The sequence below is a fragment of the Eleutherodactylus coqui genome, chromosome 3 (genome assembly GCF_035609145.1).
Source record: "Eleutherodactylus coqui strain aEleCoq1 chromosome 3, aEleCoq1.hap1, whole genome shotgun sequence".
Lineage (NCBI taxonomy): Eukaryota > Metazoa > Chordata > Amphibia > Anura > Eleutherodactylidae > Eleutherodactylus > Eleutherodactylus coqui.
Genome location: NC_089839.1, coordinates 224866960 through 224924944, shown reverse-complemented (window position 1 = coordinate 224924944; position 57985 = coordinate 224866960). Strand labels below are relative to the sequence as shown.

The following is a 57985-nucleotide window of genomic DNA, read 5'->3' as shown; positions in this document are numbered from 1 at the left end:
GCATGGATGTATAATTAGTTTAGAAATCATGAGAAGGTAAATTATTTTTGGAATGAGACAACTTTTTGTGCTCAAGAAACTTATGTGATCAAAAATTGCATGGCGAGTTCAGGTGAGCCACAAGCTTTGGCCTAAGATGGTCAGAATATCATTGAGTGTTGCATAATGATTGTGGTATATTACAGTGATCACTGGGCTTATTTAGCACTCTATCCATATTGGATACTAAGATTATCTAAGGCTAGCATTTGTGTAATAAATAACTAGTTATTTCCCCAGTCGTCTCCACGACAGCACCAATTGAGATTGCCTCCTCCTGATAGGACAGGAACACACTGAGAGGTTAAAAGCTCCCCCCCTTCCCCACTTTCCTCAGTGTCTTCCTGTCCTGCCAGGAGGCAGGATCTCTGAGAGGGGCTAGTGGAGATGCCAGCCAGGATTACTTACAGGCGGATCGGAGGGCAGTGGGTCAGCCTGTCCTCCCTTCCAAGCCAGACGACTCCCGGGACGCCACATGGGGTGGTAACCCCCGGGCCAGGTTCCTCCCGCGGCGGCCCATGGGGGGTACAAAGCGGGAGCCTCAGTCCCCCTCGTCCTCCCTGCAGAAGTTAGAGCGCGGTGCTCCAGGAAGCCCTTCAACTGTGGGGGGCGGGGCGCCGCATCACGTGTCCAGCGCGATGACGTCATCGCATCTGCATCAGGAGCGGAGGGGCGGGGCTTAACGCAGGAGCGCAAAAAATGTAAAAAAATAGGAACCTGAGAGAAGCCAGAACAAACCAGCACTACAGGTCGCAGGGTGTCTGCAGCACCGGTATAGTAATGAGTGCTCCAGCCCCAGAGACAGCTGAAACCTCAGCCTCAGCGGCCGTAAGTAGCCAGTGCGGCAAAAAATACAATACAAATATCCAGTGTATTGTGTATGGAAAATTGCATATTTACCCGCAAAAATGCTTTATTTGTCAGGGGGATAAAAAAGACATCCCCCCCAGAACAAAACTCGCAAGAAAATGCGTGGAATGCGGGATAAAACTGCCAGCTACGTACCATAGGCCTCTATGCAAGGCATGCGTAGCTAGGCTAGTTAAAGAGGTGTTAGGAAGCTGGTGAAAGAAGAGGTTAGATCAGCCCTAACGTCACAGCTGGCGCCGCCAGCGAAACGCCAGAAAAGGGCGTATGTTCCTGACGAGCCTTCTGACTCCGAGAGTTCTATCAGGTCGGAGCAAGAGGAACAGGTGGCCGAGGAGTCCTCAGATTAGGAAGCTACCCATTCGAGGAGGAAGGTTGCGCAAGCTGGGAGGAGGTACCTAAGGTAGACGTCCCAGTGGCCAAAGTAGCCAGGAAAACGACCCTGCCCTTTGAGGACGCCGCACAGTTAAAAGATCCCATGGATCGCAAAGCTGAGGGCCTTCTAAAGAAATCATGGGAGGCAGCGGCAAAAATACTTAGGCCAGGGATCGCAGCCACTTGTGTGGCGCGAACTCTGGGGGTATGGCTAGAACAGCTACAGCTACACCTAACCAATAAGACGCCGAGGGAACAGATCCTAAATTCCCTTCCGATCCTGCGTATGGCAACAAATTTCCTAGCGGACACCGCGGCCGAAACTGTCAAACTCTCGGCGACAGCTACAGCCCGGTCTAACTCAGCCAGAAGAGTGTTATGGCTGAAATCGTGGTCAGGCAACCTAGCCTCAAAAAATAAGCTATGCGCCCTCCCTTTCTACGGCCAGTTTTTGTTCGGACCGGACCTTGACAAGATTCTAGAGAAGGCGGCTGACAAAAAGAAGGGATTGCCGGAAGAAAAGCCACAGAGAGGGAAGACCTTCCGGGCCCCTAGGCAACAGCCAGAGGCCTACCGAGGCAAGGGCAAGACAGGCCGCTGGAGTTACCCCAAGGGGGAGCCAAAGCAGAGACCCTGACGCCATCCCCGTATGGGCAAAGCTGGGGGGCTTTGTGGATCAAGGGGCCGCGATTTCCGAAGGCCCATGGATCCCAAAGATCTTACAGCAGGGATACCGGATAGAGCTGGTGTCCCTCCCCAGAAGAAAATTCATTATCACGGGAGGCTCCAAACAACAGTTACACCTACTAAGGCAAAGCGTTGGGGACCTGCAACAACTAAATGCAATATCCCCCGTACCGCAAAACGAGGAAACCCAGGGCCATTATTCCAGGCTCTTCCTAGTAAGGAAACCCTGTGGGAAACAGTGGATGATAGTGAACCTGAAACCTCTGAACACCTGCATCAGATACAGAAAATTCAAGATGGAGTCCATCTCCTCAACGATAAAGTTGATTTCCAAAGGAGCCTACATGGCATCCATCGATTTAAAGGATGCTTATTTCCACGTACCGATCCACGAGGGGTCCCGGAAATACCTAAGGTTCGCAGTGGATATGGGCAAAGGAATAGAGCACCATCAATTCAGATGCCTGCCCTTCGGGATCTCCTCAGCACCCAGAATCTTCACCAAAATTATGGCAGAGGTAGCCGCCTACCTGAGGAAGAAATCGGTCCTAATAGTACCCTACCTGGACAATATTTTAATAATAGCAGAGTCCAGAGAACTCCTAACGAAACACCTGAGGATAGTGCTAGAACTTCTCCAATCCTTAGGATGGATCATAAACTGGGAAAAATCCAGCCTAGATCCCGACAAACAGAAAACGTTTCTAGGTATAACGCTCGACTCAGAATCGCAATGCTCCTGCCTACCCGAGGAGAAAATACAAAAAATCCGACGGCTAGTCAAAACCTTTTTACGGAGACGATTATGCACAATTCGGGAAGCCATGTCTCTCCTGGGAAGCTTGACGTCATGCATTCCAGGAGTGGCATGGGCCCAGGCTCACACCAGAGCCCTGCAAGCCTCAGTCCTATCCACGTGGGACAAAAGGCAGTCCTCTCTAGGGACAAGAATGTACATTCCAAGCATGGTGAAAACATGCCTGCGTTGGTGGACATCCCCAGAGAACCTGCGGAGAGGGGTTCATTGGCTACAAACCCAGCCACTCACATCACAACGGATGCAAGCGCCTGGGGATGGGGAGCGCATGTGGGGAACCAGTTCTTTCAGGGCCCATGGCCTCAAAGGACAAAAGAACAGTCCTCAAATTACAGGGAACTACAGTCCGTATGGCAGGTCCTACAGCAGTTAGGGAACTCGCTACGGGACCAGCATATAAAGATACTGTCAGACAATATCACCGCGGTCGCCCATATACGACACCAAGGGGGCACAAGATCTCCCGCTCTGCAAAACATCGCACAGAAAATTTTCCACTGGGCAGAGGGCCGGATCCTCTCGATCACGGCAACCCATTTGAAGGGGACGCTAAACCAAAAAGCGGGCTTTCTCAGCAGGAGGGAAATAGACCCAGGAGAATGGTCTCTCTCCCTGAAAGCATTCAGAATCCTGATCAACCAGTGGGGGACCCCACAATTGGACCTGTTCGCAACCAGGGAAAATGCCAAAGTAAGCAATTTCTTCTCCCTCCGGCCAGGAAATCGTCCGACAGCAGTAGACGCCCTAGGCCAAGACTGGGGAGAGGGGCTGGTGTACACCTTTCCTCCTATACCGTTGATCCCCAGAGTCTTACAACATTTCAGAACCCAGGTATGCACACTAATCCTGGTGACCCCCTTCTGGCCCAAAAGAAGCTGGTTCGGTCTTGTAGCAACATTGAGCGTCCAGGACCCAGTCATCTTCCCTACCTGGACAGATCTTCTATCGCAGGGGCCACTGAGCCATCCGAGCCTGGACAAGCTCCACTTAACAGCATGGCTCTTGAGGAATCCTCACTAGAGATGAGCGAACGTACTCGTTCGAGTATTAGCGTGTTCGAGATGCTCGTTACTCGTAACGAGTACCACGCGATGTTCGGGTTACTTTCACTTTCCTCTCTGAGACGTTAGCGCGCTTTTCTGGCCAATTGAAAGACAGGGAAAGCATTACAACTTCCCCCTACGACGTTCAAGCCCTATACCACCCCCCTGCAGTGAGTGCAGTGAGTGGCTGGGGAGATCAGGTGTCACCCGAGTATAAAAATCGGCCCCTCCCGCGGCTCGCCTCAGATGCGTTGTGAGATAGCTGAGGGACAGTGGTATCGTGTTGGAGCTGCTGTAGGGAGAGTGTTAGGAGTTAGTGTAGGCTTCAAGAACCCCAACGGTCCTTCTTAGGGCCACATCTAACCGTGTGCAGTAGTGTGGAGGCTGCTTTTAGCAGTGTTGCACATTTTTTTCTTTTTGGTATATCGGCCGTGCAGAGCATTGCGCCCTGCAGTAATAGTCCAGGGACAGAAGTGTGGAGGCAGGGAGAGCGTTAGGAGTTATTGTAGGCTTCAAGAACCCCAACGGTCCTTCTTAGGGCCACATCTAACCGTGTGCAGTAGTGTGGAGGCTGCTTTTAGCAGTGTTGCACTTTTTTTTTTTGGTATATCGGCCGTGCAGAGCATTGCGCCCTGCAGTAATACTCCAGGGATAGAATTGTGTAGGCAGGGCCAGAAGACATATATTATAGATTGAATATACGCAGTGGTCCTTTAGAAAAAAATATTTGAAAAAAATCTATTTGGCCTGCCTGTCACTCTGCTCAGTGTTCTGGGTCTGTGTCTGCTGGGGGTAGTAGTTCTCCAAATAAATACGCAGCCAGCTAAGTGTTACAGCAGGCTTGCGCCAAATTATTTCCTGGCTCTGAAATCACCGGTCTGTTGCAGTTAATAACAGTGCAACACTGCAGTTCCGTGACACACACATCAGGGACAGAATTGTGTAGGCAGGGCCAGAAGACATATTATAGATGGAATATACGCAGTGGTCCTTTAGAAAAAAATATTTGGAAAAAATCTATTTGGCCTACCTGTCACTCTGCTCAGTGTTCTGGGTCCGTGTCTGCTGGGGGTAGTAGTTCTCCAAATAAATACCCAGCCAGCTAAGTGTTACAGCAGGCTTGCGCCAAATTATTTCCTGGCTCTGAAATCACCGGTCTGTTGCAGTTAAAGGGGTTGTCCCGCGGCAGCAAGTGGGTCTATACACTTCTGTATGGCCATATTAATGCACTTTGTAATGTACATTGTGCATTAATTATGAGCCATACAGAGGTTATAAGAAGTTTTTCACTTACCTGCTCCGTTGCTAGCGTCCTCGTTTCCATGGAGCCAGTCTAATTTTCGGCATCTAATGGCCAAATTAGACGCGCTTGCGCAGTCCGGGTCTTCTTCTTTTCTCAATGGGGCCGCTCGTGCAGGATGCCGACTCCGTGTAGCTCCGCCCCGTCACGTGCCGATTCCAGCCAATCAGGAGGCTGGAATCGGCAATGGACAGCACAGAAGCCCTGCGGTCCACCGAGGGAGAAGATCCCGGCGGCCATCTTCAGCAGGTAAGTAAGAAGTCACCGGGGCGCGGGGATTCAGGTAAGCGCTGTGCGGTGTTTTTTTTTAACCCCTGCATCGGGGTTGTCTCGCGCCGAACGGGGGGGGGGGTGTTGAAAAAAAACAAAAACCCGTTTCGGCGCGGGGCAACCCCTTTAATAACAGTGCAACACTGCAGTTCCGTGACACACACATCAGGGACAGAATTGTGTAGGCAGGGCCAGAAGACATATTATAGATTGAATATACGCAGTGGTCCTTTAGAAAAAAATATTTGGAAAAAATCTATTTGGCCTGCCTGTCACTCTGCTCAGTGTTCTGGGTCCGTGTCTGCTGGGGGTAGTATTTCTCCAAATAAATACGCAGCCAGCTAAGTGTTACAGCAGGCTTGCGCCAAATTATTTCCTGGCGTTCCGTAAGCGAACTCAGCCTCCAACCACAGGCCAATAAGCGGCACATTTAATTACAGTGTTGTGTTTCTGCATTCCTGGTAATACAGCATGCTGAGGGGTAGGGGTAGGCCTAGAGGACGTGGGCGCGGCCGAGGACGCGGAGGCCCTAGTCCGGGTGTGGGCACAGGCCGAGCTCCTGATCCAGGTGTATCGCAGCCGACTGCTGCGAGATTAGGAGAGAGGCACGTTTCTGGCGTCCCCACATTCATAGCACATTTAATGGGTCCACGCGGTAGACCTTTATTAGAAAATGAGCAGTGCGAGCAGGTCCTGTCGTGGATGGCAGAAAGTGCTTCCAGCAACCTATCGTCCACCCAGAGTTCTGCGCCGTCCACTGCTGCAACTCAGAATCCTCTGGCTGCTGCTCCTCCTTCCTCCCAGCCTCCTCACTCCATGAAAATGAGACATTCTGAGGAGCGGGCAGACTCCCAGGAACTGTTCTCGGGCCCCTGCTCAGATTGGGCAGCAGTGGTTCCTCTCCCACCAGAGGAGTTTATCATGACTGATGCCCAACCATTGGAAAGTTCCCGGGGTCCGGGGGATGAGGCTGGGGACTTCCGGCAACTGTCTCAAGACCTTTCAGTGGGTGAGGAGGCCGATGACGATGAGACACAGTTGTCTATCAGTGAGGTAGTAGTAAGGGCATTAAGTCCGAGGGAGGAGCGCACCGAGGATTCTGAGGAAGAGCAGCAGGACAATGAGGTGACTGACCCCACCTGGTTTGCTACGCCTACTGAGGACAGGTCTTCAGAGGGGGAGGCAAGGGCAGCAGCAGGGCAGGTTGCAAGAGGCAGTGCGGTGTCCAGGGGTAGAGGCAGGGCCAGACCGAATAATCCACCAACTGTTTCCCAAAGCGCCCCCTCGCGCCATGCCACCCTGCAGAGGCCGAGGTGCTCAAAGGTCTGGCAGTTTTTCACTGAGAGTGCAGACGACCGACGAACAGTGGTGTGCAACCTTTGTCGCGCCAAGATCAGCCGGGGAGCCACCACCAGCAGCCTCACCACCACCAGCATGCGCAGACATATGATGGCCAAGCACCCCACAAGGTGGGACGAAGGCCGTTCACCGCCTCCGGTTTGCACCGCTGCCTCTCCCCCTGTGCCCCAACCTGCCACTGAGATCCAACCCCCCTCTGAGGACACAGGCACTACCGTCTCCTGGCCTGCACCCACACTCTCACCTCCGCTGTCCTTGGCCCCATCCAGCAATGTCTGTCAGCGCAGCGTCCAGCCGTCGCTAGCGCAAGTGTTTGAGCGCAAGCGCAAGTACGCCGCCACGCACCCGCACGCTCAAGCGTTAAACGTGCACGTAGCCAAATTTATCAGCCTGGAGATGCTGCCGTATAGGGTTGTGGAAACGGAGTCCTTCAAAAGTATGATGGCAGCAGCGGCCCCGCGCTACTCAGTTCCCAGTCGCCACTACTTTTCCCGATGTGCCGTCCCAGCCCTGCACGACCACGTCTCCCGCAACATTGTACGCGCCCTCACCAACGCGGTTACTGCCAAGGTCCACTTAACAATGGACACGTGGACAAGCACAGGCGGGCAGGGCCACTATATCTCCCTGACGGCACATTGGGTGAATTTAGTGGAGGCTGGGACAGAGTCAGAGCCTGGGACCGCTCACGTCCTACCCACCCCCAGAATTGCGGGCCACAGCTCGGTGGTGGTATCTGCGGCGGTGTATGCTTCCTCCACTAAACCACCCTCCTCCTCCTCCTCCAACGCAACCTCTGTCTCGCAATCAAGATGTGTCAGCAGCAGCAGCACATCGGCAGCAGTCGGTGTCGCGCGTCGTGGCAGCACAGAGGTGGGCAAGCGTCAGCAGGCCGTGCTGAAACTACTCAGCTTAGGAGATAGGAGGCACACGGCCCACGAACTGCTGCAGGGTCTGACAGAGCAGACCGACCGCTGGCTTGCGCCGCTGAGCCTCCAACCGGGCATGGTTGTGTGTGACAACGGCCGTAACCTGGTGGCGGCTCTGCAGCTCGGCAGCCTCACGCACGTGCCATGCCTGGCCCACGTCTTTAATTTGGTGGTTCAGCGCTTTCTGAAAAGCTACCCACACGGACGCTGCCACCCTGCGCACCCTGCAACATCGGTTTAATCTGCCAGTGCACCGACTGCTGTGCGACGTGCCCACACGGTGGAACTCTACGCTCCACATGTTGGCCAGGCTCTATGAGCAGCGTAGAGCTATAGTGGAATACCAACTCCAACATGGGCGGCACAGTGGGAGTCAGCCTCCTCAATTATTTTCAGAAGAGTGGGCCTGGTTGGCAGACATCTGCCAGGTCCTTCGAAACTTTGAGGAGTCTACCCAGGTGGTGAGCGGCGATGCTGCAATCATTAGCGTCACCATTCCTCTTTTATGCCTCTTGAGAAGTTCCCTGCAAAGCATAAAAGCAGACGCTTTGCACTTGGAAACAGAGCCGGGGGAAGACAGTATGTCGCTGGATAGTCAGAGCACCCTCCTGTCTATATCTCAGCGCGGTGAGGAGGAGGAGGAAGATGAGGAGGAGGGGGAAGACACAGCTTGGCCCACTGGTGAGGGTACACATGCTGCTGGCCTGTCATCTTTTCAGCGTGTATGGCCTGAGGAGGAGGAGGAGGATCCTGAAAGTGATCTTCGTAGTGAGGACAGCCATGTGTTGCGTACAGGTACCCTGGCACACATGGCTGACTTCATGTTAGGATGCCTTTCTCGTGACCCTTGCGTTACACGCATTCTGGCCACTACGGATTACTGGGTGTACACACTGCTCGACCCACGGTATAAGGAGAACCTTTCCACTCTCATACCCGAAGAGGAAAGTGGTTCGAGAGTGTTGCTATACCGCAGGACCCTGGCGGACAAACTGATGGTAAAATTCCCATACGACAGCGCTAGTGGCCGAAGGCGAAGTTCCGAGGGCCAGGTAGCAGGGGAGGCGCGGAGATCAGGCAGCATGTACAGCACAGGCAGGCCAACACTCTTTAAGGCCCTTGACAGCTTTATGGCTCCCCAGTAAGACTGTGTCACCGCTCCCCAGTCAAGGCTGAGTCGGCGGGAGCACTGTAAAAGGATGGCGGGGGAGTATGTATCCGATCGCACGACCGTCCTCCGTGACGCCTCTGCCCCCTACAACTACTGGGTGTCGAAGCTGGACACGTGGCCTGAACTCGCGCTGTATGCCCTGGAGGTGCTTGCTTGTCCTGCGGCTAGCGTCTTGTCAGAGAGGTTGTTTAGTGCGGCTGGGGGAATCATCACAGATAAGCGTACTCGCCTGTCAACCGACAGTGCCGACAGGCTAACACTCATCAAGATGAACAAAGTCTGGATTTCCCCAGACTTCTCTTCTCCACCAGCGGACAGCAGCGATACCTAAGCAATAGGTAGGCTGCACCCGCGGATGGAAGCATCGTTCTCTATCACCATCAAAAACGGGGACCTTTTCGCTTCATCAATCTGTGTATAATATTCCTCCTCCTCCTCCTGCTCCTCCTCCTGAAACCTCACATAATCACGCTGAACGGGCAATTTTTCTTAGGCCCACAAGGCTCAGTCATATAATTTTTCTAAACAATTTTTATACGTTTCAATGCTCATTAAAGCGTTGAAACTTTCACCTCCACCAATTTTTATTTTAACTGGGCTGCCTCCTGGCCTAGTTACCAATTAAGCCACATTAACCAAAGCGATTAATGGGTTTCACCTGCCCTCTTGGTTGGCCATGGCCAATTTTTCTGATGTACATTAGTACTGTTGATACAGCAATTTTGGTGGGCCCTCGCCTACAGTGTAATCAAATGAATTTTTAGCCCACCTGCATTACAGCTGACGTTACATCCGCTGTGTTGGGCAATGCAATGGGATATTTTTTTGTACCGCCGGTGGGTTCCAGGGAGCCACCCATGCTGTGGGTCCACAGGGAGTTGTAAATGCATCTGTTTCCACTTCTAAAGAACCCCAGTCTGACTGGGGCATGTAGTGTGGGCCAAAGCCCACCTGCATTAAACATGACATTACTACCTCAGCTGTGTTGGGCAATGCAATGGGATATATTTATGTACCGCCGGTGGGTTCCAGGGAGCCACCCATGCTGTGGGTCCACAGGGAGTTGTAAATGCATCTGTTTCCACTTCTAAAGAACCCCAGTCTGACTGGGGCATGCAGTGTGGACCGAAGCCCACCTGCATTAAACATGACATTACTACCTCAGCTGTGTTGGGCAATGCAATGGGATATATTTATGTACCGCCGGTGGCTTCCTGGCACCCACCCATGCTGTGGGTCCACAGGGAGTTGTAAATGCATCTGTTTCCACTTCTAAAGAACCCCAGTCTGACTGGGGCATGCAGTGTGGGCCGAAGCCCACCTGCATTAAACATGACATTACTACCTCAGCTGTGTTGGGCAATGCAATGGGATATATTTATGTACCGCCGGTGGCTTCCTGGCACCCACCCATGCTGTGGGTCCACAGGGAGTTGTAAATGCATCTATTTCCACTTCTAAAGAACCCCAGTCTGACTGGGGCATGCAGTGTGGGCCGAAGCCCACCTGCATTAAACATGACATTACTACCTCAGCTGTGATGGGCACTGCAATGAGATATTTTTATGTACCGCCGGTGGGTTCCAGGGAGCCACCCATGCTGTGGGTGCACACGGAATTCCCATTGCGGAGTTGTACCTGCCTGTGACTATTTATAAAAAAACGCGGTCTGAGTGGGGCGTGCAGACACCTTGACAGAATGAATAGTGTGTGGAACATAGGTTCCCCATTGCTATGCCCACGTGTGCAGCTCCAGATGGAGGTGGCACAGGATTGGATTTCTCATTGCTTCTGTACAGCATTGTGGGCTATCGCCCCGCCCCTTTTAAAGAGGGTCGCTGCCTAGCCGTGCCAACCCTCTGCAGTGTGTGCCTGCTTTTCCTGTGGCAGACGCACTTATAAATAGACATGAGGGTGGCTTGGCATGAGGGCAGCTGAAGGCTGGGCAGGGACAGTTTGGTGTGCGCTGTGGACACTGGGTCGTGGGGGGGGGGGGAATTGGCAGCATGTAACCCAGGAGAAGTGGCAGCGGAGTGTCATGCAGGCAGTGATTGTGCTTTGTTGGAGGTAGTGTGGTGCTTAGCTAAGGTATGCATTGCTAATGAGGGCTTTTCAGAAGTAAAAATTGTTGGGAGGGGGGGGCCCACTCTTGCCGCTATTGTGGCTTAATAGTGGGACCTGGGAACTTGAGATGCAGCCCAACATGTAGCCCCTCGCCTGCCCTATCCGTTTCTGTGTCGTTCCCATCACTTTCTTGAATTGCCCCGATTTTCACAAATGAAAACCTTAGCGAGCATCGGCGATATACAAAAATGCTCGAGTCGCCCATTGACTTCAATGGGGTTCGTTACTCGAAACGAACCCTCGAGCATCGCGAAAAATTCGTCTCGAGTAACGAGCACCCGAGTATTTTGGTGCTCGCTCATCTCTAATCCTCACTAAAAGAGAAGGGATTCTCAGAGAGAGTAGTAGAAACGTTAATGTCCAGCAGAAAAAAGACTACCCACCTTATCTACCAGAAAGTTTGGAGAAGGTTTTCCTCATGGGGACAGGGAAGGGATCGCGGGGATTCTATCCCGGACATCCCTCTAATCTTAGAGTTCTTGCAGGAGGGCCTAGAGATGGGCCTCTCTCCAAGCACCCTGAAGGTCCAGGTCGCAGCCCTTAGCGCCATATGTGACACAAAGTTTGCAGACAACAGATGGGTCAACAGGTTTCTAGCAGCAGCAACTAGATTAAGGCCTAGGCCCATAAATCTTTTTCCAGACTGGAGCCTTAATTGGGCCCTAAGGGCCATGACAACGGTACCATTCGAGCCGATCGAAGCACTACCCATAAAAATGCTTACTATCAAGACCATTTTCTTAGTAGCCATCACCTCCGCAAGACGGGTTAGCGAGCTGTAGGCCTTGTCCATTCGCCACCCGTTCCTGAAAATCTCGGACACCAAATTAGTATTTAAAACGGACCCGGCGTTTATGCCAAAAGTAGTATCACATTTTCATAGGTCCCAAGACATAATAATCCCCTCATTTTTTAGTAAACCTAAAAACAAGGAAGAAAAAACCCTGAACTGCCTGGACGTTAGGAGAGCAGTCCTAGGCTACATAGAGGCGACAAGCCACTGGAGGCGGGACGACAACTTGTTCGTCCAGTTCAGTGGCCCAAATAAAGGGAACAAAGCAGCGAAAAGCTCCATAGCCAGGTGGATCCGCCTAGCCATCATAGAGTCCTATAAGGCCCTCGGGAAGGAAATCCCTTTAGCTCTTAAAGCCCATTCTACAAGGGCAGTAGCATCCTCATGGGCCGAACATAGCTCAGCTTCGGTCAAGCAGATATGCAAAGCCACAGTCTGGAAGAAACCCCACACGTTTGGTAAACACTATAGGGTAAAAGTGCAGCAGGACGAGGACAGGGCCTTCGGCCGCAAAGTCCTCTCGGCAGCAATCCCACCCTAGGGAAACTTTAGTTGGTACGTCTCAATTGGTGCTGTCGTGGAGACGACTAGGGAAAAAATGGATTATACCTACCTGATAATCAGGTTTCCAGGAGTCTCCACGACAGCACCCGTACCTTCCCCACCTAAATTGATAGAAAAGAAACTATATAATATAATATAAAAAAAATATATATAATAGAATTTTATTTAAAAAAAACAACAAAAACCTCGGTTAAGGGAAAAAATTTAAGTTGAGCTCCTACCCCGACAATTCGTTAGAATCCACTGAGGAAAGTGGGGAAGGGGGGGAGCTTTTAACCTCTCCGTGTGTTCCTGTCCTATCAGGAGGAGGCAATCTCAATTGGTGCTGTCGTGGAGACTCCTGGAAACCTGATTATCAGGTAGGTATAATCCATTTTTTATTACACAAATGCTAGCCTTAGATAATCTTAGTATCCAATATGGATAGAGTGCTAAATAAGCCCAGTGATCACTGTAATATACCACAATCATTATGCAACACTCAATGATATTCTGACCATCTTAGGCCAAAGCTTGTGGCTCACCTGAACTCGCCATGCAATTTTTGATCACATAAGTTTCTTGAGCACAAAAAGTTGTCTCATTTCAAAAATAATTTACCTTCTCATGATTTCTAAACTAATTATACATCCATGCAAAACTTACACTTATTATATTATTTGACCTCCGCGAGTGCATAGGACCTTCACAGGCATTGATATTTTCCCATCTAGAAGGTCTGGGAACAAAATGAAAAACATCGAATCTTGTAGAGCAAAAAATTCTCTTCCAAATAGAACAAAAATGAAAAAAAAAATGGAGTACATTCCGATTTTCGCCTTTGAAAAAGGGAAAAATTAGCAAAAAAATGTTTTTTGCCATTTTTGACTCATTGTATCTTAAGAGCTATGCATCCTTTTGGGTCCATAATGTGAATAATGAGAAACATTTCTATGGAGTACACATTGATAAATTCAGAGCTGAGTTGGATTGCATTACTGCTTAAAATATTTTGCGCGATAGAATTTTTCAGCTACTTTGACATGCAATGGTGGCAGAATGATGATAAGAGTGGCAGTCTGAGGAGCTTAGCTGGATTCAGCACCAAAAGTTCTCCTAGTGTGTGAAGTTTCATTGCTCTAGAGTCATTGGAACTGGCTTGGCAATGGATTGAAATCGCCACTTTTTTCAGGTTGCGTGCTGTAATCACATGACAACCCCCTAGATTAAGACCTGTAGCTCGTGAACCAAAGCACTTTGAAGCCTAATATTCTGGCTATCTTAGTTTAGTGTCAGGGTCTATCTTTGTGCAAAGTTTCATTGAAATCTGAGATGGTAGACCAGGAGCTATTTTTGAACTGACATGGAATGACCCTGCTATCACTTCTGACCGTGGCATTTAAATGCCCCAATCAGTATTCTGGGGTCCCGAATATCTCCCCCCCTACGATGAGATCATGAGGTGCCATTCAGTTGCAGGGCTGCCAAGGCAGATAGCCTATCAAGCATGCCTGCAGCATGGCGGTAAAGACTACCTGTGAAAGCATAGTATAACGCAATACTGTGATATCTTATTCTACTTTACTAAAGATCTAAAGGTTGTAAGTTCAAAACCCCTGTGGTGCCTAAATAAAATGTAAGTTTAAAAAAAAGTTGTACTAATCTGCAAAAATCAAAAGGTATTAAAAGTTAAAATAAAACCCTTTCTCAAATGTATATATGATGTGGGATCGCTGCGTCCGTAAAAGTCCAATCCATCAAAGAAATTTACTATTAATCCCACATGATGAACTTCGTCAGAAAAAAAAAACTGCATATTTTTGGTCAACTTGTCCCCAAGAAAAAACGAAAATAAACTAAATCTCAAAGTCATATATGCTCCAAAATAGAACTAAGGGCTTATTCCGACATGCGTATATCGGCCGTGTTTTCACGCCCGGACGATATACGGTGTCCCTCTCTGCAGGGGGAGGAGGCGGGCCAGGCCAGGAGCAGTGCACTGAGCTCCCGCCCCCTCTCTGCCTCTCACCACTGTTTGCAATGGGAGGGGCGGGAAGCAGGCAGAGCTAAGTGCACTGCTCCTGGCCTGGCCCACCTCCTCCCCCTGCAGAGAGAGACAGCGTATATCGGCCGGGCGTGAAAATCCGGGCCGATATACGCACGTCAGAATAAGCTCTAATAGGAATTACAGGACATCCCTAAATAAAAGAATTTATACACAACGTCGAAGGAAAAATAAAAGTTCTGGCAGTCAGAGGATGGCAGCAGACAATAATTTTATTTTTTCCAAAGATATTTTATTTTTAAAAATAGTACAGCAAAATCATATAAGATCGGTGCTGTCATCATCGTACGGACCCAGAGGATAAAGTTATCATAAAATCAGCCTATTTGCTGACAACATATTATGGACTCTAAATCATTTGCTAAATTCCCTGAGAGCGTCCTGTGACATCTTAGCTCAATCTTCCCAAGTTTCATCCTACAGGCTGAACATGAACAAGTTGCAAATTCTGGGAATACATAAAACTAAAAATGTAAAACAAGACTTACTTGAGAATTCCCATTCCAATGGCAAAACAAAAGTATCCCTTACCTCACAATTAATTTATGCTACCCTACCTCTGAGTTCATTCCCGTATATTTCACCCCCCTACTCAAGGAACTACAGAGGGAATTAGAATCATTGGCATTTTGAAACCTACAAAAAAAAGAGTAATTTGCTTAATTGGGGAAGAGATCCAAGAGAGACAAATCCCATAGAACAGTGGTGTAGGGCTTTCACCTGGGCCAACCAGGCTTCTAGAGGGGCCAACCTGGTGGAGACTCACCTGAAATGGGTGACGAGGTGGTATTTCACTCTGTATCAGCTTGCAATAAGAGGGTTGCCCCTAATACTGGAGGCATTGTGGACACAGCAGCACCTTGTCACATATCTTCTGGTCCTATCCACTAATTGCACCCCACTGGAAGGAAGTATCCAAAAAGTTACAAATATAACCGTACCTATTGACCCAAAACTCGCTCTACTGCTTACTGGTTCCAATACAATTCAACCAGCATACAAAAAAAATGATAGACCATGTCATATTAGGTGCCAAATTGCTTGTTGCCCAAAATTGGAAATCTGAGGCCCAACCATCTGTCAAAAATCTAAGTTGCTTGATTTCAGAACATAGTATGTATGAGAAAATACTGCCCCTTCGAAAGAATGCAATTTCAAACTATCAGGAAATGTGGAACCCATGAATAGTACAATTCTCTCCTTAAGGCCTCCTGCAGAATTCTCACAGCGGGTTGCGAGCCGTGCCCCTGTAGTGACCCACGGCTCACCTGCTCCCGGCGTTTCCCCACTCTGCTATGTGCCAGCATAGTCGGCACATGCGCAGTGCAGGGCCGGCGCGTCAATAGTGACGTTTCTGTGCGGGCCTCTGCAAGGCTCGCACAGAAATAGGGCATGCCGTAATTTCTTTACCGCGCGAGTTTTCACGCAGTAAAATCATGGCTGTCTGCATAGGATTGCATTATCTAATGCATTCCTATAGCAGTAGGTACGGGCGGAAATTCTGTGGGAAATCCTGCCGCGGAATTTCCGCCCGTGTGCATTCAGCCTAAAGTGTCTTCTCTCACTCTATTACTTTGTTATTCTGTTTTTTCCCAGTTTATAAACAGATCGTGGGAGAGATCCTTGTATTGTCCCCTAATGTATTTATACATAGTTATTTGGTCGCCCCTTAGCCGTCTTTTTTGCAGGGTAAATAATCCCAATTTGGATAGCCTCTCTGGGTATTCCAGTCCCCTCATTCCATGTATTAACTTAGTTGCCCTCCTTTGAACCCCCTTAAGCATTGCAATATCTTTCCTGAGCACCGGTGACCAGAACTGTACACAGTATTCCATGTGAGGTCTGACAAGAGCCTTATATTTTGGAAGATATATCATGTGGCTCAGGATGTCATAAAAATGGGTGTCCTAAAAAAGAAAGCTCGCCGAAGTGTGTTGCCCTGTGGATAAGCGTCCTCAAAAAGTGTAGAAAAAAAGCATTAAAATTACGAAAAATGCTGAAAAAAACACATAAAGCAAAAGAAGTAAACATCAAAACAAAGCAGAAACCCTGAGGGTTGATCCCATTGAAGGGCCTCCTCAAAATAAAAGCCTGAAGGCTTGCAAAGCCCTGAGGGTCGGCCTGTAGATGGGTCTTCTCAAAAAGCGCAAAAAGTGCTACAAAATGTGTCTGAAAGCACAGAAAAGAAAAGCAAGCAAAAAAAAAAAAAATCGGGTGTCACTTGACTCGGCTGTCAAGTGTCTCGGGATGTCACGTGGTTCGGCTATCATGTGACTCGGGTTGTCACATGGCTCGGGATGTCATTTGGCTCGGGTGTCATGTGGCCCAGGATGTCACTTGGCTCATCTGTCATGTGGCTCGGTATGTCACATGGCTCGGCTGTCATGTGGCTCGGATGTCATAAAATTTGGTCTCCTTAAACAGAAAGCTTGCCGAAGCTCTGAGGGTCAGCCTACGATGGACCTCCTTAAAAAGTACAGAAACACAGCTGAAAAAAAGTAAGAAATGTGCTGAAAAAAAAACACACAGAGCAAAACAAAATAAAAAAAATTAAACACAAAAACAAGCAGGAACCATGAGGGTCAATCCCGTTAAAGGACCTCCTAAATATCAAAGCCTGAAAGCTTGCAGGAGCCCTGAGGGTTGGCCTTTAGACGGGCCTGCTAAAAAGTGCACGAAAAAGGAAGCGCAAAAAAATGATGCTAGAAAAGTAAGCAAAAATAGCAAAATAAAGAAAAGCACAAAAAAAGCTGAAAAATGAAAACAAAAGGAAAAAGAACAAACAAACTTAAAAAAGAACAAGCAGAAACCCTGAGGGTCGATTCCATTGAAGGACCTCTTCAAGTCAAAGCCTGAAAGCTTGCAGGAGCCCTGAGGGTCGGCCTGTAGATGGGTCTTCTAAAGAAGCGTAAAAAATGGAACAAAATGTGTCTGAAAGCACAGAAGAAAAGCAAGCAAAAAAAAAAAAAAGAGTGTCACTTGACTTGGCTGTCCAGTGGCTCGGGATGTCACGTGGTTCGGCTATCACATGACTCTGGTTGTCACATGGCTCTGGATGTCACGTGGCTCAGATATCACTTGGCTTGGCTGTCATGTGGCTCGGGATGTCACTTGGCTCGTCTGTCATGTGGCTCAGTATGTCACATAGCTTGGCTGTCATGTGGCTCGGGATTTCACTTGGTTTGGCTGTCATGTGGCTCGGGATGTCACTTGGCTCATCTGACTTGTGGCTCGGGTTGTCACTTGGCTCGGGATGTCACAAAATTTGGTCTCCTTAAAAATAAAGCTTGCTGAAGCACTGAAGGTCAGCCTATGATGGGCCTCCTCAAAAAGTACAGAAAAAAAGTACAGAAAAAAAGCCCAAAAAAGTTTAAAAAAAATAAGAAATGTGTTGAAAAAAACAGTAAAACAAAATAAAAAAAATTAAACACAAAAACAAGCAGGAACCCTGAGGGTCGATCACGTTGAAGGGCCTCCTAAATATCAAAGCCTGAAAGCTTGCAGGAGCCCTGAGGGTCGGCCTGTAGATGGGTCTGCTTAAAAACAGCAAAAAGTGCAACAAAATGTGTCTGAAAGCACAGAAAAGAAAAGCAAGCAAAAATAAAACAGGTGTCACTTGACTCGGCTGTCAAATGACTCAGGTTGTCAATTGGCTCGGCTGTCATGTGGCTCGAGATGTCACAAAATTTGATCTCCTTAAAAAGAAAGCTTGCCGGAGCCCTGAGCATCAGCCTGTAGATGGGTCCTCTTAAAAAGCGCAAAAAAGTGCTACAAAATGTGTCTGAAAGCACAGAAAAGAAAAGCAAGAAAAAAAAAAACAGGTGTCACTTGGCTTGGCTGTCAAGTGACTCGGGATGTCACTTGGTTCGGCTGTTATGTGGTTTGGGATGTCACTTGGCTCATCTGTCATGTGGCTCGGTATGTCACATGGCTCGGGTTGTTTCTTGGCTCGGCTGTCATGTGGCATAAAAACAAAGCTTGCAAAACCTCTGAGAGTCAGCCTGTAGATGGGTCTTCTCAAAAAGCGCAAAAAGTGCAACAAAATGTGTCTGAAAGCACAGAAAAGAAAATTAAGCAAAAAAAAAAAAAACAGGTGTCACTTGACTCGGCTGTCATGTGGCTCGGATGTCACAAAATTTGGTCTCCTTAAAAAGAAAGCTTGCCGAAACTCTGAGGGTCAGCTTACGATGGGCCTCCTCAAAAACAAAAGCTCAAAAAAAGTTAGAAATGTGTTGAAAAAAAACCACAGAGCAAACCAAAATCAAAAAAATGAAATACAAAAATAAGAAGGGACCCTGAGGGTCAATCCCATTGAAGGGCCTCCTAAATAACAAAGCCTGAAAGCTTGCAGGAGCCCTGAGGGTTGGCCTGTAGACGGGTCTGCTCAAAAAGTGCAAGAAAAAGGAAGCACGGCAAAAGGATGCTAAAAAAGTATGCAAAAACAGTGTAATAAAGAAAAGCACAAAAAAACCTGAAAAAACAAAACAAAAGGAAAAAGAACAAACATAAAAAAAAAACAAGCAGAAACTCTGAGGGTCGATTCCATTGAAGGTCCTCCTCAAAATCAAAGCCTGAAACCTTGCCAGACCCCTGCGGGTCAGCCTGTAGATGGGTCTTCTCAAAAAGTGCAACATAATGTGTCTAAAAGCACAGAAAATAAAAGCAAAAAAAAAAGTGTGTCACGTGACTCGGGTTGTCATATGGCTCGGGATTTCACTTGGTTTGGCTGTCTAATGGCTCGGGATGTCACTTGGCTCGGCTATCATGTGGCTCGCGATGTCAATTGGTTCGTCTGTCATGTAGCTCGGTATGTCACTTGGCTCGGTTATGTCATGTAGCTCGGTATGTCACGTGCCTCGGGTTGTGAATTGGCTTGGGATGTCACACTGCTGGGCTGTAATGTGACTCAGAATGTCACGTGGCTCTGCATGCTATGAGAAAACGCAATTTCCTGCCCACAAGCGTAAATCGATTGCGATTTTATGCTCACGGTGGGAGAAGTAGCAGCATGCTGCGATTTTGTGCTGCAATTGAAGTCAGTGGAAGCCATCCATCCCGAGGCATTTCTGCAGTGAGTACTGCGGAAGTATCGTGGGATCCGCGCCAGAGCCTACTACGCATGCGCGATGGAGTGCTGGACGGCACATCCGCAGCACCTAAGATGCCGCCGGACAGGTACGCAAGGGTCCCCGGTTGGGCATCCGGTCGAACTCCGCTGCGGGAATCTCCGCCTAGAGCTATCTAACGGTACCCATATACCTAGGTAGCGGGATATCCGTTATTCTATTAGACTGTAAGCTCTTAGGAACAGGTTGTTTTTGTCTTTCTGTACAGCATCTGCTCTCCTGAGCCTGGAATTACTTACATATATACAGCAATATGCAGCTGGACAGATTCCATCCAGGGTGATAGCTGATCGCCACATCTGGGGTCAGGGAAGAAGTTTTTGCCCCTCTGAGGTAGAACTCTCCGAGGGTCTTTTTTTCGCCTTCCTCTGGATCATTGGGTGCGGTGGTTCTCATCTTAGGACATTGGTGGACTGGTCAGAAGGACCACAGCAAGTTCTGTGGTCTCCAGTGGTCCTAACCTGAGAGTCACTGTGATCATTGTGTCATTTATGAAAGAGCCAGTAATATTTAATTACAATGTTGCTTATTGCTCTTCTAATAAAGCAGAATTCTATACATCTACATCGTGGTGTTTGTCTTTTGTCTGATTTCTCCTTACACAGCGACCCTGATGAGAGTGATCGCTGCCGCCCAATAATCCAGTTGTGTCTACACCAGTCTTTAGGATAGGTGATAAAAGCCTGATTAGTAGGCGTATTACCGCTAAAACCCCCAGTAATCCAAGAACAGGGTTCCCATGTCCCCTCTCCTTTTCACTGTGGGTTTACTGCATCCTCCGCAATAAGGAGTTTGAATAGACCAGGGTTTCCCAAAGTGTGCTCCGCGAGGCCCTTGGGGCTCCGCAATTGATTATCAGGGCTCCAACTGAGGATCTAGGCTCACCTAACATGCGGTCCTGCGGTCGGCATAGCAATGCGGATCACATGAGCCGACTCTGGTCATATGATCCTCTCTGCTATGCTGACCGCAAGTCCTGCGTATTAGGTGTCTTGGACATTCATTTCCCCAGTACAGGCTCTCGGGACACCGCTACAGAGGAAATTGCATAGCGTATGGCTGCCTGCAGCAACCAATCAAATTCCAGCACTCATTTTCTCTTTGTATTGGCCAATATGAATGTTTTACCTCACTGAAGGAAAAATAATGGTTTTAAGTTTTTATTTTTCAATGCAAAAACCTTTACACTTAGACTGTAGATATAATGCGGCGGGCGCCTCAGCTCAGGCTGAGGTCATGATTCAGCTGCAGTAAGGTTTGGTAGCCATTTGTGCATTAGGCTGGATCCCTGCAGCTGCGGTCTGACTCCTAGCTGATGTCCATGATCTCTGTGCTGCAGGCCGTCACTGAGTCTTTCTGGATGTTGTCCATCAGGGCCGAGAGCTCAGAGTTGGCTCTGATCTGCGTCAGGAACTCTGCCATGCTACGGCTGTTCTCCACCTCTGAGATAGTGAGCAGCGCAGTGATGGTTCTCATAGCTGAGCGTCTCAGCTCATCCTGCTTCTCAAACTCCTGCTTCACAGAGCCAGCTTTCACCTGCGAACAAAAGGAGGTGAATAATTTTGGGGTGGTGGCTGGTGATGAAGGCCGATGGCCCAATATGTGGGCTCACATACTGAATGGCAGCTTTATTAGAGCCCCCCTCTAGTTGCACCTTTTGGCTCGCAGAACTGCAGCGATTCGCTTTGTAGATTGCACTAGCCGATTAAATAGTTCTGCAGGAATATCGGCCCCTGTAGACAGGAATCTTGTAGTTGTCGCAGATTAGGTGGAGGTGCTGAAGTCTTCTGTCTAGCTGACAGGAAGGGGTCATCGATTCATGCTGCTTGCACCAAATTCCAACCTCCCATTTTCAATGGTTTCATTCTAATTTGGGATTTTTCACTCCTGCGATGCTGCGTGAAAAATAAAAATAGCAGCATTTCTTTTTCTTTTTGCGATATCACACACTGTTTTCAACTGGGATGGCAGCAGCAGCGCCGGCCCCACTGAAAAAAATGATCTCCTACCACGGCTGTGACAGTCACGCCAGGGAATTTCTTCAGCCCTGCAGGGATGTGAGACTGTCACATCCAGGGGTTTCCACATGTTTTCAGTGGGGCCAGTGGTAGCAGCGCCGGCCCCAATGAAAATAGTGGTAGAATATCGTAATTTCCTGCTGTTGATGAAGGGAACCCCTGCAGTAATGTAAGGCTGTTTCCATGTGAAAACGCCTCGCATCCAGGCATTTTCAGAAGGCGAGGGCGAGGGCGATATCTGGCTGTGATTCACTGTCACAGCTGCGGCAGGAGATCATGATGCCCTCCCATTATTTTCAATGGGGCCGGGCCCCATTGAAAACATGTGGTAACCCCTGGATGTGACAGCCTTGCATCCCTGCAGGGCTGAAGGATTATCCCGTCACAGCTGTCACAGCCCCAGCCCCATTGAAAACAATAGGCTATATCGCAAAAAGAAAGGCGATGCGGGGATTTATTTTGTCACACAGCATCGCAGGAGTGAAAACATCGCAAATGAGAATGAAACCATTGAAAATTTCTGAAATCTCATCCACATGGTTTGTAAGAGTATGTTATAATGGTGGAATTTTCCACATGAGTTACGCCTCTAAAAACCGCTGCTAAATTTGCAGCTTTCTATCGCAGTTTATACTGTGGATCAGCACACAGAATTAGCGCTAGCAATCTGTGTGCAGTATATCGCATTTCCGCATCAAGAAGTGATGTCACTTCTTTACGTGTAAACATGACAGAATTCTGCTGATTTTTCCCATTGACGGCTAGATCTGCTGCAGATTTTGACTTGGTTTTCTGAGGTAGAAGTCACGCAAAAACATTCCTTGGCAAATTTAGCTGTGTGAACATACCCTAAACACTAAAAGTTTTGCAAAAATTCTGCTAGTGAAATTCCCACAGCGTTTGCAGCCTGTGTGAAGACAGCCTTATAGCTCATCTAGGTTAGGGAGGAACGATGATGTCAAGTTGTGCTCCTGGGACCAGTGGTACTATGGGTTTTCAGGACCAAACTGCTGCAGGTGTGGTTGATTTGACTGGTTGATGGTGTGGAGTTCAGCCAGCGGTCTGCTACATATAAATACCAGCCCCTCTTACTAGAGGACGCTTGTCATTTATTCATCCTATCTCATTCGCACTCAGAGCTTTGTATTAGGCATGTTAGTCTAAAGTGTTTCACCAGCTTCCCTGAGGATGGTCTGGACATCTGTATTGTTTGTCTGCATCTCATGCGGACCCTTTCTCCCTTCCCCTTTGACAGATGCAGTCTCCAGACGTCTGATGTCTTGTCTGTTGTCAAGTAGGTGATGCCTGATATGGTTCCCCTTACATCAGATCGGTGTATGACTCACTTTCCCCTTGGTGTGAGGACTCTTGCACTAGATATTTTTTAATATGCATGAGTTTTCTAAGTGCGGTTTCTGTTTGCTAGTGTGAACAGCAACATGTTCAGGGTGAATGTCACTTGTCTGTTAGTGCGTGTGAACAGTGTCCTGTTTCTTACCACCTAGGTTCCAGCTTGGGGTCATCCCTATCGGGACAATTGTAGTGGCCCAGAACATCATCCTGGCCCCTTCCATAAATGTCATACATGTATTGTCTCATGTGGATGCACTGTGCAAAGTTGTCTTGTCATTTTCTGTATGTGTGTTGCACGGTGTCTGAAGGTTTAATGTTAATAAAATCATTGCCTGTCAGCTCTGTCTGCTGAATGTATCCATTTTATTGTGTCATGTGGTGCAAGGAAGGTATAAATGTTAGTGTCTGAGAGCGGGAAAGGAGTCCCTCTTCAGGAGGAGAGAGTGCTAACACAGAGCCACTAACACAGCATCTCTAGCTTCCATGTAGGTGAAGATGGAGGAAGAAGAGTGACATCCCATAGTGTTTAGAGTGTGGATATGAGGAGTGAGTCCCAGCAACAGAGAGAGAGAGAGCAACTCACAACTTCTTAAACACAGGTACTCGTTCACAATACAGGCATTTTTACTGTGCGGCCGTCCGACATTGGGATCACTATACAGAAGTACTTGATTGTGACACCCATGCATATGCTGTGCGGGCTGTATCTTGGCTAAGCCTTTTTCTGGAATAATTGTCTCCCAGAGTGTTTGTGGAGTGACCCCTGCCCCCGTTGGAGTGCTCCCAATCCAGGGCCGGTGACATATAGCTAATGTGGACTATAGGGACGTATTGATCCTGTGCATCCTCCCTACCTCTGAGCTACAGCCTGTCAGTACATAAAGTGAATTGTACCTGTAATACCTGTTGTTCAAGTTTAATTCAAGGAAAAGTTATACTGCGCCTTAACCGTTCCTGAGGACCCGAGGTACTAAACAGAAGTCTCCGTATTTATTACTCAGCCGCATAGAATGATGGTGTGTGGGAACGGTGGCGTCACGAGTGATATCTACTACAACCCCCCTCATTCCCCTTTATTGGCACTCCCAGCCAAAGGAGTGTCGAAGCCTGGTTTGCAATCTACGCTGGCCTTGGCTGCGTGCCTTCCCTCAGGGACCAGACCCTGGTAAGTGCCACTGTGACGAGACAGCACTTAACCCTCCTAGCACTTCACATTAGCCAGGCGCCCAGGGTCACCCCTCTGGGGTGTTGCACAGTCACCCTGCTTGTAGGCAGGACTCCTGGGGTTTAGTTGTCTCGTTAGAGTAGGGACGCGTGATTCAATGAGGACCGTTGTCGTGGGCTCGTGAGCTTAAGTATCTTGGCCAAAACATAAACCAATACCTCATACGTACTTTAGTTTTTCCATCTGTTTATGCGTTTGGGTATTCTAGGTAAGTGTTTTGGCATTTGTCAGTCGTTGTTGGATGTCTGCTCTCAAGACCCATCTGCAGTTCAGTTTGTTAAGGTGTTCAGCACGTATGCATGTTCCACTGTAGCAGTCCGCTCCAGCCAGCTTTTATTTGGGTTGTGTTTGGGTAGGTTGTTTCCCCCATGGCCTGCCCAAACGTGATAGGTGAGTTGTGCATTCAGCCACAATTGGAGCAACAACGTTGTATTCGGCTGACACTGCATCACTTGTTGGTCAGAATGATTCCTAACACCTGCCTCTGACCCCTTTATAGTAATGAGTTGTTTCTGTCCACAGGACTCCCTTTTGCTGGATATTTTTCACACCATTTTCTATATACTCTCTGCATCTTTAGATGAGAAACCCCCCAGCACTTGGCAGTGAGGCCTCGGCTAGTCTATCACCGATGACCAGGCCTTATTGGAAGTCGCTCAGATCGCTGGAATTTCCCATCTAATGTGGATTCACACTGAAACTGAGCCATGGAAAACTTGTCACGTGATTTTTATGCTGCACTCTGGGGTAACGGGAATAATTTCCATACAGGGAAGCGCCAATTGTGAGAGGGCTGGGGGCTCTAATAAAGTGGCCGTTCAGTGTACAGTATGTGCAGAATTACTTCAAGCTGTTAATACTCATACCTTAGTGGTGCAGGTGACTCGAAGGGGCTCGATGAGCTGGTCGAGGCGCTGTAGAACAGCACTGGGGCACAGAGAAGCCAGCCGGGTGAGGATAATGAAGGTCAGCATCTGCAAAACATGAGATGTCTGAAAGGTCAAATCTTCCATAACTATTCTGTATAGGGTAGATGTTGAAAAATGTGGCCCTCAAGGGCCCTTTAAGAGTAGGGATCATTATCATTGGGCATGATGGAAATTGCATATAGAAGGCCTATAGTTACCCTGATGTCATAGTGATCCTTTAGCCCATCCTCCACATGGTTCAGATACTCATAGATGTCCAGCTGGTCCAGACAACTCTCCAGTAATGTGTACATACACTCAAACGCCGCCTTCCGCACATCCAGGCCGTCATCCACTGTGTGTTTGAACGGGCCCATCTCCACCTTACATTAAAACAAGCAAAGATCATCATTTGGTAATAAAAAGGTACGAATGGCTTCTTAAAGGTGTCGTCCCACTTCTAGCTGTCTTTCTGCAGGCAGCAGACAGTGCTGTATATTGCATAGTGGCCAGAGTTGGTACTGCAGGTGCATCCCATTCACTTCAGTGAGACTCAGCCTGCAGTACTAACCTGGACCTCTACACAATGTACAGAGCTGTCTGCTTCCTGCAGCAAAACATAGAAGTGGGACAAACTCTTTATGGCATAGAGAGTGTGCACTGATGTCTACAGGAAATCCATATGGTCACGGTCTCCTCACCTCTCGGATCAGTTCTTTTCGCACTTTTGTCTCTTCATATAGAGGTGGAAGGACTCGGCTCAGAAGCTTCCGCACCAGAGATGGTTTGTTGTGAGCTGCTGAATTAAACATGACCAGAGTGACCCGACGGACGTTGGGGTCTGCATCCTGTAGGGGCTTTAAGAAGTCACCTGCAAAGGAAAATCGCCATATAGTTTAAAAAATATATTTTTATCTCGGGCCTTCTATTTTAAATTTGTAATGCAGGGTAATGACCATTAGGGGTCAGTCTCATCAGCCCTAGCACTTACCAATGCAATTCTTCAGGAGTGAGTCAATAGGAGACGGCTGGTCAGATATGGTGAATTTGATAGCGGTGACTACTGTACTGCGAGTATGTGGAGAACCTGCATAAAGGAGATAATAAGTGAAGGGAAGTTCAACATAGCGCCCCCTGTATGGACATCCTGTCATGTGGCCATTCTTACAAATAGAGATCATGTGCTAAAAAATCCCACCATTTAGGGGAGCTAAAAATCTCATGGTTGAAGGATTAACTATTGAGTTTAGTGAAAGTCATATAAACCCGTATATAGAGAGCGCCCTCTAGTGGTGGCTGTAGACGAGGAGGAAAAAGAAGGGTGGAGCAAAACCCGTACAGTTGTGTTTGTTGTGAACAATGATACTACATACGTGGTGAAGAGAGTGAAGTGGTAACTTCAATAGTGGAGGTGCTGCCTGGCCAGATAACGCACCACCTGGGGGGGGGCATGATAGAGTAAGAGAATAGAACTAAAAACTGGCAGTGGAGAAGGCGCAACACTCCAGGTTAAAGCAAGTAGGAAGTGACCAAAGTTTTGGAAAACTTCTCCTTTTATTTAATAAAGTACGTGATCAGCTTATGAAAACGTGTTTCGGGGATAACCCCTTCGTCAGTTCAGCTGGTCTTTAAAACAATTGGTGGGTCCCAAAAGGGTTAATGATTAGATCCTGCTTGCCTGTGGAGTGCGGGTCAGCCAGGGCAGGCGGTGTGTTGGCCTGGAGGGTTGGGGTTAGTTTTCCAGTTTGGCTTACATTATTAGCTCTAACAACTAATAATGTAAGCCTAACAGGAAAACTAATCCTAACCCTCCAGGCCAGGCAAAAATCCATAGACACGCTGCTAGGACCTTGACAGCCAATCAGGAGCTAGGGGCATGACAGGGGCGTTCCCCCATGCAAAACCCTGTCAAACCCCTAGCTTCCGGTAGTGACAAGGTATAACAGTATCGGCTGTAGCTCCAGCTCTATGAGGACTACCAATATAATAAGATACTTGGCTTTCAAATAACACCAAAGGCACGTGAGTAGCCCCTACAGAACTGGAGCTGCAGCTGTTTGAAGTGAGGTCGGCAATACAGAATTTACAGCTGTCACCTTTTAGTCTATGTTGGCAGGGATGGTGAGGGGAGACCAGCAGAAGAATTGTAATTTTCCTGTCTCTTCCTGTCCCAGAGGAGGGGTGACATACATTTTTGTTCATGCTTTTCCCCCACCCCCCATCAGAAAGCTTATTTCTTTCTCACTGTTACATATTGGGGTCTTTTTCCCAGAAAAGAAGTAAAAGCAGTAAGACTTGCTCATCTAATCACTCCTCTACACCATTTAACCCCACAGATGCTGCCGTTATTGCCGACCATGGCATCTAAATGTTTTTACAGAAAAAAAAAAGTAAACTTTTTCCCCCTTACATAAGGCTTTAAATATTCAAAAAATAAAAAGAACGAAAAACCCTACGCATAATTGGTATCCCCACATCCATAACCTCATGTACTTAAAAATGGTACTTTATTTATCCAGCACAGAAAATTCTGTAAATTCCGTTAAAAAAAAACAACTAAAAAAGACAATGCTAAAATAGCAGTTTTCTGATCATCTCGCCTCCCCAAAAGAGGAATAAAAAGTGATTAAGAAGTGGTATATGCCTTAAAATGGTACCAATAAAAACTACAGGTTGAAACACAGGAATCAATGTAACGACTCAAAAATAAAAGTACTCTGGTTCTGAAATGTGCCGCCATGCATTTGTATAAAAAAAAGTGTTTATATTGTGCAAAACTAATAAATCAGAATAAAACCTCTATAAATTTGGTGTCATAATCGTAATAATTCAAAGAATAAGCATATTAATACCACATGGTGAACGCTATAAAAATTGAAAAAAACAATGGTGAAATAGCCTCCAGCAAAAAGAAATATATAATAAAATGTATTCGTTAGATTATAAACCCGAAATTGGTTCCTATTAAAACTGGAACTCATCCTGCAGTATACAAGATGTCGTACGGCTACGCTGACAAATAAAAAGTTATGACCAGTGGGACACAAAAGGGGAAATGATTTACTGGAACTGAAGGCTAAAATTAATTATGTTACTAAGGTATTTTCAATGCACTTAAGGCAAATGAGTTCTGCGCCAAAAATATTTGCATGAGACATAAATTCAAAATAAAAACAGTGAAATTTTCAGGAGGGTTTTTCCAATTTTACAGTGACTGTTAGGGCTCCTTCACACTAGTGAGGGCGATATCGGGCCATAGTTCACGGCCCGATATCGCCCTCGCCATCATTCTAAAAATCCCCTGGATGCTAGGCATTTTTACATGAAAACAGTCACGCATCCCTCTAGGGTTCCCTTCATCCCTGCCATGGCTGTAACAGCTGCAGCCGGGGATCGCAATGTTCTCCCATTGTTTTCAAGTGAGCCGGCACTGCTGCTGCTGGCCCCATTAAAAACAATGGGCGATATCGCAGAAAGATAGGACATACTGCAATTTTGTTTTCATGCAGCATCCCAGGAGTGAAAACATCGCAAATAAGAATGAAACCAAATTTTTCAAATATCTCTCCAGTGTGAAGGCGCCTTTATGTCTTACAATCCGTGCATTACCTGAGCTCAGCTGTTTGCACAATCGTGGCAGGAGTTGCTCCGGGTTGACAAGGGTGAGCTTCCCCACACATTCCGCTACCACATTCCTGGTGCCTTCCTCCGCAGCCTCGCAGTGCTCCAGCAACATTTTCCACACGTCCTCCTGGTACGGCCTCAGCTCCTCACTGGGCAGGCACGTGAGAGCCTCTTTAAGAGAGTGTAAGAGCAGATACTGCCTTCTGAGCTGACCCCCAATTTCATGCAGCAAAAAGGGCAAAAAATCTGCAGGACTGCCCACACAGGCGTTTCCAAGGGCATAAGATGCTGCAGACTTAACCTCTTCACTAGGAGATGCGAAAGCTTCAAGAATAACGTTCTTCAGTTCCTTCTGCTGGTTGCCGAGGTTCCTCTCACGTCCAATTTCTGCCAATGTCAAGAATGCCAACACCTTCACCGGATCTCCGACACGGGCACTTTTGGCATCTTGTATGAACTGTGTAATGGAAGCATTGGATTCTTTGGGGCAGGCACAGGCTAATGTGGCCACACACTTAGCTACGGAATGGAAAGCCTGTTTGTGAAGCGTTGGTCCAGTAGAGTGCACAGGACCTATAAGTTGCTTGAGAAGATCAGCATATCCAAGATGAGGTGTGTGGCTCATGACCAGCGCTTGCAAAAAGGAAAGAATTGAGGCCAAAGCACCTCCTTGGAGTAGAGGAGAGTGCACTAGCTGAAACAGTTGGGGAAGGATGCGGGCACTAAGTTTAGGAAGAGAGGCCGGATGTGCGGATACTAAAGTGGTAAGAAAATCGATAGACACTTGCGCCAAGTGCATGTCGGATTCAGCCAGAAGAGATGGAAGCTCCCCCAGCACAGGCTCCAACATGGCGGGCTTTAAACAGTCATTGTAGTTCCTCACCAACACCTCAAGGGCAGATACCGTTCCTAGCCTGAGGGCTCGCTGGTTCTTCCGAAGAAAAGAAGCCAGGATGGGCAGTGCATCCTTCAGTAATGGCCGCAGGTCAATCTTGAGGGGAGATCCTGCAATGAGCGTGAGGACCTTCACCGCTGTGAGTCTTGTAATCTCATTACGGAGACGTTCAAGGATGAGTTGGAGAGTGGGTGGGAGATCATTCCCTAGTTGATCTCCAAGATGATTTATGAGATGACCCATACAAGACAAAGCCCTTTCCTTCACCTCCTGATCAATATCTGTTGCCTGCAGTCTTTTCAACGTGGCACTGAATAACTCTTTTGTATAGGGTGAAGGCTGAGATGCCTTTGTCTGGTCTAGTGGTCGGATCACTCTTACCAACTGCTGAGTTACAAGCAGGGCCTCCGAGGTGATCTTGTAAAAAGGATCAGAGATACAGGTGACCACCGGAGGCAAGAGGGCCGGAAGGTGAGGCTGGAAGCATTCGGGGGGGTGGCAGCTGAGGATAACATGGAGGAATGTTAGCGTATCCAGGCGCATATTGGAGCTGCTGCCTTTGTCCGTCAAGGAGAAGACAAGACCTATTAGTGGGAGACAAAAATATAGTCAGTTGGTGACACAAAATGATAGTGCCACTCATCAATTGCTAAGTACAGGGTTATTATAAATTATCTTCCTGATGTGAAACCTTCATAACTCCCATTTAATGACAGACATTTGATATCAATGGAAACAGAAACTCAAAAAGTTTTGTTGCACAACATCCAAAATGTTTTCCCCATCAGAGGGGGTCAGTGTGAGCCCCCTTTGTCACTGCACACACATAGAACAAGTTTCTGTCATACATGTTGTAGCATATCATGACTGACTGATGCAATGGCTTCTGTGATGTCGCAGATTATGGTGGGCGATCAGGGGGGCATGTAGACTCTAATCACAAGGTATAAGGTCCGGGGAATGTAGAGGCCAAGGAAGAAGTCCACGATCATCATCACCTGCATGGCCAATCCATCTGTTTGGTAGTCGCTGCTCACTTCTGACTTCATTGTAATAAGATGGTGGGGCCACTCCTGTTGGAAGATGAAACCTGGGCTTTCCAGTTCCGGCTGCGGCAGAAGCCATATCTGTAGGACATCCAGGTACGAAATGCCAGCATTGTTGCCTCATAAAGAAAGAAAGGGCCACACACTTTCCTACAGGTTATAGCGCAAAACACATTCACCTTGGGGGAGTCGCTCGTACGCTCCATGTAGACCGGTGGGTTTCCCCTCCCCCACATTCTGACATTACGGTTCGTGCCCAAAAGGTGGAGGGTGGCTTCATCACTAAACACTAAAGACTCTATGAAAGCATTGCATACTCTCGCAGATAGACCGTTGCCGTGCTTTGTCGTCCGGTTTCAGGGCTGGTAATAATTGCCACCGGTAAGGATAACATCACAAACGTTTGCGCAGAATCTCCCACACAGTTGGCGGTGGGACATCCAATTCTCTGGTCGTACTGACAGTGGATTTCTGAGGACTTTGTGTAACACTTTAACGGACGCTCTCCGCTGTTTCCACGCTTACTGGTAGATGGCCGGATGATTTTCGCTTACAGATGCAACCTTTTACTTGAGTATCGCTTACGATTTGCGCACCTGCTGGGCGGAGCTTCACCACACTTCGTTCAAAAATGATGTTGCACACTAATAACAGACTGTCAGACATGAAAGTCAAGGACACAAAACGCTCTCCTGTCTTCATTGAATGAAACTTTTTGGCTCTCATTTAGCAAAACTGTTTAACAGTAAGACAGTCCTTGTTGACTATAGCAACCAATCACAGCGCAGCTTTCATCTTACCTCAGCAGCTTGAGAGATGAGAGTGGCGCTGTGATTGGTTGTTAGGGGCAACAAGGACGACTTACCGTTAGATGGTTCTCCTAAGTGACATTTTTTCCATTTCTGTTTCCATTGATATCAAGTTTATGTATCTGAGTGTCATTAAACGGGGGTCCTGGGTGTTGCACATTGGGGATATCATTTGGAATGACCCCATATTTGTTGGCTGGTAGGTAAGTAGGAGTCCTACCTGGAACCAATGCAGGGATGTGCTGGGAGAGGCAGCCGGGAAGTGCACTGGTCAGCTCCGTGAGAACCGCAAAGCATCCCTGACGAGACTTGATACTCTTATCTCTGAGAAGTTTTTGGAGAGACTTCATAACCAAAGGAACCTGCGGAGGAAGGACAGCAATGTGGTGACCAACTAGTGGGGCATTCCCAACGGCTGCCAGGAATCAGAAGACAGCCCTCTGGTCACCTGTTTCTGCAGAGCACTGAGCGGACTGTCCCCCCTGTCAGCGACCTCCATGTTCTGTCTGCAGCTATGTGAACAGCGCGTTTGCCTGAGCAGAGCGTTGTATGCAGAGAAGATGTCCGCCTTCACGTTCTCTTCTCTTTCTTTAAATCGGGAAATGATGGCCGGAGCCGCTGTCCTGTAAAACTCTAACAGGAGATCGGGTCTGGCTGTGATCAGAGTCTCCAGACACTTGGCTGCTGAGCGCCTCACTTTCCAGCTCATATCGTCATCATCGCTGTATTCTTCTTCACTCTCTACAGAGAACAAACCAACATAAATCACTCATCAACGAAAAGGGGCAACCATAGGGGGCAGTATTATAGTAGTTATATTCTTGTACATAGGGGCAGTATTATAGTAGTTATATTCTTGTACATAGGAGGCAGTATTATAGTAGTTATATTCTTGTACATAGGGGGCAGTATTATAGTAGTTATAATCTTGTACATAGAAGGCAGTATTATAGTAGTTATAGTCTTGTACATAGGGGGCAGTATTATAGTAGTTATATTCCTGTACATAGGGGGCAGTATTATAGTAGTTATATTCTTGTACATAGGGGGCAGTATAGTAGTAGTTATATTCTTGTACATAGGGGGCAGTATTATAGTAGTTATATTCTTGTATATAGGGGCAGTATTATAGTAGTTATATTCTTGTACATAGGGGGCAGTATAGTGGTAGTTATATTCTTGTACATAGGGGGCAGTATTATAGTAGTTTTATTCTTGTACATAGGGGGCAGTATTATAGTAGTTATATTCTTGTACATAGGAGGCAGTATTATAGTAGTTATATTCTTGTACATAGGGGCAGTATTATAGTAGTTATATTCTTGTCCATAGAGGGCAGTATTATAGTAGTTATATTCTTGTACATATGGGCAGTATTATAGTAGTTATATTCTTGTACATAGGAGGGCAGTATTATAGTAGTTCTATTCTTGCACATAGGGGCAGTATTATAGCAGTTATATTCTTGTACATAGGGAGCAGTATTATAGTAGTTATATTCTTGTACATAGGGGGCAGTATTATAGAAGTTATATTCTTGTAGATAGGGGGGCAATATTATAGTAGTTATATTCTTGTACATAGGAGGGCAGTATTATAGTAGTTATATTCTTGTACATAGGGAGCAGTATTATAGTAGTTATATTCTTGTACATAGGGGGCAGTATTATAGTAGTTATATTCTTGTACATAGGGAGCAGTATTATAGTAGTTAGATTCTTGTACATAGGGAGCAGTATTATAGTAGTTATATTTTTGTACATAGGGGGCAGTATTATAGTAGTTATATTCTTGTAGATAGGGGGCAAAATTATAGTAGTTATAGTCTTGTACATAGGGGGCAGTATTATAGTAGTTATATTCTTGTACATAGGAGGGCAATATTATAGTAGTTATCTTCTTGTACATAGGGGGCAGTATTATAGTAGTTATATTCCTGTACATAGGGGGCAGTATTATAGTAGTTATATTCTTGTACATAGGGGGCAGTATAGTAGTAGTTATATTCTTGTACATAGGGGGCAGTATTATAGTAGTTATATTCTTGTATATAGGGGCAGTATTATAGTAGTTATATTCTTGTACATAGGGGGCAGTATAGTGGTAGTTATATTCTTGTACATAGGGGGCAGTATTATAGTAGTTTTATTCTTGTACATAGGGGGCAGTATTATAGTAGTTATATTCTTGTACATAGGAGGCAGTATTATAGTAGTTATATTCTTGTACATAGGGGCAGTATTATAGTAGTTATATTCTTGTCCATAGAGGGCAGTATTATAGTAGTTATATTCTTGTACATATGGGCAGTATTATAGTAGTTATATTCTTGTACATAGGAGGGCAGTATTATAGTAGTTCTATTCTTGCACATAGGGGCAGTATTATAGCAGTTATATTCTTGTACATAGGGAGCAGTATTATAGTAGTTATATTCTTGTACATAGGGGGCAGTATTATAGAAGTTATATTCTTGTAGATAGGGGGGCAATATTATAGTAGTTATATTCTTGTACATAGGAGGGCAGTATTATAGTAGTTATATTCTTGTACATAGGGAGCAGTATTATAGTAGTTATATTCTTGTACATAGGGGGCAGTATTATAGTAGTTATATTCTTGTACATAGGGAGCAGTATTATAGTAGTTAGATTCTTGTACATAGGGAGCAGTATTATAGTAGTTATATTTTTGTACATAGGGGGCAGTATTATAGTAGTTATATTCTTGTAGATAGGGGGCAAAATTATAGTAGTTATAGTCTTGTACATAGGGGGCAGTATTATAGTAGTTATATTCTTGTACATAGGAGGGCAATATTATAGTAGTTATCTTCTTGTACATAGGGGGCAGTATTATAGTAGTTATATTCTTGTACATAGGAGGGCAGTCTTAGCAGCTAACACTGACCTGGTTCTTCCTCGCTTTCTGTTTCCATCATCTCCTCTTCATCTTCACTATCGTAGTTGTAGTTAGGGTCATAAGAAATATATTTCAGACACAGATCAATGACTGTGGGGACGTAAGTTGAGATTTCTTTAGGGCTGCGTCTGATAAATGAGTCCAATGCCTGAAAGCACTGCTCCTGCAGCTCATCATCTTCCACTTTACAGAAGCCCACCACTAGTGGCACAATTCTTGCCAGATGTGGCCCTGGAGAAAGAGCAGATGGGATATAGAGGAGATACAGAGCTGGATTAGTTCTGCTTTTCCACAGGTTGTAGTTAGAATATTGTGATCGTGTAATCGATTATCATGTTCCTACAGTCTGCAGAGACATCTTTGTGCCCTTCTTACCTAATCTGTGTCCTGCCTGCAAGCTTACAGCGGCCACACACTGAATGTAGGTTCTAGTGGTGGATGTGGATTCGTTCTTTTTCATTTCTGTCACCAGATGTTCTACAAGTTCTGTGAACAAGTTTCCATTGCAGGTTTGCACCAGGTGCCCCAAGGCCAGGACAGCTCTCTTCCTCACCGCAAGCCGAGGGCTGGTGAGCTGGGGCAGGAGACAGCTCAGGATGGAGGCATGGAAGGAAAAGAGGGCACCTCCTAATCTGCTGGAAACACAGAGGAGGTGAGATGGGAGCCACTCTGCAGAGACCCATAATAATACTAATAGACCTGCTATATAAAGTATTATCTCACCTTCCCAACATGTCCGACAAAATATCAAGAGCCTCGAGCTGCACTGCTGCATCATCCTGTTTTCCTATTGCCCCGGTCAGTTGCCCTGTGATCTTTCTGCACACATTGGCTGCCAAGGAGGAGCCTATGGGAGGAATAAAAGAAATATAATCACTTTATAAATACCATACGATGCATTACTTATCCAGTATTATACTCCAGAGCTGCACTCACTATTCTCCGGTGCAGTCCCTGTGTACATACATTACTTATCCTGTACTGATCGTGAGTTACATCCTGTATTATACTCCAGAGCTGCACTCACTATTCTGCTGGTAGAATCACTGTGTACATACATTACTTATCCTGTACTGATCCTGAGTTACATCCTGCATTAATTATACTCCAGAGCTGTACTAACTATTCAGCCCATAGTGCGCCCCTCTCCTCTGACCTCTCCCATCCTTGACCAAAGTTCATCCCTCTACCCTGACGTTTCCCATTTATGCGCATAGTGCACCCCTCTCCTCTGACGTCTCCATTCCTTGCCCATAGTGCACCCCTCTCCTGTGATGACTCACATCCTTGCCCATAGTGCAACCTTCTACTCTGACGTCTCTTGTCCTTGCCCATAGTGCACCCTTCTCCTCTGACGCCTTCCATACCTGCCCATAGTGCACCCGTCTCCTCTTGACATATCCCATCCGTGCCCATAGTGCAACCCTTTCCTCTGACGCCTTCCATACCTGCCCATAGTTCACCCGTCTCCTCTTGACATCTCCCATCCTTGCCCACAGCGCAACCCTCTCCTCTGACGTCTCCATTCCATGCCCATAATCCTCTGGTGTCTACCTGAGCTTGCTGCGGGAAGTTCTGATATGACAGTCTTTAGCCCGATGCTGCAGATATCTCTCAGCTGCTCCTTCTCTGACAGCATGTTACTACACAGTGTGTCCACGATTGTCTCCACCTGATGCTCTTTCACTTTTCCCACCAGAGGCCCCAGGCTGGAAGACACCAAAGGAGACAAAAATGATGATAGAGGGACCTCAACTCTGACTGTATGGTGGAAAACTGGTGAATGAAGGACCTCAACTGTGACTGTATGGTGGAGAACTGACCATAGAGGGATCTCAGCTATGACTGTATGTAGAAAGCGGAAGATAGAAGGACCTCAACTGTAAATGTATGGTGGGGAACTGATGATAGAGGGACCTCAACTGTGACTGTATGGTGAAGAACTAATGATAGAGGGACCTCAGCTGTGACTGTATGGTGGAAAACTGATAATTGAAGGACCTCAGCTGTGACTGTATTATGGAGAACTGTAGAGAGAGGGACTATAAATGTGGCTGTATGATGAGGAACTGACTATAGATGGACCTCAACCACAAAGGTATGATGAAGAACTGATGACAGAGGGGCTTTAACTGTGATGGAAATCTGACGACTGAGAGACATCAGCTGTGACTAAATGGTGGAGGACTGATGATAAATGACAACCGTGAACAATGGAAGGTGGATATAACTCTATATTCAATTTGGAGAAGTGACATGTGGCCTAAAATGTAGCTGTGAACAGAATTAGTAAATTAAGATGAAATGGAGGCACCAGGGAATGACCGAAAGGTTACGTATGGGTGAACGGGAACTATTCTATGAGGGGTAGGAATTGGAAGCATGCAGGTGACATGACTGTGAGCAGAGATGATCTATCGTTGCATGAAAAAGAGCTGTGGGTAGGCGCTGGGGGACCATTTAAAGGGAAGTCAACAAAAGACCATGAAGGATGGGGAGGAGGTCAACAAAAGACCATGAAGGATGCCTAGAAGCCCTGAGGTAGTTATGAGTTTACAGACGCTGCACACTGACGGCCGCTAGATCCCCACACCTCTCTCACCACTTCACTGCCAAGTTCTGCACCTCTCCGTTTTTGTCCTCCAGCAGCTTCAGAAGCATCTTCACCACCCTCCGCTCGCTATCCTCATCCAACTTGATGGAGTCCTTCTGTAGCTCCACCATCAAATCATTTGTGGCCATGAACCTTTAACAGGAAGAAGAGAAAGTGTCAAATTCTTAGAAGGTTCCAAAAATGCTGTGCTATATACTCCACATTTCATGTGCACTTATTTACTGTTCTCTGTAATCAGCCATTTCAGGCTGACTATAGTTTATGTCAATAAGATGATGGACGGGTAGTGCGGAAAACTCCCTGTCCTCAATAACCACACGTCTCTGGTGCTGAGAACTTTTATATACATGTGTATCAGATATGGAAGACAGCAGAGGGCATGATGGGGCATGTGGTCAGCAGACTATCTACTTGGCGGACAGCTTTCCCTTTATTTTTACAGGGGTTGCTGTAAAAGAATGCCGGGACATACAATATGGTCACATAAGACAAATGAAACAATTAACCCCATAATGTCCAGATCACACAGCAAAGGATCAAACGTATCATTCTATAGATGTAATAACAAGCACACCTGTCACTCAGAACTCCAGCAGTCCCCCTCCTCACCTGAAGTCCTTGTCACTGGACGTCATCTTCTCCAGCAGGCTGGAGATATGATAGGTGACATTACTCATGGTGACGGCAGCACTGCAGCCAGTCCAGAGGGTACTGCAAAGGGCCAGGAGAGACAAGACGGGTTGTAACTTTTCACCCTTAGACAGAGAGAATATGGCGTCGAGAGTGACATGCGAGGGGGTGAGGGGATCGTGTTTGCTGTCCCCTCTTTGGAAGTCGCTAGAAAACCTGACACTGCGCAGGTTATTAATAGATGGTGAGTGAGCGTCCGAGGGAAGACCCCTGCTGGACAACGGGCTGAAGTACAGCGCAGACTGCAGCGTCATAGACAGGGGAGCAGTGGCACTACATCCCCCATCATGTTATGTTACTGGACATTATGCAGAAATGTCTATAACGCTGAGTTTGAGGTAAATCCCGACTCGCTGCAGATCAGAGGTAAATCCACCGCCAACTCTGAGCGCGTTACCTGCGCAATTATCTGCAGACTTCCCTGCACATTACCCACGGACGTCACCACTATACACTGCAGGCGTGAAATCTGTGGCGACAATCTGACGCGTTTTCACAACAGAATAAGTGCACTCCGATTTCTGTGTGGAGAATTTCTACTACATCTTGGTGACCGCAAATTAAACACGTCTGAACGCACCCTCAAGGGCTCATTCACCGGTGTATTTTTTACGTGCGTAATGCATAGAGCTTAAACGCCATTGATTTGCACTAAGGTATTGAGACATGCGTATTGCACGCGCAAAAAAATATTTGGTCCATATTAGAGCTCATTTACAAAGGCGTATTATGTGTGCATTTTACATTTTTTACTGCTGAATAGAGATGAGCGAGCATACTCGCTAAGGGCAATTGCTCGAGCAAGCATTGCCCTTAGCGAGTACCTGCCTGCAAGAGAAAAGGTTCGGGTGTCGGCGGCGGGGGAGCCGTGAGTTGTGGCAGTCAGCAGAGGGGAGAGAGGGAGAGAGAGATCTCCCCTCCGTTCCTCCCTGCTCTCCCCCGCAGCTCCCCGCCCGCCGCCGGCACCCGAACCCTTTCTCTCGAGCGGGCAGGTACTCGCTAAGGGCAATGCTTGCTCGAGCAATTGCCCTTACCGAGTATGCCCACGCATCACTACTGCTGAATCTCCATTAATTTGCATTGGTGTATTGAGACGTACGTTTTTCATCCACGTATTTACGCGCATCGAAAAAATTGCAGCATGTCCTATTTTGGACTGAATTATGCAAATCGGCCATTATAACCAATCGCCATGCGTAAATACACAGTGAATACGCATGAAATCAATGGGGCTTATTGTAGTTTAATTTTGTGTGCGTGAAAAATGCAGTACACGAGGAAACGGTTTCAGTCTGTGAAAACGCTCATTCGCTGAAATGGCCCATTAAGAGATTCTCCGCCCAACCGTATTTGAGCAGGTTTTTGCGCAGTATATTTTACACAGGGAACAGTACCCATTAATTTCAATGGGTTGGGCTGACAGGCGTGTTTTGCGGGTGCATGTCGCATGCTTGGAAAAAAGTAGCACCTGCTCTATTTTCCTGCGTTTTAGGCGCCCATAAAAGTTTATGGGAGGAGCGCAAATATGTTAGGGGAAGCGTGAAACACTGCGCAAACTTAGGGAAAAGAACACATCTCGACCTCATTAGGCTAAATAGCCTTCTAATCCACGGAAAGGGTGTGTCGCCTACGTGTGTAAACTGGCCCTGACGCGCGCAAATGTACCTCATCCAACCTCGTTCATGTGCAAATGCGTTGCACTACGGCGGGCACATTTTCACAAACGATCGTCTGAATAAGCTGGAAAGTCAATTGGATTGCGTAAATGCGCAGTGAGTACACAAGCTATGAAGACAGGAGACATCAGTGAGGTGTTTTTGCGGAGGTTTTTTTTTTGCAAGTGAGAAAAATGCACTGTTTACGCGGGCAGGAAAAAACGCTATAAGCTCTGAATACGCAGGAAATATACCCAGGAACTGCATATACCCCGTGAATGAGCCACTTATAGTCGTGCAGCGGCGCCGCCTGGGGAGGAGCTTCTGGCGGGCAGCAGTCCTTGGACCTAGTGTTATGGCGGTGAAGACGGACAGGAAATGTGCCACTTTACTGCCATAACAGGTCCATGCGGAGGCTCGGTGTTGTAAGAAGCCCTCGCTGCCTGACGCAGCGCCACTCATCTAAGTATTTGGGCAGCTTTATTCCTGGACTGTGATGCCAAAACTGTCGCCGTTGCCCATAGCAACCAGTCGGGGCCTGTTCTGATTTCTTTGAGATGGAGATGACAGGACGGACATGTTAATGGGTTCTTTCACAAAACGAGTCAAACAATCACTGCTGGCAACTGTGCACTGCTGCTCTATTCATTTCAATGGGACTGCTGAGTTCATAGTAATGTACCCCAGAGTCTCCAAAATGGGGTCCCAGGTGCTTAGATAAGGAGGGGAGAGGTATGCAGTAGTCACGTGGTTCTCTAGAAGGACCCTTACTGCCTTGTGTTCCATTCACTGACAGGTAACAGGACGTACATTCTAGCTGTGCGCAGTGATAACGCGGAACCTTTGTTGCTGATAGATATTACCGGCCCGGAGCGGAAGCCGCTCTGCACCCCCGGAAGTAGTGTGTGTACGGAGCGTACAGGAGCCGCTGGAAGCTGCCACGTCTGACAGAAACACCGAGGAGACGGCGGAGCGGACAGAGAGCCGGGAGGAGGCAGCATGGTGGGTATAATCCGCCTCACTGACCCGGGACATTAATACCGGCAGCGGATACTCGGCGCTGTACCGGGGGGCAGGTTAGGACTTCCTGGTTTATCCTGGAGTACTGATGGGCTCCAGGACAATGTAAGGGGCCCCAGGCAGAGTGTAGGGGCCACAGCCACCTCCCCAGATACAGTGTGTACAGATGTAGCAGAGCTGAGTTGGTAAAGTTTTAATCTCAGCAGGTTTCTGGTACTTTGTGGCATTTGCGTTGGACAGAATTGTGTCGGCCATCGCATGGCGGTACTTACAGCGCAGAATATTCTGCCAGACGCTGGGGAATAATCTGCACCATAATCCATGTGTCTAATTTTTGGTGCACAATTCTGCGTAAAAACCCACATTTATTTGTGCTGACCCGTTAGCGAAATATCCTACGCCATATAAGGCGCCTTTATTCTGTCCTGCGTAAATGCCACAAAGGAACGGAAACCTGCTGTGCTGACTCCTCAGTGATCTCACCGCGGAACCCAACACTTAATTTTTTGCTCCAATTCCGCCTCTAAAACGGCTAAAAATCTGCAACTAATCTGTGTGTTAACCCTTTCAATGCACAAAATCCCCTTGAACGTGGGCCAGGGGTGTGCGCGGAGCTCGGACGCGGGCCGGGGGTGTGCGCGGAGCTCGGACGCGGGCCGGGGGTGTGCGCGGAGCTCGGACGCGGGCCGGGGGTGTGCGCGGAGCTCGGACGCGGGCCGGGGGTGTGCGCGGAGCTCATGTGTGGTCTGACCTGTGACCTTTCTCTCTTCCCCAGGTTTCCGTAATCAACACAGTGGACACGTCCCACGAGGATATGATTGTGAGTGAGATACAGCGCCTAATCTGTAGAGATTTCATCAGGTGCTGCGTACAGGAAACGTGAACCGTAATCGGCTGCCAGAGTAAACACCACAAAGATGGCACGAGGGAGTTATGGTGCTTTTACACGCAATGCTTATCGCTCCCAAATCGCTGGATCGTTCAGTGTAAACGCAGCCATCGCTCGACCGATAAGCGAAAAAATGATGATAATTTTATGAAGAGTAAAGATCCTCGTTGGCTCGCTCCATAACGGTTCGGTTCATGCGGCGCTCGTCCTCATTCACTGCTGGTGCAGCGAGCTGAACGACTCAACAATCTTGTAAAAAAAAAAAGTAACAATTTCTGTTTTAACTCTCACATTGTTTACTCAGGCGAGCGATTTCTCGTTCTATGTAAAAGCACCCTTACATTGTGAGCGATTCCAGACTGTTATCCCTATTATCAGCAGGGGGCAGTAAATCCTGTCACAGCCCGCATACTTCACGTTTCCAGCAGAGCATTTTTTTTCTTTTTTGGCATAAATCCCACTATGTATGAGGCGTAGCATTACACCCTGCTGTGCTGCTAGGTCATCCGTAGTGACTGCACATCCGGCAGCAGCGATCATCCACCGCCATCACATGATGTGACGTCATCGTGGCAACCTGTCATTGCACTGAATTCAGAATTTGAGCGTGACTTCTCTTAGGAACGATTCCTTTAGGCCGCTTTCAAGGGCGAAAACATCGCGCAATTTTCTCGCAATGCAACAGTGCTACAAATGGCATGTATGTGAAGCCCATGCTTTCCAATGGGCTCCTTCACATCACCAATATTTTGTAGGCTGCTTCATTGTGAGAAAAAAATTTGCGTCCTGCTCCATACAGCTGTGATTTGCCATGTTTTGTAGCCCATGTTTCACTACAGAGCCTTCCTTTGTGTAATGTATTGTTGTGTTTTTTGTTTTTTTTAAAGTAGCTAGAGCTTATTTTCAAGGTAGGGCTTATATTTTAAGCCCCACCCAAAAAAAATCCAGGCAAAAGTAGTGACACAAAATCCCGATATCACTGAGACAACATGCAGCGATATTGCACAGAACACAGCTGCAATATCGCTGTTGCCTGTGGGAAAGAGGCCTTGAAGATCTTGTTTTATGCGCATTCTAAGAATTCTTCTGCCTGTCTTCCCAGCACGATGCTCAGATGGATTATTACGGCACACGTCTTGCCACCTGCTCCTCTGACCGCTCCGTGAAGATCTTTGACGTGAAGAATGGAGGCCAGATACTGATTGCTGATCTGCGGGGGTGAGTGAGCCGCGGGACCTTCATGTAATACAGACCTTCATTTCAGGAGCATGGTTTGTTGACGTTTTAACCGCTTCCTGCAAATGGTCATACACTGTGTTGACAGCAATATTGGGATGCACATAGAGGGTGATAAAATTGTATTTTATTCCCATTTTTCAGTTTCATGTTGGCCCGCCTTTGGCCTCAATGGCTGCAGCAACCCTATTAGGCAGCTTTCCACCAAATCCCATAGATGTGCGGAGGTATTTGCCTCCATTCCTGGAGGAAAGCGTCAGTTAGTGATGCGGGGGATGATGAGTGTGTTGGGCGTGCATGGATACAGCGTTCTAGTTCATCCTGAAGATGTTCGATGGGATTGGGATCCGGACTTTAAGTTTGCCAATGAAGTCTGCAGACTTTCTGCTCCTCTACACTGCGTGCTGTATGACATGGTGCTCATCATGTTGGTAGAGACATGGAGCTGTACCCAAGTATTGCCACAGGGTAGGTGATGCCACATTGTCTGGAGTGTCTATGTATCATTGGTGTTGAGGGTGGACTTCACTAAAACCAATGGCCCAAGTCCTTCCCAGCAAAAGCACCCCAACACCATAACAGAATCTCCTGCGAACTTCACTGTTGGGGTGATGCAGTCACGTAGAAACCGCTCTCCAGGCAACCACCACACCCAAGTGCAGCCATCCGATCGGAAGATGTTGTACAGTGATTCAGCCGTCCACCCACTTACAGTCCGACGCTCCAAGCACCATCGCAGGCGCCGCTGTGCAGTCACTGCTGTGATGTTGTGTGCTGCTGCTCGTCCATGGTAACCCTTAACATGCAGTTCCCTACGGACTGTTCTAGTGCTAATGGATGTTCCAATGGCCTGTGAGACCTCCTGAGTATTATCAGCTCTACACCTGGGAGCATCTGATGGTTTTCGTACTGGGATATAGCTGTGTGTTCCTCTCCTTTATACCCAATGTTCACGCATCACCTGACGGCACAGGAGCGGTGGGGAGGCCAAGACTTTTATTAAATTAGTGAAGTTACATCCTGTGATCGGCACAGTTATAGGAGCTGTGGGCCTGCACCATCAGCAAAAAGGTGCCAGCTGTAAGATACAGCCAACATGCTGCTGCATCGGCCGGGGTTGAGATAAATACAATCCCAGCCATTCAGCACCTTAGATACTGATAAATAGCGACCTCAGCATTGTGGGGAGGATTATCTCTTTCACTCTGGGCGCTGATGGTTTTCAATTGCGACCAGTGCCCAATAAATGAATTGATCCTAAAAACTGGTTTTATTTTGCAAAAGTGTTTTAAATAAAATGCACATATAAGATGGTATCGCCACAATCCTAGCATTCCATGTAATGGCGTTAACACATATAAACTGCATGGTGAGCGACATAAATGAAAACCGTAAAGCATAACGAAGTCTTTCCCCCACTCCACTTCAAAATGCTGAAAGGTAATATTTAAATGTACCCCAAAATGGTTCTATTAAAAAAGGTATTGTCCCAAAAAACACTCCCATATACAGCAATAGAAAATACAAACTATTCTGGCTTTCCGAATGTGGCAACGGGAAGACTTTTTCTCGACCATGAAATGTGCCGTTTTTTTTTTTTTTTTTAAATAGTCTCTTACAGATAATCTGTCAAAACCCTGCTCTCCGAACCAGTGCAAACGTTCTGCAGAGCACTGACAGACGGGTGGAGACCTTTGTTGCTATTCACAGCTTTTCATTACTGAAAAAAAAAATAAAGTTTAATCTGACATGCAAATGAGCTGTCAAGTGCCCTGGTGGGGCTCCCAACAATGGCAAGTACTCTGATCTCTCTGAATATTCTCACCTAGCTCCAGTGCGTGACAGTGCTGCAATTAGATGACCTTCATGACATCTACTGCCACATGGAAGTCTTGTGCATGTGCTGCTCGTTCCTGCCCCAGTACACATGCAGTACGCTGCCTGCTGTGGGTGGCTTGTGCATGCACTGGGCTATGAGCAAAGAAGATTTTAGTGTGGAGATAAATGACATCATGAAGGTTTTCTGACTTTGGGCTGTCAATTGGCAAAGTGGGAGGTGCTGGGCGAGACTCTTCAGCAAAAACCAGACTACTTGCTGTTGCTGGGAGCGCTCCAGAGTACTTTTGAGTTTGTTTGCATATCGAATTAAACCTTATTTTCTCAGGAATGAAGAGTGAAGGTGCGAATAGCGACACAAGTGTCTCTGCATGTCTGTACGTGCCCTACAGAACATTTGCACAGATTTGAAGATGCTCCCTTTAACCCCTTAGCATCCCAGAACGTATACGTAGGAGTGGGATAGGGAGTCAAGCGCACATCACTACACGACTGCAACATCTGCAAACAGTGTTCATTGCTGTTAACCCTCAAAATGCCCTGATTGGCATTTGGGGTTCCTGATGAGCCCCCCACCACCACAATGAAATCATGAGGTATCATCCAGGTGTCATGGCAGCTGAAGGCCCTCATGGTTGTCATTTACTTCTCCCTATTAAGATGTACCTGTAGGACATCTTAATACAATGCTAGAATAAGTGATCAAATGTTTGTAAGTTTAACTCCCTTAAAGGGACTAAAAAAATAAAAGTTAAAATAAATGGGGGGAAAGAATATTTTAAAAAAAAAAAGGGATATTAAAATTAAAAAAAAACAAAACTCCCTTTTCCTCTATTAATAAAAACAACACATTTTGATGTCACAGTGCATACAAAGGTCTGATCTATCAAAATAGCATTCTATTATTTACGAATGTTGTCAGGAAAAACAATAGACAACGCCAAACTTGTGTTTTTTGGGGTTTTTTTCTTTTGGTCTCCGTGTTTCCAAGAAAAATGCTATAAATATCGTATGTACTCAAAATGGTACTAGTGGAAACCACAGGTTGGTCTGCATAAAAAAAAAAAACCCTCACACAACTGTGTCAACAGAAAGATAAAGTTATGGCAGTCAAAAGATGTCGACAGAAAAAAAAAATACATATATATTCACGTTTTTCAGTACACTATATGGTACTTTAAATAGTGCCATTGGAAAATACAACTTGCCCCGCAAAATGAACAAGCCCACATACAGCTGTATAGATTCAAAAAAATCATAACTCTTATTTTTAAAGTGAGGAGGAGAAACCAAAAATGCAAAAAAAAAAAGGTCTACACCATTTAAAGGTTAAGGGGCTAAAGTTCTCCATAATCGGTTTATGTGTATCCAATGCTGTTACCATAAAAGTGTGACTGGCAAGGATATACCCATTGGGACAACCACAATTTGAAATACAGGTCTGAGAAATTCTCAGGATTGGCACAGAGGTTAGCGGTCGGACCCCACTGATGAGACTTTCATTGCATATATCTAGCATGTATGCCATCCATCATAGGAAAACCCCCTTTAATGGAAATCATATTGGCACATTATGGTAGGCTGAAGTAAAACCCCCAAACCATGAAAGCGGTGCAGCAGCAGAGTTCCTGTAGTCTTGCCTTCACCAGCAGTCTATTAATACATTGCGGCCAGATAACGTTTGACCTGCAGGATCTTTTTCTCATCATATTGGAGACTATTGGACTTTCTGCAGCGCACATTATGATAACCATAGATACACTTTTACATATCCTCACAATGTGGTGTCTTGTGTTGCAGACACGAGGGCCCCGTCTGGCAGGTGGCATGGGCCCATCCCATGTACGGCAACATCTTGGCTTCCTGTTCCTATGACAGGAAAGTCATTATATGGAAGGAAGAAAACGGGACCTGGGACAAGACATACGAATACACCGGCCATGACTCTTCAGGTGAGCACACTTGTCTGTATGAGTGTAGTAGTACTTCAGTGATGATAGTCTGTTCTTGTTGCCTCCCCTCTCCCATTAAATGGGTTTTCCATGTTTAAAGTGACACTCCGGGACTGTACAAACAAAGATAGCCAAAGAGCTTCTGACTACCCTATGCACACTGTGCATTAGTCTAAGATACTAAACCTGCTGTGATTAAGCAGTGCTGACCAGTCAGAGAAGTGGTATGGCCAGCCTTGCTTCTCCAGGTCCAGAGGGTCACCTTAAGATAATTGTTGGCAGTAGGGGGAACGAGCTGCATATTTAAACAAAATTGCCACGCTGCTCCACCGCCGTTGCTCTGGGACCTCCAGTCTTCGATTTACTTGGTCTGCAGCGGTGACGTGGGTTGTTTACACACGTGACCGCTGCAACCAATAGGAGGCCGGCACAGACCTCATCGATGTCCCATAAATCTAGAAGTCCACGTGACAGGTTTCGGGACATCACTTGGCCTTCTGTTGGTCCAGTGCTGCAGTAAATACGTTTCCTTTTTATTTAGTTTTGGGCATTGGGCGCTCCAAAACTATATAATGAAGATAACTCTAAAAACACCTTTAACTATTAGTTATTGGAAACTCTTGTAACTTTGTCTTGTTTCAGTAAATTCTGTGTGCTGGGCTCCTCATGACTTTGGGCTGATGTTGGCTTGTGGCAGTTCAGATGGCGCCATTTCTCTTCTCACCTACACAGGGGATGGTCCCTGGGATGTCAAAAAGATCAGCAACGCACATACAGTAAGCACCAATAACATATGGTACAAACCATTGAGACAATTCCCTGAGCAACTAGCAGGGGGCAATGCAAGCTTTGGATAAGCTTTCTGGTATATATTATTGTCCTCTATGCCTTGTAGACATTTCTCTGCTTGTCTCAATTAGATCGGGTGTAATGCGGTCAGCTGGGCTCCTTCTGTCGTCCCGGGCAGTTTAGTGGATCAGCCATCTGGACAGCGGCCAAACTACATCAAGAGGTTCGTTTCTGGAGGATGCGACAACCTTGTGAAGATCTGGAGGTGAGCGACAACTTTTGTTCGTAATCATGTGCCACTTGTAGGCTATAAAAGTCATAATGGTCACACTAAGGGCGCTGTATACATAGCAGTCTTGCAAAGTATCCTGTTGGCTGTGTGGCTTGTAGAAGCGAAGCACATTGAGGCTGTGCAAACTGCATCACAGAAATGTGCTGTTTGATGGAGCTTCTACTCGTCTCTGCAGGGAGGAGGATGGACAATGGAAAGAAGATCAAAAGCTGGAGGCGCACAGTGACTGGGTGCGGGATGTGGCCTGGGCGCCTTCTATCGGTCTCCCTACCAGCACCATTGCCAGTTGTTCCCAGGTAATGCCAGGGGCTGGCTTATGGTGTAATAGCAGAGCTGTGTGTGTATTGTATTCTGAGCCTCTGATATGTTCTTGCAGGATGGCAGAGTTTACATTTGGACTTGTGATGACCCGGCAAGCAACAGCTGGACCCCGAAACTGCTGCACAAATTTAACGATGTAGTCTGGCACGTGAGCTGGTCCATCACTGCCAACATCCTGGCCGTGTCTGGAGGAGATAACAAGGTATGAGACATGCTCTATACAAGTTACTGCAGGGTTCTAGTACCTACAGGGTACTACTGTATGGCGGATCTTCCTGTTTAGGTGGGGCAGAGGGTTTGATATTCTACTTCTATGTTTTGACACCTCAGCGATCGTCGTCCGTATTTATTGGTTCCGATTATTCGGATTTCACGTCCCTTTTCTTGTTTCCTATAGTAACACCTTCACTCATCTTTTAGGTGACCCTGTGGAAGGAGTCCGTGGATGGACAATGGGCGCTGATCAGTGATGTAAACAAGGGACAAGGGGCCGTGTCTGCGGTGACAGACGGACACCAGAACGAGCAGTGACATCTCTCTGCATCCCGACCATGAATTCCCACGTCCTGCCCTGTAAGGCTGAATCTCAGAAAGGACAGTTTGCCCGGAATACTCATTAACTCCTTCATGGCCAAGTAGAACTGCAGACGCTTCCTTGAGATTACAGACTGGGGGCATTTAACAATTGCTGAGCAGTTTTTTTTTTTCCTATTTTCGCTAGATTATTGGTGACATGAGAACGAGCAGCAATCTGTGCGAATCCCAGCAATCACGACCGCGATCTTCCCCACAAATATTTCCTTTTATTAAATTACTATTTTACCCGTCTTTGGTTATTTGTAAAAACATTTTGTTTAAATCTTGGAATAAAATATTCAATTATTACGTTACTGCACTGCTTCCTGCCTGAAAATTTCTAGATCTGTGAGGACCATAAAAGCAATGTGTTCTTTATGCAGGACTTATCAAGGAGATCGCTGTATGCTGAAGAGGTTACAGGAAGTTCTACCTGCGGTACCGCGGACCACCTCTCCGTGCTGCATCAGCTCATACGGGTCTGTGCCATAGATTAGCGGAGACTGGAGAAGTTTGCTAAAAAACTGCACTTGTAGGCTACATTCACACCGGGAAGCGCAATATTTTCTCAGCCCGATATCACACTTGCTAAAGTGCGTTTTTGATTGAAAAATGCCTCACATCGCTTCTGTGAAATTGCCCGTCAGAGGATCACAAGAATTTCCCAAAGATGGCATCACACTTGGATGAACATTGCACAGCATGCGAGTGCCATGCAATGTGTTTTAAGATCCCATCGAAAACAATGGGGGAGGCGTTCTGCGGGAACGCAAAAAAACTGAACGTGCCACGATCCTTATCACAGCGAAGGAAAAAAATCTATCATCTGAATAAGTCCATTCGAAATTTTGTGTGCCCTGCTAGGCACAAAACTCACCCGTGTGAATAAGCCCTTTAGGCTGCTTTTAGACTAGTGTATTTTTACTCCATTTTTTTTTTAGTCCGTGCTAATTTTGCCAGTTTTTGCCCCATAGAAAATGCAACCAATGATAGCAAATATAGAGGCATACAGCTGAAACTGTGAAATACTGATGATATATGATTGGGGTGTTATCTGTAACACATCCGTATTAGGAACGTTTTGACAATATGCTCGTCTGAGATTGGCCTTAAAGGGGTTGTCCTACTTCTAGAAGTTTTGCTGCAGGAAGAACACAGCTCTCTACACTGCATAGTGGCTCAGGCTGGTACTTCAGGGATTAAGCCTGTAGTACCAACCTGGGCCACTGTGCAGTGTACAGATCTGTCTGCTTCCTGCAGCAAAACAGCTAAAAGTAGGACAACCCCTTTAAGAGAAAAATATGGAGGGGTAATGCGTGAGAAGGATGGATGCTGTTGGGTTCCGTTCACATCTACGTTAAGAGATTCAGCTTTTTTGTTTTGTCATGGGTACAAAAAGAAAAAAAACTGCATTGAAGCTGAGGCATTTGTTGCATCTGACAACACTGGAGCCTGACAATCCCACTGCTCCCTCCATTAACGTATTTTGGGGTCTCGTCATGCTCCAGCCAGGTGCCTATAATTTTGCTGCAAGCAATAGTGCTCCATCCTGAGCTATTTTTTCCTGCAGATATGATGGAATCTGCGCTGGAGACTCAGATGTGAACAGCAGCTTATTCTCCATTTGCACTGTGAAAGGGTATTGGGGGTCACTGTATAACTTCAGAAAGGTTTGAATATGCAACTGGATCAGCGCATCGCCAACATTCCAAAAGTGAACCTGGAAACTACAGGCTGGGAAGTCTTACTTCGATTGTGGGTAAAATGTTTTGAGGGGTTTCTAAAAGATGCTTTACTGGAGGACCTCAAGGAAGATAGCTGTATATCTCCGTATCCGTATGGGTTTATGAGGAGTCGCTCCTGTCAAACCACTCTGACCAGCTTCTACGAGGAGGTAAGTTCTAGACTGGCCAAGTATAAAAGGGGCCTGAATGCCTTTCTTGAGTGGCATAATGCTGCATGTTAGAATCGCCTATTACTCAGAAGGGTCAGTGATCCCCGGAATTATTCCGATTATCACATTGGGAGTCCGGAAGGAATTTTTTTTCCCCTTAAATGGGAAAAAATTGCCTTCCTCTGGATCGACATTGAGGGTTATTAGGCTGAACTAGAAGAACATGTCTTTTTTTTTTTTCCCGGCCTTGCATACTATGTTAACTGAAAAAGAGACTTTCAGATCTTGCAGAATTTTGGCAAGAGAATGCGAGCTGAAACTGCAACACAGTACACTACAATGTAAGAGAATGGTGGTTTAACTAATAAAGAGAGATCTCTCTCCCACCCCCCCACCCCCGTTACTCCCCCGCCGTTCACCCCCACCCCCTCCCCGAGCATGCTCGGAGGAGAAGGCAGTTACTCGAGATGAGCGTGCTCGCTCATCTCTATTAACTAACCTTATTTATTCACAGCTGAAAAAATCCACAGTGAAATCTAGTTATGCTGTCGATATTCACTGTGGAATTCAAGGATTGCAATGCAGTGAGTGAAATTTGCACCAAACTCCGGTATTAATTTTCTTGCAGAAACCTTCTGCTACGTATGTCCAACTTTATAAAAAGCTACATTTCTTAAAAAATACACTACTGATCTATTGTTCTGTCCTGTAGATCTTTTTTATTATAAAATTAAAAAACATAACAGCAACAAAACAGACCGGCCTCACGGCTCACAGAGACAATAACCAAATACAAATTGTTAATACGAAATACAAAAGTCCGGCTCTCGGTCAACGAAACTTGTCCTTAAATTATAACTAAACGGTCCTTCTGGTCAGGCTAAAAATACCGCACACACACTGCACACCATCCAAACCATCACAACCTATAGAATCTGCAACTGAAGAAAACATGAAAAAACGGGATACTAAACTAAGGGTTTGGGGGAGCAGACAAAATAAAGCTATATTTACCAACCTAACTCAAGGGATCCAGTCTGACCTAATCCAGACCTGCTGCGGTCCAAATTATAATAAGCTAAGAACAAACCAAAATAAACAGCACATAAATGAGGGGGAAAAAACACATAATAAATCTTATCAATATAACTGCTTTTTTTTTTTTTTTTTTTTTTTTTAACTTAAACCATCATTCTGTATAATTTTTTTTTTTTTTTTTTTTTTATAATTTTTTTTAATTTTTTTTTTTTTTTTTTTTAAATATATAAATGCACACAAAACTAAAATTAATTCAATTATCCCAACTATCCTTAGCTAATTCCCCGCCACCACACACCCAGCACTCCACCCATACAGTGCAGCCTGGGGGCCACGCCTGCATCCCAAGTCCGTGCCCAATGTTTCTGTCCAGGACGGGCCAAGCTGCACCGCATTACACGCCTTGCCCGCCGCAGCCTGAGGGCCACGCCCGCACCAACAGTCCGTGCCCAATGTTCATTGTCCGGGACGTGTCAAGCTACGGCTGAGGCATAAATCCCCCCCCCCCCCCCAATAAGCCCCCACCCAACCTATCTATAACCCCTAGCCCTATATACAAAACAAAACATATCTTATATTACATACCTACAAACCAACACTACACATTAATACCCGAAAGCCTAAGGTTCAGTTACCTGCAGCCGTACATACTTCATCTTTGACCGAAAACAAAAACTCTACTAGTGGCACACTCAGCCCTCCACAAGGACAGGATATGATAAGCCGGGCACCGACCAGGTAGAGAAAAAACTATCCCTATAGTTAATCTGTCCCTACAATGTCCCTACTCCTTCCCTAAAACTTACCCTCAGAGAAACTGTCCCTACCTCTCCCTATTCTGTCCCTACAAAGACCCTAACAATAAGAAGACTGTCCCTAACGAAATACAAACCCTCTCCATAGGAGAGAGGCCTTAGTCGTGCCCAACCTCTCATAATCCAAAGAGCGCACCTTCACCAGGTCACCCAGGATGTTCCTATTCACCTCATCCACGGGGAGGATTTTCTCTTCCGTCGAGACTAAACACCGTGCATTCCAAATGTGAAACCTGACCACTAGGCTGACTAAGAATAAAGTGCACCGGTCCCTGCCACCAAGGTCCCCGAATGCCCCATAGACCCATTCCGCATACGAGAGGCGTGCCAACCTGGGCCAACCAATGGAGGCTCCCACCCGATTGTACACCTCTGTATTAAAGGGACACTGAAGCAGGAAATGCTCCATGCTTTCCAGCACATCGCTGCACTCCTGGCGGGGACAACCCCTATCCACCAGCGGCCTGCTCTTCAAGTTGCCCCTTACATACAGTCTCCCGTGGAAACAGCGCCAAGTCAAGTCCCAAAACTTCAAGGGGATCCTGTCAGAATTCAATAAACGTAACCCTCCCTCCAGGTCCCGACTTGGGCAGTCCTTGAGCGCCAGGGGCTTCTGGAAATGGGTCAACAGAACCCTCTTATCGAGGAGTTTCCTCGACAGAGTTCTGATCTCCCACATCCCCAGACCCCACCGACGTATCATCTTCAGAACCACGGTAGCGTAAGCCGGAAGATGCCCGTGCGGCGTGCGAAGATCCTTCACTCGCCCTCCAGTCTCCCATTCCTGGAAGAAAGGCCGAAGCCATCCCCAACAGGAGAATACCCACGGAGGAGCCCTCTCTTGCCAGAGGTTGCCTATATTGATCTTAACAAACGTGTTTACGAGAAACACCACGGGGTTGACCATAGATAACCCCCCTAATCTCCTCGTGCGGTACGTGACATCTCTCCTAATTAGGTTCAACCTGTTCCCCCACAACATTAGGAAGAACAGGTTGTAGACCCGGGTCCAGAGAGGTTCTGGCAAAATGCATACGCTGCCCAGGTAGATGAATAAAGGGAGCAGGTATGTTTTGATCAGGTTAACCCTTTCCCGAAGGGTCAAAGACCAACCCTTCCACTGGGCCACCTTCTGAGTGGCACCATCGAGCCTGACCACCCAATTTTGCATGGGGTAATCTCCCCGGCCAAATTTGATGCCGAGAACTTTAGCCGAGTCCTGGGGCACTGGAAGGGTGTCCGGGAGACCAAATGTAGGATCTCCCCTTCCTAACCAGAGACTTTCGCACTTATCCCAATTGATGCCGGACCCGGATGCTTCCGAGTAGCGATCCACCTCTGACATCACGTACTCTGCCTCCCCCCTCGAGGACACAAAGACGGTGACGTCATCAGCGTACGCTGCCACCCTGAGGGTGGCTTCCGGCACCGTCCGATCCATCCCGACCCCCGCCATAGGCCCACCATCAATCCTCCTAAGGAAGAGATCAATGGCAAACACGTACAGCAAGGGGCTCAGAGGACAACCCTGACGGACGCCAGACCCAACCTCAAATGGGTGACCGACCCAACCGTTCACTAGCGGGAAAGTCTCAGCCCCCGCGTACAATGTCCTGAGCCAATTGACAAACCCCACTGGCAGGCCATATCTCAGAAGAACAGACCAGAGGTACTCGTGATTAACCCGATCAAACGCTTTGGCCTGATCCAAGGACAGCAGGTACCCCTCCCAGTGACCAGCCCTACCCTGCTCCACTGCCTCCCTGACACCTAGAACAGCACTAAAGGTGCTACGGCCTGGAACAGAGCAATGCTGGGCGCCCGAGAGGAGCCGGGGCGCAAACTTGACCAGCCGATTAAACAGCACTTTTGCCAGAACCTTCCTGTCCGTATTGAGAAGCGCTATGGGACGCCAGTTCTCAATACGGCTCGAGTCTTTACCCTTTGACAGAAGGATCAAAGCCGACCTCCTCATTGACTTTGGGAGAGTGTCCGAGGAAAGACACTCATTAAAAACCTCAGTCAAGAGGGGACTCAAGAGGTCCTTAAAGGTTTTATAATACTCGGATGTTAAGCCATCCGGTCCTGGCGATTTTTTGAGCGCAAGCCCATCAATCGCCAGTTTAACTTCCTCTATGTTGATCTCCTCTGTCAAAACATTAAGGGAGATGTCATCCCCTGGCTCAGGAACAGCTTCAGCCAGGAAAGCCGACATCACATCTCGATCTAGATCCCTCTTTCTCAAAAGGTGCGAGTAGAAGGATCTGATGACTTCCAGAATCCCTGATCTGGACCTGTTCAGAGATCCCGTACCGTCGATCAGTCCAGTGACAACTTTACGATTCACTGACATCTTGCAGTTTCTGTAAGGGTCGGGCGAGTGGTACTTCCCGAAGTCCCTCTCAAAAACCAAAGATGCGTGCCTATTATACTGACACCCTTTGAGCAAAGACTTCACTCTGGAGATCTCCTCGCGGCTACCTCCAGTCGAGACGAGATGCTCGAGTTTCCTCCTCAGGCCCTGATAAAGACGGTACTTACTCAGGCTCCTGAGGCTAGAGAGCTGGCGGAAGAACCTCGCAGCCCTGATCTTGAACATCTCCCACCACTCTGACTTACTGCTACAAAGATCCAGTAATGGTACCTGGCTCTGCAGAAAATCCTCAAAGGACTGTCTTATCTCCGCTTCCTCCAGGAGTGATGAATTCAGCCTCCATAAGCCTCTACCCATCCGGGGGGTCTCTGCAACATTCAGGGAAAACAAAATCAGACAGTGGTCGGAGAATTCCACCTCAACAACGGACACTGGTGAAGAGATGGCTTCCTCCTTCAAATAAAACCTATCTATTCTAGACCTGCACTCGCCTCTATAATAGGTGAAACCCGCGTGGCCTGGGGTGTGCCGGATGTGGACATCCACCAGGCGAGCTTCGCTAGCTATGCTATTAAGCGCGACGCTATCATAAGTCAGCTTGCCTAGGGAGCCTCCCCTGTCACGGGTCCTCGTGACTGCGTTAAAGTCACCCCCAAAGATCACCTGCCGACTGGTAAAAAGGTACGGCTTGATCCTCATAAAGAGATCTTTGCGGTCCCGCTTGGTTTGGGGACCGTAGATGTTGATTAGCCGAAGCTCTTGTCCCTTCATGAGAACATCCAGGATCAGGCACCTCCCTATTTCTAACTCAATAACCCGTCGGCATTCAACCGCTGCGGTAAAAAGTACCGCCACTCCGCTATATGGCTCGGCCGCAAGAGACCAGTAGGAAGGGCCTGACCTCCACTCCCTCTTTGCTTTATGTATGGCTGCTAAATTTGGCAGCCTGGTCTCTTGCAAAAACAAAATGTCGGCTTCAACACGGCCGAGAAAATCAAAGGCCGCAAATCTCGCCATATCTGACTTAATGCTGGCAACGTTAATTGATGCCAGAGTCAACGGAGTGGGTGCCGCCATCTTTGATGATTGAGTTAAATGGCTTTCTTCTTCCCACCCCTTTTCACTTCAGGGTCTGAGGAAGACCCCTTGCCACGTTTTTTTGACACCGAAAGGTCCATGGCAAGGGGCTCCTCAACCTCGTCGTCCTTGTCACCGGGCCCCGGGCCAGCCCTCCCCTTGGAGGTTACTGTACGCTCACAAGAAGAAGACTCGGCGCCCCCTGTAGGCCGCACACTTGCCCCAGGATCCTCACCCTCCACCTCCTCCTCTGAAGAGGAGAGAGCTTGGAACCTGTTGGAGAGCTCAACAAGAGGCGAGTTTGGTTTACCTTCCTGCACCTGGGCCAGTATAGGGGAAGTTCTTTTTTCCCGCATGGTTTTCTTTTTTTCCCTGGTGCCCTGCTTTCGCTTTTTCTGTCGCCACTCCTTGCCATCCTCATCCACACTTTCATAGTGGGAGGAATCTGAAGAATTGGCAGCCTCCTCCCTCTGGATCCTTCTGACCTCCTCATCCAACTCGCCCTCCCCTGGAGCCTCAGCCACACGAGTCGCATCCAGAACAGGTGCCAGCATTGACCCACCTGCCACCTGGGTCTCCACCAGTTCTCTGCTCTTTCTGCGTTTCTCTTGGCGCCTTAGTGCAGCAGCCCCAACATGTTTGTTCTTCACAGGCTCCTGGACTCCTCCGCCTCTGCTGGTCCCTTCCCCTGCAGAGGCAACCTCATGGCTCTCCTCCGTTGGGGCCATGACCGCATTGGCGAAAGAGCGTGGACAGCGGCTGAATGGGTGACCGAGGTCACCACACAGGTGACACCTAATCTCCGCACAAGATGCCGCAAGATGACCTACCTCGCCACACAGAGCGCACTTGATGACATTACAGGCGGCACTCAAATGTGTGGGGTCGCCGCACTTGTGACAGAGCTTCGGTTGCCCCTGGTAGAAGGCCAGAATGCGATCCCTACCGAGGAAAGCCGCAGATGGTATGTGGGCCACCGAGTTCCCTGAACGCTTTAGTTTTACCATGAATGTCCAGGCTCCGGACCAGATGCCGTGCTCATCTCTGTTTTTTTGCGGCATATCCACTACCTCACCGTAGCGACTGAGCCAAGTCATGATGTCATAACAAGAGAGTGACTCATTACGGGTCAAAACGGTCACTCTCTTCACTCCAGTCTGGCGGGTTACCACTTGCGCAGTAAAACCACGCCAGCCGGGCTCGTCCTTCATCAGCTCATAGTTCCCCCAGAAGAGCTCGAGGCCCTCTGGGCGAGCAAAGCTGATGTCGAACTCAGACGAGCCGTAGGGGTGGATAAGGGCATAGATGTCCTGCGCCCTAAAACTCATCCTCAGCAGAAGCTCAACCACTTTGCCCCTCGATGGGCATGCATCACTGCCTCTCCACTGAAGACGAGCCACGTTCCTACGGCCAACGTCCTGCCCGATTGTCGGCAGGGACCATACGGTCTCCCCCCTTTGCTCTCGGAAGGCTCCAAGTCCATGTCTCTCTACCCAAAGAGACAAGTCCACAACTCTACCTCCTACAGTCATTGAGCTCTCCCCTCTCCTCAAAGCCTCCAGGAGACGCCGCTGTAAGACACCGTCCCCGGAGCCCAAAGACAAGGAGGACGCCTCTCCCCTCCCCCCAGCGGCGACACTGGCATAACTTCTGCCAGATGTTGTCGCCGCTGGAGGGCCAACTGGATCCTGTCCCACCCCCCGACCATCTACTGAAACTGTACCTGCTTGTTCAGCAGGCGGTAAACCTGGGGGTTTGGGGACATTTGGGGGTATAGAAACAACAGCAGCAACAGGGGTACTCACATTCACACTCTTTACACCCTTCTCCTGACCAGGACCTGTCTTCTGCTTACTTAGCTTTTTGCCAGAGGGCAAGTCCCCGACCTCACCAGCCGACTGAGGCTGCAAACCCGTGTCCGCTGTGCATAATTTAGATGGATTTTTTGTTGCTGAAGCTCCGCCCACACCAGCGACACTGGGATCTGCAGCGGGACATCCGGGATGGGTGGGAGGATTGACCGACCCGACCACCACCCACTGCTTCCCCTCAGCGCCCGACAGACACTTCAGGGACACAGGGGGGACAGCCAAGCCGTCATCTTTTTTGATGGTACCTGGCGCCGAATCGCCTCCCCCTCCCACTGGGTTGCGACCAACAGCGCCAGCGCCTCCGGTCTGGCCACGACCCTTCATTTTAACCTTTTCTGCCTCCTTAACTCCTCCAGTCCCACTACTGGCACAAGCGGGCTTGGAGTTTTGGGTCGCATTAACCCTCTCTTCCCTGGTCCCCTGCACCAGACTCACAACAGAGGCCGGGTCTAGGAGCCCAGGGCTAGCTCCCTGGCCTGACTTTGCAGCCAGGCCAGGCTGCTTGGTTACGTAAACGAACCTCTCCTGGATGTAAGCTTGATTCTTCTTTTTCTTGGTCTTTTTACCTCCCGCTGCCGTTTCTGGTGGTAGTTCATCACCGAAGTGCATTGCCTGCATTCTTGCAGGGGACTCCTGCAGCATGATCTGCTGCAGCAACAGCGCCCCTTGTCCGCTGCTGCTGCTCTCATAGTCACTGCCATCTGGATCACTGCCATCTGATGATGAGGGCAGGCAAAC

At 47.4% G+C, this 57985-nt stretch overlaps 2 protein-coding genes across 3 annotated transcripts; one reads left to right on the top strand and one right to left on the bottom strand.

The window, feature by feature from the left end:
- Positions 1 to 20652: 20652 nt before the first annotated feature.
- On the bottom strand, positions 20653 to 37759 carry LOC136621483 (cullin-associated NEDD8-dissociated protein 1-like). 2 transcript variants are annotated; one of them, XM_066596994.1, is made up of 14 exons: positions 37532 to 37759; positions 36911 to 37054; positions 35863 to 36017; positions 35032 to 35155; positions 34684 to 34943; positions 34297 to 34539; positions 31835 to 32127; positions 31607 to 31748; positions 28622 to 30115; positions 26004 to 26099; positions 25714 to 25883; positions 25231 to 25395; positions 24971 to 25078; positions 20653 to 21044 (listed from the first exon to the last, which is right to left on the bottom strand). In XM_066596994.1, exons 1-14 carry the CDS (start codon positions 37597 to 37599, stop codon positions 20817 to 20819), a joined length of 3690 nt encoding a protein of 1229 aa, XP_066453091.1. In that variant the 5' UTR covers positions 37600 to 37759; the 3' UTR covers positions 20653 to 20816. The 2 variants fall into 2 exon arrangements, with proteins under 2 accessions (XP_066453091.1, XP_066453093.1); XM_066596996.1 differs by having other exon boundaries at positions 34684 to 34940.
- A 2375-nt stretch (positions 37760 to 40134) lies between these two features.
- On the top strand, positions 40135 to 48492 carry SEC13 (SEC13 homolog, nuclear pore and COPII coat complex component). Its single transcript, XM_066596993.1, has 9 exons — positions 40135 to 40269; positions 41063 to 41107; positions 42279 to 42394; positions 46049 to 46200; positions 46843 to 46976; positions 47121 to 47254; positions 47457 to 47577; positions 47658 to 47804; positions 48023 to 48492. The coding sequence occupies exons 1-9, from the start codon at positions 40267 to 40269 to the stop codon at positions 48131 to 48133; spliced, it is 963 nt and encodes a 320-aa protein (XP_066453090.1). The 5' UTR covers positions 40135 to 40266; the 3' UTR covers positions 48134 to 48492.
- The last annotated feature ends 9493 nt before the right edge of the window (positions 48493 to 57985 follow it).

Bases quoted from the DNA above. Each gene is read 5' to 3' on its own strand.
- SEC13 (XM_066596993.1), top strand. The intron at 42,395-46,048 runs GTGAGTGAGCCG...CTTGTGTTGCAG, and splicing joins CTGATTGCTGATCTGCGGGG to ACACGAGGGCCCCGTCTGGC. The intron at 47,805-48,022 runs GTATGAGACATG...CTCATCTTTTAG, and splicing joins TGTCTGGAGGAGATAACAAG to GTGACCCTGTGGAAGGAGTC.
- LOC136621483 (XM_066596994.1), bottom strand. From the start codon at position 37,599: ATGAGTAATGTCACCTATCATATCTCCAGCCTGCTGGAGAAGATGACG. The intron at 36,018-36,910 runs GTGAGAGAGGTG...GGTGTCTTCCAG, and splicing joins CAGAACTTGGCAGTGAAGTG to CCTGGGGCCTCTGGTGGGAA. The intron at 25,079-25,230 runs GTAACTATAGGC...CATGTTTTGCAG, and splicing joins AGGATCACTATGACATCAGG to ATGCTGACCTTCATTATCCT.